The following is a 72,089-nucleotide window of genomic DNA, read 5'->3' as shown; positions in this document are numbered from 1 at the left end:
CTGCAGCACATTGTTATTTTCCCCTGTCTTCCTGCTCTGCATTAGCTCACTAAAATGTAGCTCTCTTTTCTAACTTTAACTTTGTGCCCACCGGCCACCTGTCACCATCCTTCTCTCTGTCTCACTACCCTCAGCCTCTGGTAATAACTGTTCTGCTATTAACATCTGTGACACAGTTACCCAGATGTGAGCATTATGCAATATATATGGGCATCACTGCATGATAAATATGTACAATTTTTTTTTTTTTGGGTACTGGGGAACAAACTCATAACCATGTGCTTGCTAAGCAGGTGCTTATTCCGCTGAGCTAAATCCCTGGCCCCAATATGCACAATTGTTACGTGCCAATTAAAAATTCAGAATCAAGTGGGAGGGAGCAATCTCTCACACACGACCTCCAGGAACAGAAATGTGCAAGTGCAGGTATGCTGTGTATGATCGTGTAATACAGGCTCCAAGCACCAGCAATCACTGATCATCACATTTCTTCCCAGAGAAATAAATGCTTTGGTCTTTGGTCCATTTTCTGATAAGAAGTTAATAAGTGATCCAGGAGAAAACATTGATTTGAAATCATGTTGCATAGCTATTTTCTTCTCACTTATGTCAATTTGATTTGGTTTCCAAACACTGACTGTTTGCTGTGGCACTGGAGAAAAATGATTAGAACCACACGGCAGGTTAATTCCCTAGTGACACAGAATGTCTACGGGAACAGGAGCTATTCTTTTGCACATAGTGTAAAGTTAGCAGTGCAGAAATTTTAACATAAAAAGTAGAGGTTTTGACCTCTACTGGGCTAAATTTTTGTGAGCAATATTATCATAAAATTGATTTTAAATATGTGTGGGTTTGGAGTAAGCACACCTTTGGGGATACAGAAGAGGTGTGGATGCTTTGGAGGAAAATCATGGGAAAGAAAATCATTTATTTGCAAGTGTTTTGCTTTAGTTTGGCTCTGCCTAAAAGCTCTGTATGACTTACCTGGTCTCTAATATTGTATTGGACTTTACCGTTTAGTGAAGAGAAGATTACGTATCAAAGGAGGTTCACTGGTAGAAATTTTAATTAAAATGGAAAGTTTGCAATAACATTTTTATTAAATATTTTTCTAGTCGTTTCTTTTAGATGCATTTCTTTTTTAAAAATTAACTGTCTGAAAATGTTACAAGTTTATGGATTAAAGAAGATAATAATGAAGACAAATCTTCAGTTTTTATATAGAACAAAGGATCTCACAAAGTGTTGGTGGGACAGATGATAAAGAACACTGTACTTTCTTGGATTACAATGTAAAGCAAATTATACATCAGACTAATTTACTGAATAATAGAAGAGATAGAATACTTGGTAGTGTCTCTAAGTGCTAAAAAGGACTTTTGAAGTTATTACAGTTTTAGACAAAAAATTGTTGCCTTTCAGAAAGTATGATAAAAATATGTCCAAGACATAATGGAAATAATAGTATTATTAAATGAGTTGATGATTTGGATCTATTTTCACACAATTTGCTGATAAAAAGTCAAGATTCCAAATTAGGTATAATTTACTTACCTATAGTATCTTTTGGAAGTAAACAAAAATATCCAAAAAATGTAACTAAAATGTTACTACAATAAAATACCTGAGCCAATTAACTTATAAAAAGTAAAGGTTTATTTAGTTCGTGATTCTGAAAGTTCCAGTTCCATATCAAGTTGTTGCATTGCTTTGGGCCTTGGATAAACACCATGGTAGGGAGCATGTGAGGGCAAAACACCTGGGTAACCCATGAGAAAGCAGAGAGAAACAGGTGGTTGGGGGTTGCACAATGTATTTTGCCCCCAGTGACCTAAGGACCTCCCACCAAGCCCCACCTTCCCAGGGTTCCACCACCTCCCAGTGGCCCCATCCTACGGACTAAGACAAACATTTGGGGGACCCTAGCTGCGCTCAAATTACAACAAAGACCAGAATAAGATAAGCACCTAATAGGAGTCCACCATCGCAAATTTTGCTGTGAGTTGTCAAACACCAATCATTTGAGAGTAACTACTAAAACAGTGAATTCTAACTTTTCTTTTTTTATCAGCTAAAAACCATATCTCTGTGATTTTACTCAACAAAGAGGCTCTGGATGATTGGACCCCGCCGCTGCACAACTAAGAGTTGTGTTCAGTTTTTTGACAGGCTGGCTGTGAAGGAAGACACAGGCAGGTCTATAATACACATCCCTAAGGGGCTGGGGATTTAGTTCAGCTGCATAAGTGCCTGCCTTGTAAGCAGGCAGTCGTGAGTTTGATCCCCAGTATCGATAAAAAGGAAAAAGACAAAACAAAAAAAACACATCCCTAAGTACACATGTCCCTGAGCAATGCGTCTTCTACGCCTCACTGAGGAAGAACCATTGTCAGAACCACCTGGAGCTGTGGGCTATTTATTATATGCGCTGCCAAAGTGAGCACGCTGTGGGGTACTTATAGCGGTTTTACATTTATACCATCTTTTCAGGCTGGCCTCTGAGCTGGAGCATTTAAAGTACAGAGGCCTGGGACTGGGGATTTAGCTCAGCGGCATAAACACCTGCCTTGCAAGCAGGTGGTCGTGAGTTTGATCCCTGGTACAGATAAAAAAAATAAATAAAGTACACAGGCCTAATGGGAATTTCCCTTAAGAACCTACATTCAAAGAGATGGTTTGCATGCTGCAAAATAATTTAGGTCTTGAAAGATGGTACAATGATATCTTAAATTCTCTAAAATACACAGATATATTTTTGTTTGTTTGTTTGTTTTTGGTACTGGGGATCAAACTCTAAAATACATCTTTAATAACGCAAGAGAAGCTTAAACCCAAACAAAATGTAACATTTTAAAAGTTGATAGTGTTCAAATTAACTATTTTAAACCACAAGTTGTAGATATTTTGGGGGCATTTCAATGTAATATATAGGAAACTACAGGGTATTTTTGAGTTATCTTAATTTGTTATCTTTAGAATTTGTTAAGGAACTAAGGGGAAACACAGATAAAATCGAAATATAAACAAAATCAGTGAAGTCTAGCAGTAAAATCAAAATAAATTGGCATTTAGAAGAAAACCGAAACAAAATGTTTTGATAAGTGAAGTACAGGAAGCTCAGATTTTAAAAGACAGTGAGTGACGAGATGTGCTAAACCACAGTCTGAGTGACAAACCTCACAGCTATGACTTGTGACCCCAGAAATGCATGATGAACCCTTGGAGAGGCTCTAAACTGAAGCAAACCCCAGGGAGGTTTTCCTTTGCATATATAAACATGTAATTCCAAGTTCTGGCATTCATCCCCTACCTGTGGCTCCTTTGTGCAGGTGAGGGACACGACCAGACTTTAAAGGCTGATGCTTTTATGAGTTTTCTTGCTGTAAATCCTAAAGTTCTAAGATCAGGTCAGTGTCACTCTTCATGTTTAACTCCTTACTCTCTGATTTAAATAATATTAATTATTCAGCTGGCTAAAGGTCCTTCTGTAAGCAATGAGCCTCTTTGCCTTTTTATGACTACTTATCATTGGCCCTTTAAAAATATTCATATTAATTCTTTATTCTCTGGGCAAGAGAAATAAATGTGCTAGACAATTTAGTATGTCACTGGCTTAAAGGCTTGACATATTTTCCCATGTTTAAAGTATTTGGTGACATATTACAATTTATAATTAATATAAATACATTGCAAAAGAAGATTCATCATACGCAGGGTAGTACTAGCTCCATTGAAAGAAACAAACAACTGTGGGCTAAATTTTAGGATTTATCTAAGACCTCAGACCTAAGACCATTTGCAACACAAACGGTAGTGCACTGTTTGTAGATACATTTCCAGGCAGCTCTCAGACTTGGTAGCTTTGAGTTGGTAGTAAGGACCTAGTGGTTCTTCAGAGGAACTTTGAGGTTGACTTCATATGGTTAAATGAGGTATATTTCTATGACTTTCCTTTTTGCTTTATCAAGTATACATAAAATATGTCCCTACAGGTGACTCTCACTGATTTTAATGGACATGAGACAAAGATTTGTCTTAAGTGCTTTTCATTGTAGAGCACACATCAGAAGAATCTCACGCCTATCACTAGGACTCGCCTCCCCACCGTTGGAGGAATGAGTTCCTTCTCTCTGTGTCTTTCAAAGCCTTCGCCGCACACTGCTTACTGGTCATGCGTGGCTGTAGAGGGCTTAGAACTTTAACTCTCCCTTAATACTTAGTTTTTAATTGGTCAGTCAGTGACAAATTTACCTACAACCTAGCATAAGGAGATCCATTACTTTTTGAAGTTGATCTCCCAAATCAAGAATTACTCTAAAAATGTTAGTGTATGTGCTGTTGAAGCAAGCACATTACACTATAATTTGAAACACAGTAATCAGGAAATTTACAAAGATGGCAATGAAGGGGAATGACGTATTTTAATGAACATACTGTTACAGTTATTTTCAATTTGGAAAATAATCTTGAATATTCTTAGAGATATTGAAGGACTGAAAGCATCAGCTTAGGAAATGCCTTTGTGTGGAACCTACATAAAAACCAAAGGGCTTTTAAATGGAAGTGACAACCAATTGAAAGATGTCACCAAAACCCTTGTGCCTTCTAAGGTTTTATTAACATGGTATTTTATTAAATTAAATTACATAATGGCAGGAGAAATAGTACATTTAGGGTTTAAACAGTAAAAAAAAAAAAGGCATTTTTCTGAACATATCTGAAGCTTGGAACTTTTCACAATTCACAGGAACACAACCTCTGTGGATTTCAAGGGCCCACTATATTCTTTTACATACTGTGAAATTGAATACCAGATGTTCTTATTGGTAAGTTTAGAACTGCACATTTTTATCCAGTCTTATTCGTTTAGCTGGTTTTCTATGTCAACTATTTACACAAATCCTTCTACACTGTAAAACATGCAGATCTGAGCTGCACAACATAGACCATTCACAGCCATGAGACTGCTGGAGTGGCCTCATATGCTGTGTTTACACCAGTCCACTTCTCCTACACATGTAAGTATTAAATGAAATGTATATATAACAAGGAAGAAACTTTCAATGAAAATTTAAAGTATGAAATGAAAGGGATTTACTAATAAATGCTTCAGAATTAAACATGGGCAAGAAATTTGTTGACTGGGAGTGGAAGCACACGCCTGCAATCTCAGCACTCAGGAGGATGAGGCAGGAGGATTGCTCCTAGTTTGAGGTCAGCCTGGGCTACAAAGTGAGTTCAAGGCCTAGCCTGACCCACACAGTGAAACTGTGTCTCAGAGAGAGAGAGAGAGAGAGAGAGAGAGAGAGAGAGAGAGAGAGAGATTTATTAATGATCAGGGAGGAAAATATTAATACACTACACTTTTCTTTCCAAGTGTCTCTGAGTTACGGACTAATAATATCTCACATCCCTTTGTAAAGAAAAGGGTTTTGATTAAATATGAAAAGACTAATTAACATTTAGTAGTTTTAAGTTAAAGTCTTAAGGTATGTATATATCTTGTTTTCAGGCCTCCCTGTTTTAACTAAGTTTTTCAATTAGCCAAGAGCTATTTCAATGAACTACTTCTCTGTTATCACAGATGGGATAGTTTAATATTTTATACACAGTGACAGAAGTTCACAAAATATGAGTCAGCTCAAAAAAATATACATTTTATGTAAAAGTATAAAATGAAATCCCAGGATTTAAGGAGAAAGAGGGGAAAGGGAAAGCCAGAATAATAAAGTCAGTTTTATTCAGTTCATAGGTTTGGGCCAAGGCAAAGACACAAAAAAATTGCAAAATTCATCATAACCAAATTGAGAAAGAAAGAAAGAGAGAAAAAAGCATAAATTATACAAAGGATAGACTTCCCTGATATTGAGAAAAATCTGATAAAAAGCAGGTCAATCTGGCAAGATTGTTTCATTACCAAAATTAGCAGGAATAATACATTTTTATAAAATGCTTTTAAAACCCACAGTTACAGTCATTATATAGCAATACTTCAGTGTAAATCTCTGAGATAACTGTATGCGAATTTGTTGGGGGTGGAGGACTGAAGGGTTTTCCTCCGTGAGGTACCCGGGGTGAAGAAAGCCCGCAACTTGACCTCAGTCACTGCAGCAGCAAATATCTTTATTGTTTGGCCCTTATATTTGCCATTATTAAGCATCACGTTCTCGTGTACTGATGTAACCGTGTAGCCCATGTGCGGTGGCCTATGCCAGGGCATCCTTACATATGTGTGTTTCATTGTGTGCAGTGGGGTCGCATCCCTAAGGGCTCTCAAATGCCTTGGGCTTTGACGCAACTCAAAGTGGCTCTCCCACATAACACTAACTCATTTAAAACTTTTTAAAATGTACTTTTCTTTTTGATTAGTATATGTGTGTAGTATATAATGTTTATATTTCTTGTAGGGAACAGATACATTGTACCTGGCATGTCTCAACATTTTTTTCCATCTGCTCCCCCCCCCTCCATCTCTTGATCCCCTTTCTCTTGGAGAAGACCTGTCTCCTTACTTCATACTATCTTTTACTCTATTTTGCTCTTTTTTATATTTTGGCATTCTCCCATAAGGAACCTTATGTTAGAATTGCCTGGAAAGCCTTCTCCGCATGTGCTTTTTGCCTTCACCCACCAAAATTCTGATTTAATCCATCTGGAGACCACCGTGGCTTGGTCTCTTTCTAAGTCACCCTAAGTTGAGGGCCAAGGGAGATAAAGGAAGCACTTCTTGAGTCTTGGCGATCAAAGAGGATTTGAGAATAATTATCCTGAGCTTCAGTGCACTGGGGGTGGGTGTGAGTGCGGAACAATCTGTTCTGCTGCTGCTTGGGCTGGTCCTGGATTTGTGAGCTCTGTGGGGAATGATGCAGCTCTCACATCCTCAGCTCTTACTTATGGTTTTGGCCAAAATACTAGGTTAACAAACAATTGTTTATTTACCACCTTATTCCTTTCACTCTTAGTCAGCTTCAAAGATTCTTCTAATTCTCCTTGCAGATAATGAGCCAACCCCAAAACTTAGTGATATAAAACACAGTGATTTCACTTAGCTCACAGATTCTTCAGGCCCAGAGTGTGGAGACAGCCTAGAAGGTATGGTTCATTTAGCTCCGTGCTGTAAGGGCTTTGGCTGAGAGGCTTTAATTAAATCATATTTAAATAAATGACCTGAATCATGATGGGCTGAATCACCTGGAGAGGTCTTTGCACATGTAACAGGCAGCGGCTGTAATATCCTTCACCCTGGCTCTCCAGCCTGCCTGCCCTCCTCCCCACTCAGCCTTAGAGTAGTTGGACTTCGTACCAAGCAGCCCAGGGCATGAGAGCAAATTTTTCATTTTTCCTAACATTCAGTCTTCCCATTTCCTTCTCCTCTCTGATCTAGTCTTGGATAGTCATTTTGCATCGCTTCTGCTGAACTCTGCTGGTTAAAACAGTCATAAAACTGCTCAAGAATCGAGAAAGACCTTACCCATATGTTTTAGACTCAAGAATAAAAAGTCATCTTTATGTCTCCCTCAAAGTACATAATGCTTATCTTAATGAAAACTATTAAATATTTGTTGAATGAACTAGAAAAACTATATAATCATCTTTATATTGTTTTGGGAGAAAAACAGAAATACATTCTTTAAAGTGACAGAAATACATTCTTTAAAGTGCATTTTGCTCAGCAAGAAACAAGTACAAGAGAGTGGGTCAGGGAGACTGGGCAAAATGACTTTCGAGACTACATCCCTGTGCCACGCTCCAGCCAGGCCAGATTTTCGCAGCTGGACAACACTGGCCATCAGTGAGATCTGAGTAAAAATAATGGTTCCATTCAAAATAATCAGTCTTACTAGATAATGACCTGAACCCAATGTTCTAAGTACTGCTATTTATAAATGGTTTTGATAAATAAAACAGAGTTCTCAGTTTTCTGAATAATGTTTTAGTTTTTCTTTGATTTTCAGGCATCATGTTTTAAATATTGGGCATTTCAGTAAACTTTTGGGGGGTTATTTCTGATCTCATTGCTGGGTTTGATATCAACGGGAAGTCCTACGTTTATCCTGGGACATGGGATTAAAATTATTCGTTCAGGGTTATCCAGATCTTTTTGTTTACTTAAACTGGTTTAGGTAATTCGTTGTCTCTGTAGTAATCTTTTACTAAATTGAGTTCAGTGTTTGTTTCAGCACTGTGGGGAGACAACGGTTTTCTACAGTTGACCAAGTCCTAATCCTCAGAACCGGTGAATGTTGAACTATACTGGCAGAGGAGACTTTGTACATGTAATTCAGGACTGAGATGGAGAACCAAACCTGCGTTTAAGCAAGCCTAACATCATAATTAGAGTCTTTATAAGTAAGGGCAGGAGATCAGTGTAATACACAAAAGCAAGAGATGGGGGCAGAACAAGGAAGCATCATGAGCCAGGAAATGTGGGTGGCCTCTAGAAGCTGACCTGGGCGAGGAAATAGATTCTGCTCACACCCCTGGAGAACCAGACAGCTAACGACTTGACCTTAGCGAAGGGAAACTGATTTTGATTTCCAGAACTAGAAAATAATAAACTTGTTATTGTAAGGCACTAAACGAAGGACGGTAATGTGTTACTGTAACACAAGGAAACTAACAGGCATCCTTTAAGACACACTGCTGGATAGTCCACTTGATTGCTGTGAATGCTGGATAATTAGATTCCTGCACTAAGTATCTGAGTTCAACGAACTGCTTGTCAAAATACAATCTGCAGTTGGCTTAAATTTCATTCATGACTTGAGGAAAAGTTGCATATGGCCATCTTCGAGCAAACAATGTGAAATTGAGAATTAATGATCATATAAAGAGTGGCTGGTCATTTTACCAAAGGATGTTTTGTTTATTAAAGGCAAACTTACTGTTTGAGTCTTAAAATTATGGCGTCCCACTAAAATGTTCCAAAAGTGAGCCAACTTTCAAAATTTCAATTTGCTTCTAAATTTTGGGAGCACATTTAGTTCATAAAGAAATGGAGTAAACAGAGAAATAACTTGAGCACTTCAAATTCATCCAACAATTCACTTTTCTTTAAGGCATGAAGAACTCTAAAATAGGCTTACTTCATTAGTATGATGCTTTTTCTTGGATTTCCCATTGGTACTCAAATAAACTGAGCGGTAAGTGTAAGGTAAATTACTTGCAGGTGCCAGATTAATGTCTGGCACATAGTAGGCATACAAGAAACAGTAGTTGAGTGTGGGTAGATGTGTGCAGCTGAAGAGCTGCAAATCATGATTATCAGAAGGTAGTGGGTGCCATCCCCAGCTGGGGACTCAGAGGACAGGTTTTTTTCCTTTTTTTCAAGGGAAGAGAGGGGAAGCGACCTCTTTACTCTGGCTCCTAGCCAGGGCCTCCAGCTATTAATATGACCTGCCATAAATAACTATCTAGATGGCATGTTTCGCTGCAGTCATGTCTTAACAACGTTAAAGACTCTCTAACAAGAATGAGGTTTTTTTTTTTTGTTTGTTTTGTTTTGTTTTGTCTTTTTGAGACAGGGTCTCGTTAGGCAGTTCAGGCTGGCCTTGAGCTCACTTTGTAGCTCAGGCTGGTCTCAAACTCACAACAATCCTCCTGCCTCAGCCTCCCAAGTGGTGGGATTACAGGCATGAGCCACCACCCCCGGCAAGAATGAATTTTGAAGTACTTAAAATATATGTTTTGTTTCAAAGTTCTCTTAATAGTGAGACGACAAATTTAAGAAACTAAGAACAAGTAGTTTGCTTTAGATCCTTTTTTCACAGTATTTAGGCAAATGTCTGCTAATTGCTTTTTTTTTTTTTTTTGGTCAATTGATTATCAGTAAAACATCTTACACTAACGCCACAGGGAGAAAAACTCCCTCAGTGTCACATAGTGCAAATTGTAAACTGATTCATTGTCACTGATCAATGCAAAATACCTCAGAATTTATTTGGCTGGCTTAGATGACTGAGAAACAGAGTGGAAAGTGGTGCAGGATGCTTGAATTTTGCCTAAAACCGAAGTCATCTCATTGTCCAGCTGAAGCAGCATGATCTCTAATCCAGGGATCTGCCAGAGGCCAAGGACAGCTCTGGTCTCACGTTTTCTTAATGTATAGTGATGATAATGGAGAAAAGTATTGATTCCTTCACATCGCCCATGACATCGGCAAAAACTACATATGGAATCTGGGATTTGTGCTTCACTAGTGTTTCATTTAAAAAGTATGATGGTCATCTATCAACAATGTCTCAAATTCATGATTTGAATAGAATGAGTTGCACCCAATAGATCTTTCTAACCTGATCCTGCTATGACCTCAAAATGCAGGGCTCTAAATTCACTTGCCTACCTAAAAGTGGAATTCTATGTTTTAAGCTAGTTGTCCTCTCCAGGATAGCATATATTATTTTTTTAAGTGGTCATTCTCAACTGGATGCCCTTGTGCTTCTTGGGGGACACATGACAATGTTTGGAGATATTTATGGCTGTCACACCTGGAGGTGGAGCCCTAGCATGTAGTAGGTACAGCCTAGAGATGCTGTTAAACACCCTACTATACTTAGAACAACCCTGCCCCCAGCAAGCGATGACTAATCCCAAAATGTCAACAGGGCCCAGAGTTGCAGACCCTTGAATGAGGATGTGCAGGATGAAATAACATAATGTGAGCTAGAAAAGGACCTGTCACTAGAGAAAGCCAGCAGTTGTGTTCCTCGGGAATGTTTTGCTAGTTGCCTAGCTGCAATTTTGTAATGTTGATTATTGCTTAAGAGGAAGCAAGGCAAGCTCTGATTGAGATACAGATGTGAACTTTCTTAACTACGAGACGTTGTTCTGTCAAGGATGCTTAGGAATATAATTTGTGCATTTATACAAACAGGACATATAAGTGATTTATCTTCTTAGTTTTACTTTGTTTCTGAAATAAACACAAGCCATTCTGTTTGCCTCAGGCATAGCAAAAGAATTCTCCTATGGGAATGTCTTACCCAGAGATAATAACTTACAGTGGAAAATTCTGATTACTTTTATGCTACAGCAGTGATGGTGAACCCATGGCAAGTGTGTTGTTTTTCTTTTAAGATGTCAACGTATGAGGGTTTTTGATTATTATTTAAGCTAAAATCTCACTATTCAGGTTTAATTGCAGTGTTGGTTGAGATAAAAAGTGGGTTTTGAGTTGCAGTTTGGACAGTCATCTCAAAAAGGTTTGCCATCACTGTGCTAAAGGCTTCTGTCCACACACCTGAACTAGGACTTTGCCTGCCAATGTTCAATATGGAGAAAAGAAGGTCAGTAGTTGCAGCAGTGTGTGGCAGCTTGTGAGAAATGCAGACACTCAGGACCAGCTGGACTACTTGAGTCAGACTACATTGTTACAAGATCCTTCAGGGAGTCCTGTGCTTATGAAGGTGTTTTCCCCATGGCAATAAGGGCCCTAGTTTTTGAGATTTTGTTTTTATGGAAAGATGTGAGCATTTATGATTCATGATGTGGCATTGGGAAAGTCGCTTTACCTCTTGTTTTTCAATATTCTCATTTGTTAAAAAGGGGGAAAGACAAGAGACCCTCTCAATTCTATAGGAACTATAGTGTTTTCTCCGGGATAACACAATCCATAATGGTGTGGGTTTTCTTGGTAGGTACACACTCAAGTAGAAGATCTGGCCAGCAGAAGCTATACCAGTGATGGCAAACTTTTTGAGAGAACCCACTTATTTATTGCAAAGTGCTAGCACTGCAAATAAACCAGAATCCTGAGGTTTTAGTTTAGAAGAAAACAACTCCTACATTAACATCTTCTATATTAAAAGAAAAACATGTCCCATAGGTTTAACGCCACTGTACTATACATACATGGGAGTCACATTCATAGTCATGGAATTCTTATGCAATCTACCATCAGCCTTAAAACTGAAACTGAGCAGGGTGTGCCTTCTGGTTGATGCTTGGGCCCACTCTGTCTCGCTAGTTGTCTGCACATTATGTATAAATTAACCTACTACCAAGAACCAGCCCAGCCTGTAAAAGCAGGCTTTGTCTGGGAGTGTCCATGTGGCCGCCTGTGTGCTCATCAAGAAATCTAGAAGCAGAGGTTTCCAAGCTACCTCCAGGCAATAACATCTGAAAACGAGGGTGAGTGGAGATTTTTAAGGCACAGCTCAGTGAGAGAAAAGGGTATCTATAATTTGCCTTATTTTAAGAACTACCCTTACAGAATGATTTGGGAAGATACTTTTATTCTTTTTCACTTGAGGCTTCATTAGTTTAATGGCTTCATTGTGCAACCCTTTCACAAAGCACACATATCAAAACATCACACTGTATGTTAAATGTACACAATTTGTCAATTATACCTCCAGAAAGACGAAAAAGACATCAATGGATCGACCAATATACAAGCATACAAAAATGTGACATCACATGTGACCTGATACACAAGTAAAATACTTGGTTACTTTTTTAAACAAAAGAATATACAAAATAGAAGAAGAGATTGCAAGAGCATAATTGCAAACCAAATACCATTACATTTCTGTTCCTATAATGTCCTGAGGAGTTCTCAAACGTACTTTTCCTTTGAAAAAGGAATAAAGTAGGAAAGTAAACTTTATGTTTATTATAAACCAAGGCGTGGAAATGTTTATTATTGTATAGCAGTGAAAACCACTCTCTGATCTAGAAATTATCATGATCTACCTATGCAAATCATGTAACATTTCTTTGGTATCTGACTCAAGCTCCACCGGAGCCCAGACAGCAAAGCTCAGCATTATTTCCATTCCATGTGCCAGTCAGAAACTCAGAGGGCTTGATCTTGAGTCTCTGGCAGCTGAGAGATGGTCCTGGATGCAGTGCCTGACTGGTGGCTCCTGTAGACCTGGAGCAGTTCCTCACTTGGGTGACTCTGCCTCACTGACACAAATCTGGCTGGCACTGCAACCCCTGCATATTCAGCCTTCTGCCTGGGCAGCATGGCCCTTGGTAGAAGGCTTCAAGCCATAGTGGTTAATCAGCTCCTTTAAAGCAATGGGGAAACTCTATGCATACCTCATAAAGAGCCTGTACCTCTCAAAACTATCTTGATGCTTTAGGGTAAGGGTGTAGACACAGATTTTACCTGAGTCATTTAAAGAGAGTTTAGGATCTGGCTGTTCCATTGTAATATACTCACAACATTGTAAAACCAGGGAACAGCAATAGCTACCATGACTACTGCTGACAGGAATTCGCAATGAGACAAAGAATGTTATAACATCCACCAGCCTCAGTTACATCTACTATCGTAGTTTCTAGAAATCAGGACTGTAAGCAGAATTATTTTTTTTCATTGCATATTTTTTGTTCTTTTTTGCCACATCATTCCAAAAAGAGGTGGCAGGGGAGTGGGGAGTTGAATTTGATTAGAACAACTATACATAAATTACTATAAACAAACAACTGCATGTCAAACAGCAGCAGAGAAAAGACAGCAGGAGGTTAACACAGGCTACTGAGAGGTGAAAATACAACACAGTTAGGCAGCCTGTTAAGAGCACTGCTGTGTTTGTACCTTGGTTTGGTTTTTAGCTTCCTGTTGTTCAAAATAAAAAGCTATTTACAGTCTGATATGGAGAAAACATGCCATTATCCTAGTTTTCACAATAGAAACAAAAGCATATGGATTTTTTCTGAGGGGCTTAAATATGATCTCTATGGTAAATAGTCATGTGTCTAACGGACTTTTTCTATTAACCCTGCATGAAAACTAAGATAAAACACCAAAACAAAATTCAGTGAAGTTCTGTAGATGGCTAAAATAAAATGGCTGACCTACAAAGAATCTTCTGATGGTCAAGTATGATCAAAAGAAAATATTAGAGAACATTTATACATGATACAGTAGAGGCCACACAGTGACTACTCCAGGTATGGAGATAAGGCTTATGCTTTCCCTAGTGAAAAGCTGGCCTGGACAATGGGGTAGAAGTCCGTAGGAACTGAGTCCCTCTATAGATGACCAAACAGCAGGTAAGTTTAGCATGGACACACGTCCCTTGTATGTTCCCAAGTTCATTACAAAATGAATTCTCTGACTCATAATAAAACCAAAGTGAAGAACCTGGGATCACATACCACAGATAAAACTTTCTAAAACTATTTTCCTTAGAACACAGGAACTACATCATGAGCTCTGAAAACGGTTCTGTTGTCAAGTTAGGAAAATGCTGCAACCAATGCCTTTGGAAAATTATGACGTACACTAATGCTCTGAAGATCTTTATTCAATGACCCTGGCTTTTGTATTGCTCAGTATCTGTCACTTATTTGATCACCAGCTCCACAGTGGATATCTTCTGTGACTTCAGAGTCTAACACTTCTTAAAAAGCAACTTGTTAGACTACATCTACAGATAGAGACTCAGTGTTCTATTGAGATAAAAATATGACTAAAAAGGTCACTCTGAAGAATGCAATGAAAAATAAACAGGAGATATCAGTTCTAAACTTGTGTACACCCCCAGCCAGAGTACCTCCAACAAGTGTAAAGTGGAATGAAGCCCTCCTCAATATCCAGAAGGGCTACCAAAAATGTATATATCTGTATCTATATCTACCTCTGTGTCCACATTTAAAATGCTTGGCAAACAGAAGATACTCAGAAGTGAAAGTTTCTTTCAACTCTATAAACTCTGGTGACTTAACTTTTGAGAAACATTTTTAAAAGCTGTAGTTTGCCACCGTAAGGCAAACAGAGCAGCCTATTATTCAAATGTTCTGACACTTTCATCTGGAACAGAACATCTCATAATTTTTAAATGTCCAATTTGAAGTTAAGGAATTTTCTTTGATATATACAAAAGTGTAGGAATAAACTTTGTTAAATGGCCTTTGTGAAAAGCATACATTATTTTCCCTGACAGGATGGAATTCTTGGAAGAGTAAAGATCAACTTTGAACATCGGAGGATACTGTGAATGCTCAGGTGAAATAACTTCACATCTCACTGAATCAAGGAGGAACCTCCTGCACAACTGGTATCGTTCTTAAATCTGGTTACACTTATGATACATATAAGGAGTACATTAGGAAGAAAGCATTATTTTATATTTTAGTTTCAATTTTAACTGATAACAGATTTAAAAGTAGGCATAATTCACCAATTGATCCATCAACACTGATCCTGTGTTTTTATCTACGACTGACACAGTTTAACATCAGCACTTCAAGGAAATTGTAAACGCTTGATGTATATAGTGAGGCCAAGAATTTGATTCTCGATTCCCATCACAGACCACCCTGAAATAATTTTAATGCACTCTTATCCAAGGTTTCTCTAGGTTTAGTTATCCATATTAAATGGAAAATTCCAGAAATAAACTTCCTAAGCTTTAAATAAACTTTATTACAGCACATTGCTAAAATTGTTGTATTCTATTATTAATTTCTTACCTAATCTAATTTACAACTTTTTCATAGGTATGTATGTACAAGCAAACAGCATGGAAGATTTAGTACATTACAATTTCAAGCATCCGTGGGAGTCTCGGAACATATCCTCTGTGGGAAAGGAGATTGCTCTATGTGAAACAGTCTGAACTTCCATGCCAGATGACTTGAGTCCAATATCTGAGGTTTCCAGTTTCTCACTGTGTGTGCTGAACAATCTTCTTGTATTCTTTTTTTACTTAAAACCTCACCTTATATTAGTGTTCAAAACTGATTCTAGCAAAGGATTTGAAATTGTACAGATAAAGCACTAAACAAATAAATGCTATAGTATTCAGAACAAAAGCGCATTCTGACAATTTTGGTAATATATTCTCACTGAATGGTCTTAGGTGCTATTGGCTGACGATATTCTACTTGGATTAAAAGTTTACTGTTTTTTTTTCCACCCACAAGCTCCTCAGATGCATAACTGCAATATCCCCAAATAGTTTTGTTAATATTAACACAGAAAACATACTTTAAGACATATAAATAATAATATTTGTGTAATGTCTGGTCCACTGCAGAGAAGCCATTTTTCTCCTAAGAATCAGGGAAGTTTGTAGGCTTATTTGAAAACACTGGACACCTTGAGGAGCCGTCTTCAAAACCACATGCATGGCTGTGAGCAGGGCGACTGACACGAGATGACCACCTGGACAGGCGAGGCTGTAATGTGCTCCTCTTCGCTTCTTTGCTGTGCCAAGGCAAAGCTGGAGCCCTTTAGACAGCATTCGGGTTCACCACACTAGGGGTCCCTTGCGGTCCCGATGCCACAGGTGGAAGCGGGCCAAGGTACTACCGAACCTTCCTGATTCCTCCCTGCAGAATGGCGTTTTCATAGCCGAGAAGTACACAGAAAGGCTTCTCATTTTTTATAAAAAGCTCTGTAACACCGTAGGATTGTTCTTAATGCTTCCCTTACTTTCTTAAAACCCTATAACCACCGTATTAGTTTTCCATGCCTGCTGTAATAAATTACCTCAAATATAGTGGGTTAAAACAGTGCAGATATATGGAGTGCTAGTTCTAAAATCAAAATATTAGTCAGGGCATTATTCCTTCTGAAACCAGGAGAGAATCAGCTTCAGTGCCCTTTTCTAGCTTTCAGAGACTGCCAGAAGGCCTTGACTTGGGACCCCTCAACATTAGCACCTTAGTACCTTTACACCCCCCTTTCCTGCTTTTGTTAACCTCTTTCTCTGACCCTCCTACTTTCCTCTTACAAAAGACGCTTGTGATTATGCTGGATCTTCTCAGATAATCCAGGGTAACTTTTTATGTTGTCAACTTTCCTGTACTGTAACAAAACTCCTGAGACCATCAATTTAAGAAGGCAGAGGGTTTGTTCTGAACAGCAGTTTCAGAGGTTGCACGCAGCTGTTGCTTGGCTCTGCTGTGACACAGTACCTCACAACAGAAGTGTGTGACGGAGGAGGTTTGCTCACCTCAAGGAATTAGAAAGCAAAGAGAAGGCAGGAGCTGGGGTCCCAATATCCCCGGCAAGGGCACTTCTCCACGGCCTGGCTTCCTTCTCCTAGGGCCCATCTCCTGAAGGAGCCCCACTTCCCACGGAGCTGCCTGCAGGCAACAAGGCTTCAACACAGCAGCTTTCTGTTACTTAGATTCCAAACTATTGTATCAATCCACATCCGTAATGTAACATCTCTCTTGCCTCCCAAAATTAACAGGTTCATAGGTTCTGGACATTAGAGTATATACATCTTTGGCAGGCTATTACTCTGTTTTAAAAATAGTTTCATCATTTTAAAGAGTATATTAATTATATTTGCCTCATGGGACTGAAATAGCCTGAATTAAGCCATGGGTAGAATGGCAGGCAGAAAAAGGCACTCACACAGCGTCTGTTAGACGATCTGTTCTTATTCACCAGCCGCAGATGTAGATCTGTGTCCACCACGACCAGCGGCCCCTTCGCCCCTTCGCCTGCTTCCTCATCTCTAAATGTGCAGCCTGAGTTTCCTCATCAGTTATTTTTCCCCTTAACTACTCTGCTTGCTGAAAGCAAGTCTAGCTTATACTGAAATAACACATTTATAAAACGGTAACATGATTTTAAAAAGAAAAGGCAGTCCATTTGAGCACAGCATGGTGGCACAGCCATACTCCCACACTCCGTGAGGGTGAGGCAGGAAGATCACAAGTTCAAACCCAGTCAGGACAATGAATCAAACCGCCCCCCCCAAATAAACACACACACACACACACACACACACACACACACACACAGGGATGGGAAGATGGCAAGATAGTTCACGGCAAAAAACCCTAGGCTCAACCCCTACAATCACCTAAAAAGGACAAAATTTTTTTTCTAGAAGTTAATTTCAGAAACATTATAATTTATGAAGTTATTAAAAGTATCTTTTTTAATATTCATGTAGAGACTGAAACACTGAGGGGAGAAGTTTATGAATTACTATATTCTTCATTACCACAGACTGCCTTCATCTAACGGTTGTAATACTATCCTGTAAGGGGTCATTCCCTTCTATACATCGGAAAGGAGAATTTACATAAGCAGGTTACTCACATGTGGCCATTATTTTATTACTATATGTATTATTATATACAATTTTGTTTAATAAGAATATGTATAAATCACACTTTAAAGACTCTATGCATGGGATATATAAGCAGTAACATTTTCAAGGAAAGAGAAAAGCTACAAAAACACTTAACTAAAATACATTAATAGTGAAAAACACTAGTGTGTGCATAGTAATGATTTAAAGCTTTTTACAACACAGAAATACTGGTAAATCTTCAGGTACTGCAAGAAAAACCTACCATAGGGAAAGGTCAAATCAGACGCACATCTCTGGGTGTGCACACCGCCTATGCATAAATCCCTTAACGTAGCAGTACTGTTTGTATTCTTTCTTTGGCACTTAGTAATACAGACAAAGGTATATTTAGTTTAATGTGATTATTATTTCAGATAAATTTTAGTTAGGTAAAATATAAAATATTGCTGTAAAAATTTTAATTTAAAATTGTGTAAGTGGTTGTCGTCATAGTCACAATTTTAAAATCCTGGTTTTTCAGCAGAACAATCCATCCAATAACATGTGGAATAACAAAAATGTCTTATATGAAGACTTTTAATGAAAAAATTAAATGTAAAGATAGAATATTAATCTAAACCACTGGCTTAAATTCCTAGTGATAACTCACTCTGAAACAAATTATGAAATGTTTTAGGCAAATCCTTTTTCAACACTTGAATTAATCCTAAAGATTTAAAATTTTGACTGAAAATGCACAGAACTGAGATATTTTGTCCAAGGTCATGTTTATGCATTTATTTTAAAAGGAAATAAAGATAAATGTATTTTTGTACTACTTTCTGAGATTCCATCATATTTTTGAATATACCAAAAGTGTGTATGTGTACTTCAAATGTTATATTTAAAGAAAAGAATAGCAGATAGTGGTACTTTTTCCTTTAAATTGTTTGAGGACAGTGAAGATGGTAAGGTGCTAATTTGACTTTAGAAAACCAATTCGAAGTTTTCTTTTTCTTGATATCAACTAAAAAGCAGTATGATTCACTATTTGACTTCTTAAAGTACACTGATAAAATATACAAAAAGCTCAAGTTATTTATTAGCATATATAAGGTATGGCTTACTCTTAAATGACACAGTATTTTACAAATCATTTTGTTCATTATGTCTGTACAATGCACTATTCTTTTTATTCTTTACAATACTTTGCACTGAACTATCTTCAACCTTAAAATTCCTCAAATGTGTTAAAAACAAAGTTTCTACTGTTTTAAAAATTGAAATTCATAGTCAATATGATGTATCATAAAGGGTTATAACTTTAAGACATTTTACATTTGATTTTAGCCCAAAGGCTGAGAAGCGATGCTCTAAGACATTTTAAAGAATATTTGTACAGGCTGAAATGAGTGCTTTGCCTGCTATAATTAAAAAGCTAGATACAAACCTGCTGCTTTTGGTTGCATTTAATGTAAGATTTCACATGGCAACATTCAACTACCATTGTGAAGATTTTAGTAAAGGTAAACAGTGGTACATCACTTTTGAAAACATTGTTGAAATTTAAGTACTACTGTCTTAATATCTGTATAATAATTAAGAAATAATTTAAAAGACGTTTTATTTTGGAATTTTTCAACATAAGGCACGTAGCAATATTTAAAGCACAGAAGCAACTAGATTACATAATAAATAATTATCCTATTAATATTTGTCCTTTACCTGAACAGTTGGTGAGTAGTGCAGTAAAAATGTGCCTGAATAAAAATGACTGAATTTAGGAAATACAAGTAATATTTGTGTGCAGAATGCTATTAATTTAAAAAAGGAAATGAATACTTTATATATAAAATATACATCTTACAGTGTTATAGGTAGGAAAAAATGTGAGGCACTTAGATTAACAGTGCAGGAGGAAAGCATTGAGAGGATCTTTTCATAAAAACACGAAACCATTTAATAGGTGAGAAAAAGCAGAGATGAAAAAGAGGGAGAGAAGTTAGTCTTTTACCTTTGTACTAATACACTGATGAGAATCTGTAAGTTCAACATTTAACGTATTTCATTTTTATTCTGACAGCAATAATTCACATGGTGAAAGTCTCTTGATTTCAAAGGTCTTAATGTTCTCCTGAGTAAGTTTTGCATGTCCTGTGGTACCCAGAGGATGTGAAATGTGTACTCTGGCAGCACATGTTCTGCTTTACCAAGGTCAGTCCGTGTAATGTTGAATTTTACAAAAGCCAAGGTTAAAATCTGGTTCGGAATCAACAGTGCAAACAACATGCACCACTGCCACCGTGTGAACTTGCTGTCAACCAACACTGACGTTTTTTTTAATTCTGTGATTCTTCACAAACTAATCAAAAATTAAAGTGAAAGCTGGGTTTGCCATTACAGGAATCCACTGGGTGTCAAGTCAGGGAAAGGTCTGGTTTCCACTGGGTGATGAAATGGCTGAAGATGTGTGGCAGCCTGAGTGTTATTTATGTCATTTAATCCCGCAGGGTACACGTCATTTAAAACTCCTCCATTCGGAAACTGAAAACAATAACAGCAATGCAACTGGTTAGGACAGACTTTCCAAAGTCAGAGCCACTAAATCACATGTTAATATATTTCAAATTCCTTTACTGCTGTTGAATTGCAAATTTTTTCAATAAAGGCATACTGAGAACATACTATGCATTGGTTGCATGTATCACCTTTTAGTTTGCCCATTAATTTGACAAAAAATTTTTGAAGATGGTACAGCTGAGTGACAGAAATGAGTCACTTCAGATTGTCTCTGGATCATACAGGTATCAACAAGTCAAAGAGAAGCAGTCATGAGTCCTATTAAACATTCTCTGCATAAGAAGGTTTGTCATGCCCAGCTTCATGTCAGCCAATTACTTGCTACTAATGAGCAAGATTATTACAGTGGATTACAGATGACCCAGGACTCTTCCAAAAATGACAAGTTCAGATTTTCTAAAATTTTAGAAATTTTTAAACTGGTATTCCTAAAACATTACATCATGAGTATGACTTCCTTAACCAATTCTTATTTGTAATATGATTTTAATTAACAAATAGCACTAAAAGCAAATTACCAAAAGCAAATGCTCTTTCTTGCCTCTTCCACTGAAACTAGTCTGGTTTTTGGAATTGTTACCAAAAAAAAAAACATAAAAAGGAAAGGAAGGAAAGAGGGAAGAAGGGAGGGAGGACAAAAGAGATACCCAGTTCTGTAGAGTTCTACCAATTACACAGCCTTAATATTGTAATATGTAACAAAACTGCGGAAACTTTTAAACGATTAAAATCACCCCATTAATTTCTTGAAACAAAATCTATTTTGCTAAAGGATGGGTAACATCTGGCTTTAGCAATCAGAAGAGTGATTACATGAAATACTCCAAACATACATCTGATGTACGATAAGTCACATCTGTGTCTTAGTGACCACAACTCTGTCAGGTCTCCAAACAAGAAATAATCTCATCTGGCCAGAGAATGGTGAGCTCACCACTCATAACACAGTGGGTGCTGGCTGTTCTCTTTACACTGTATAGAGCAGTGCTCAACTGAAATACATGAGCGACATTTTCAACTGCAACATTTCTAATAGTCACGGTCAAAAAGATTAAATTGACTTTAATAATATATTTCATTTAACCTAGTAAAGTAAAAGTTATTTCAACATGAAATCAATAAAAAGATGAGATTACTTGACCCTGGTTTTTCAAGCTATCTTTAAAATCTGGTGCTAGTTTACCTAGAGCATATCTTGATTTGCACTAGTTATAGTTCAAGTGTTCAAGAGCCACATATAGCTTATTCCATGGGGGAATATGTAGATCTATAGAACTATTATTTTTTATATTCACTCTAACAATATTGCAATTCAAGTTTTTAAAATGTTATTTTTAGCTGACATGTAATAGTTGTTCGTATTTATATGAACCTTATATGAATGTGACATATCAATATATGTACATAATTTAGGACAATTAGCATTCATCATTCCTTTGTGTTAATGACACATGAGGTCCTTTCTTCTATTTTTTTTTTTTAAGTCTTTTTCCTTTTTATCGGTACCGGGGATCAAACTCACGACTGCCTGCTTGCAAGGCAGGCGTTTACGCCGCTGAGCTAAATCCCCAGCCCCCTTTCTTCTATTTTGAAGTATACAATGAGTTATTAAGACACCTCAGTGCTGTAGGACACCAGAACTTATGCCTCTCATCCATTTATTTGTACTCAGTAATGGACTCTTTCTAACCTCCTGTGCCAGCTTCTGGTAATCCTACTCAACGCTACTTCGATGAAACCTGAATTTTTAACTTCCACATAAGACTGAGACTGTGTGGTGTCTTGTGCTTCTGTGCTTGACTTGTTTCATTTAGCACAGTGTCCCACAGCTTCATCCATGCTGTCACAGAGGGCAGGATTTCATCCTGTTTTATGGTTGAACAGTGTCCCATTTTGGATATATACCACATTTCTTTATTCTAAATGTTAAATTTTAATATACTTTAAGGATGTCAGGAATGAGAATGAGAAAAACATTTCTCATTACTTTCTATTAAAAGCTCATATATAATCAAACCAAATGTCTGAAATAAGTTGGAGTAATTAGCAATAAAGATTCAAGACACATTCTTAAATTACTATACTATACTCAAATACTCAGTAGAAAGAGGTCAATGAACTTAGACAAGATATTCACCAAAACTAAATTTAAATATACTAAAAATGAAATAAATTTTTCTAAAGGAAAGACAGAAATGCACTGCTGGCTTCACTGTCACTAAGATATTTTCAAGAATTTTTCATGAAGCTGCTTTGCTGTCATGAATTTTCTGCGATGCTTGTTAAACATCATGTATTTCTGGATGGCAATACCTACCAACTATTACCACTGTGTTAAACTTATTTTTTTTTCAGTAACATATTTAAAGAGTACTCGCTCATAAAAAGTTCTGCTCACATACTTAAATGAAAATATTAAACCTGACTACCATGATACAAAGTCACTTTTTAAGAACTTCAGAAATGAATGAACAAAATCCGCCTAGATTCTAGGGATAATCCAGAACAATAATGGCAGGCTTATGGCACATTTGTTATTGTGTTTTTTCTTTTAAGACAAAAGATGTTAATGCATGAGTTGCTTTTTCTAAGCTAAAACCTCACAATTCACATTTAAGTGCAGTGCTGGCACGTTGTGATAAATAACCAGATTTTGGGTAGCAGTACAGCACTTGGTCTCCAAAAGGCTCCTCATCACTGATTGAGGACAAAGCTATTTTAAGAAAGCACACTTACTTGTGACCGAGTCTGATTTCAAATACGAATGAAAAAGCTGAGTTTGGAGAAATTAGTTTAAAAAATTCAATTTTTGTAAGGCTTGAATTTTTAAGAAGTCATAACAATTTTTAAAGAATCATGAAAGATAAGTGAAACTATTCTAAACACACAATTAACTAATTTCATCCACTAATTTTGAGCATTTTACATTAAGGAAATTTTCATTCCTTTGGGTCTTGATTTTTTTCTCTTTTATGATCCAGGGAGATGAATCAATAACAAACTGAAAAAACTACAGGCTTATAAAACAATAGTCAGTGATATAACTGGCAATGCTATTCTATAATCACTGCAGATAACGAAATCAGTCACTGAGTCAAAAATTTCATAACTTACTTATTAGTGAGGTAAAAAGAGCCACTGAAAGCGTTTATTCAGCTCTATAAAATTCTTACCTTGTTTAAAAACACCTGTGGACCCGGAACTGCTGGATTGTACTGCATCTGATCCACATGGCTGTGCTGAGGTTCTGGTTGGCACTGATATGCTGACATGGTCCCAGCATAACACGTCTGGGGAGTTACTATAGAGGACTGTGGGTTTATTCCATGCCTTTGGTTTTCAGGAACTTGTAAACAACTGGCAAAACCTTCTAAATTTGAAGTTGTAGGGTAGAGGGATGGTTCGAAATTCTCTATGGGAAACTCCAACTGTGTTCCCTTAGAACGCTGGGGTAATAACGGCTGCTCACAGGGAGCAAAGTTCTGTGTGTAAGGCACAGTCTCCAGCTCAGATTTGTAGGGAAACTCTGGATTCGCCCCGTGTAAATCTGGAAACATATTATACTGTTGTAGGTCTTGTGGAGGACAACTGAAAGGCACAGATGAGCCAGCGCTCCAGTTTCCAAGCAGGCCATTAACTTGCATGTGTTTCATTTTCTGACACAGTTGTTGCTGTGGCTCCACCACTATGGGCTTCCCATGGAGCTGCAGCTGCTGCTGCTGTTCCAACCCTAGTTGTTCTTGTACCATACAGCTTGAATTCAGAGCAACAGCCTGTTGCTGCTGGTACTCTGAACTCAGGAATGGGGACTTACTTAAAGAATCTTGGACATATGTTAGTATTTCATCCCTTACGTCTATGTCTCTGAAGTCGACCTCACTGGAAGCATCAGTTCTGAAAAATTCCTCGTTCTGCATGCACTTGATATCTTCAAAATCAATGCCTAGGTTTTTCATAATGCTGTACAATTCACTATTTTTATTATCTGAAAAGGGGACTGTGTGACCTCCAGAAAGCATTGGGTTCATCTCTTGAGTCTGTCCAATTTGCTTATGTTTGAAGATATTGTCATTTCTCATTGGTGCAATACCATCTTGCCAATTACTGTATTCAATTAAATCATTAAAAAAATTTGTTTCAAAAGGTACAGTATTTGAAGCAGGGCAGTGATAAATAGACTCATCTTGCTGCATCATGGAAGCCAACAGGGAAGTGGGATGGGGAGAACCCTTCTCAGTTGACAGGGTAGCAGAACCTTGTCCATTAGTTGCGCTTTTAGTCTGTGTTGGTAAGGAATCCATCCCAGGGGGGAAAGATTTGCTGGTCTCATACAACACAGCTTCTCCAGTGGTAAACATAAAAGGCAATTTCACACCGCGCTTCCGTAAATGCTCTCTTCCTTCTTCATCTCTAAAATTTTGTACAAAAAAGTCTGCATATATTAGGAAGAGCTTTATAAACACTTTAAAATAAGATATTAAATAAAAAGAAATAGCAAATAAAATATATAGTAACTGAGTCCAACAGCAGGAAGCATAGTCTTTATTTCTGGCCTAAATTATTCTCATGACTCATGGTAGAAAATATAGACAAATACATTTAATGATCTAGAATTCTGATTTGTAACTTTTGTTAAAATTAATATGGTAGTAAATTCCATTCTTAGGATACATTCCTATCCTGACAATCTTCAGAAAAATACTTTCATGCTTTCTAAATTAAAAAAAAAAAACAATCTATAAGAACTTATGACTTTGATCAGAAGAGGGATGTGTAAATAAAACAGTAAAGCAAAGTTCTAGAAAATACGGGACAACTGGCATTATGAAAATGAAAACTTTCCACATATTTACAAAATAATTCATAAATCAAGTTAAAGCATGGAGAAAATTTTATATATTTATACTTTAGTATGAACATGCAAAAATGCCAGACAGGTGCTTATGCCACTGAGGTATATCCTAGCCTCTATTTTTTTTAATATGTAAATGCCAAATTTTGCATCACAGGCAACGGCTTCAATGAGCCTACAAAAGAGGCAAAAGGTAGACAACCAGGTAAGAAAACCAAACGATATTAACTGGAAATTCAGAAAAAAAAAATGTTTTAAAAGGATATAAAAAAAGTAACCTGTTTAATCAGTAATCAGAAAATGAACACTGCAACTGTTCTTAGTACCTCATTGAACACACATACAAAAGTATCTAAAGATATGAACACAATGAATAAACTAGGGCACTGACACTGATATTCAAAAAAGACCATGCTAACAAGAGAACAAGTATCTTCTATAGGAATATATGTAATAATTTCTCAGTATGGAGCATATACTAGATCACAAAATAAACTATCATATATTTCAAAGGAATATGAAATCCTTTCAAAGTACTAAAATTCGTTCAAAGAATGTTCTTTGACTACAATGGCATTAAGCTAAAAGTCAATTACAAAACAAATAGAAAAATCCGCTGACAGCAAAAAATTGAATAACACTGTATTTCTAAATAACTTGTGAATAAAAAAGAATAATTAAAATTAGAAAAAATATTTGCAATTGAAAGATAAAAATAAGATACCAAAATAAGGGCTGTAAATAAAGTAATACAAAGGAAAACTGATATGTATTTGCAAATATATATTGATAAAAAAACTGGAAAAGATAGCAAGTTATTTCTAAATAAAAGAAAAAATTAATAAAGAAAAAATAAATTAAATGGAAAATATGTACAACAAGAATCAGTAATCCAAAAGCTGTATCTTCAAAGACATTAATAAACTGATGGTCTTGCAATACTGATGAGGGGAGAGAGTTTGAATTTGTAAGTGTTCATACATAACTAAGTATCTACACACACAGATACATATACACTCATGTACTTATATGGGTATATATTTACATTCATCACATGCATGCGTTAGAAGACTCAATACTGTAAAGATGTTAATTCTCCCTCAAATGATCTAAAGTTTCAATATAATACCACTCAAAATTCCAACAGATATTTTGTTGGGAACAACTGATTTCTAAAATGTATATGGACATATAAAGGGTAAAAAAGAGCTGAGGTGCTTTTGAAGGAGGACAACAAAAAGCAAACAAACTAAATGAAGAATGTACTCAAATATCAAAACTTAGTATAAACATACAGTAATTAAGGCCATATAGATGGCACAAAACTAGACAACTAGACCAATGGAATCCGACTAAGAATGTCTAGAAGTAGAACCACAGTCAAAATCCTTTTATTCAAGGCCAGTGCAATAAACTGTCTTTTTAATAAATGTTACTGGTCAATCTGCTATATATAAAAGAATAAAAACTCAATCTTGAGCCTTATCTTAGAAGTCATATACAGACAGCAATTTTCCAGAGTGGCGGAAACTGCAAATATTTCACAAAGAACTCATTCCCAGAATACCTAAGAAAATCTTATTAATCACTACTGTGTTTAGAAAGCAGATACTAAACAAAGCATTATTATATTTTCTTTTTCAAAGGGTTGCTGGCCCAGGCCGGATACTGTAGCGGGTAAAGCCAGGGAGCTCCTATCTCCCCCCACCCCTGGAAATTACCTCTGGCGCCAAACTAAGACCAATGGTCTACCTGTACATCCCTAATGCCCCTTGGGTTCCACCCCAGGCCGAGGCTACTTATGTGCCTCACTCCATGTGTTCCGGGGAGAGATCACCGGCCCCCCGGGTGGAGATGCCATGCCCCGGGGGGTCGGGGGTGTCTCTCCCCGCATTCCCAAAATAAAGGTTACTTATATATTATACTTCTTATCTTTTCAGCCACCGCCGGCCAGTCCTTCCTCCTCTCCCCCCTCCATAGATCTATCACTTTTGTTTTATAGATGGTGATAACTTTTCATTTTTCTTCATAAATTCAGGATTAAAATTTTAGACTTCTCATTATCCTCTTTCTGTAGCTGTACATGTTAACTCCTCAATAAAGATTGTGCATTCTGTCTTTACAGTATCTCTTATCTATACCTCTTATTTCTATATATATTTTACTTTTCAATTTTCAGTTGCCTTGGTATGAGGTTTTTATATAAGGAGACTTATAAACCAAACTGTTATCAAAGAAATAAACAGGACACATTCCCAGTCTTCCTGCTTACGTTAGAGCTCGTTGAGTTGCAATGATATAATCCGGTCTTCCATTTTTATAAACTACACGTGCATTAGACTGCATCCAGATCCACCGGTTGTGTTTTGTAAGAAGCCTGAAAACTGTCATGCCACTTTCTCCAGTCTTAATCACTAAAATAAAAAATTAAGTTATCAAACTTAGAATCCATATATTTGAAAATTCTCTGAACTTCTGACAAATGTATTATATTTATCTCCCACCAATTATGATAAGTATCTTAACAACTTTTGATGGCATGGAAACAATTCTTCAGAGTTTTGATTTTGGTTTTTGTTTTTTCCATTTTGGACTGAATGCTTACAATGTTTAAAGGGAAGATTAGATACCAGTGAGAGGATCTGGGTTAATAGATGCAATATACAGACACTATTAACTCAGTTGGGAGGAAAAATTTTTTAAAAATTGCTTTACTTTTAAATAGGGAATGTGTTCCCACCCATTTGCAATGCTTTAAAATTTTAAAATTCACCTAATTTATGAATCAATGATACTATTCAAGAATTCTTAAGCAATACTTTTTGGACCCAAATGGTCATTTTCATAGTAATTAAACTATTACGTTCCTGTGTAGCAGCAAAGCTACTGTAATGAAACAGCATAGTACTGGCAAAAAACAAAACAAAACAAAGCACAACACCAGACCTGAGGATTAGTAAAGGAGATTAAAAGATGGAGAAACAACTCCAAACACACTCAGCCACGCTAGCTTTGAAAAAAGGAGTTGAACATCTTCACTGGAAGAAACAGCCTCTTTAAATAAATAGTGCAAGAAAAACTGGCTTTCCACATGCCAAAGATTAAAATTAGATCTTTATCTCTCACCAAACACTAAACTAAACTGAATTAGAACAAAGATCTAAGTATTAAAACAGAAACACTAAATCTACAGGAAGACAGGATACACACAACTCTTAAAGACACAGGCAAAGACTTTATGAACAAAATCCAGACTGCAAAGGAAATATTATAAAGAATCAACAACTGGGATCTCACCTTATTAAAAGGTTTTTGTATAGCAATAGGAGCAATCATCATAGTGAAAAGATGACTCACAGTAGGGAAAAACTTTGCCAGCTGTTCCTCAGACAAAGGACTAACTTCTAGGGTATATAAAGACTTTTAAAAAAATCAGACTCCCTAAATTTAAAGACCCAATCTAAAAATGGACATCTGAAATGAACACTTTTTAGATGAATAAATCGAAATAAAAAATATATGAAAAAAAATGTTCAAAGTCACTGGTCATTCAAGAAATGCAAATCAAAACAACGCTGAGATTCCATCTCACTCCAGAAAGAATGCTCTTACCAAGAAAACAACCAATAACAAATGCTGGCAGGGTTGTGGAGGAAAAGGACCCCTTCTTCACTGTTGGAAGGAGTGTAAACCGCTGCAACCACTGTAGATATCAGTATGCAGATTACTCAGAAAAATAAAGCTAAAAATGCATTCTACCCAATTATTCACCTTCTTGGTAGCCTTTTAAAAAATTAAAAGCATCATACCACAGTGATATGTGTACACTCACATTTATAGCAGTATAGTTTATAAGAGCTAAATCTTAGAAAGAGTCCAAATGACTATTAACTATGAAATGGAGAAAGGAGACGTGCTTTTTTTTTTTTAATACAATGGAGTATTACTCAGCCATAAAGACATTTCCAGGTAAATGGATGCACGGTGAGACCATACACTTGAATATACATGTTTAAATACCACACTGTTTCTCTGATGTGGGAAATCAAAAGGGTAAAGTAAGGATTAAAACATGTAGTAGATATTGTAAAATAGAAGAAAATGTTCAAATGGAAAAGGGGACAAGGGAAGGACAAGGGGAAAAGGAAGGAAGGGAAAAGAAATAGAAAAAATGGAAACAAAGCTTTTGTAAATAGGGAAGAGGGAAGAGAGGTTGAAGGGAGGGGAGGGGAATGGGAATAAAAGAAGAATCAAGATATATCATATACAGGTCAAATTCCCATGATAAATCTGATCATTATGTAAATCTAAAATGTACCAATAAAATTAATTTTTACAAAGTAAGGTCACTCTGAATATTCAAGATAGCATGACATAAAGTAAAAGTTTATCTAAATAGTTTCCTTAAACACTATACGTATGTAATAATTTGAAACCTACACCAGATATATGCCATTTGTCAGATGCAGTATTAGGATATGGAGTTAAAACTTACTTCGCATATGGTACTCAGCACAATGAAGCATATCCCCAGCATGAATGAACTGATACCCCGACCCTTTGGCGCACAGTTCTGCTTCAGTGTACCCTAAAACAATCTGCCCTCTGTTTTAAAAAAATTAAATAAGAATGAATTAAAAAAACCTGTTATAAGATAAATTCACTGGTTTATGCTAGTTTCTGCAATTTGACATTCAGAATTTCACATGAGTAGGTAGAAAAACCCATGTATGTAAATTGCTCTTTTTTGCTTATGGCTAAATTTTTAGCTTTTTTTTTCTGAACAAAGCATGGAAATTAGTATAGCTAAAAATGAATAAGTTCTAAGAGTCAACAAAATCTGTAGTGAAAGTCTAGAATGTATATACTCTATTTGTATTTTCCTGTTAAATAAGGAGAAAAGACAGATACGCTACAATATGATATATGAATGCTCAGTTTCACTCTTCTATGTAAATTTTAGAAAGTTTCTACATTTCTAGGGTTAAAATTCATAATAACAATGGTAATGTTAATAAGAATTATACAAAGTAAGATAAATTAATGTCATTACTAGAATAAACTTTGCAAGTATTCTAATAAATTTCAAAATAATGTGATGATTTGTGCATCTGATGAAATTAAACATGCTATAACAGCCAATATAATGAATATTAGAACTTACACTACACATTGTACAGAATAAAATACACATTTGACGCAATAAATGTTAACAAATTTCACTTACTTGGCATCACAACCAATAGGAGTAAAATCCAGTTTGTGTTTGGTTCTAAAAAGGAAATTTTTGGTTCGAAGTTCAAGTATGGATGGGGACTGCAGTGGAGTGGCGATGGCAAACAAAGCCAGCTGCGGAGGAAGGACTGACCCGTCCTTCCCTTTCTTGTTCTGACCGTGAAGATACTTTAACCTTCCTTGGAAATTCATTGCCTTAGAAACAAAAGTGTTCATTAAAACGAAGAATACAAATGACTTCTATTTTAAAAAATTTTCACCCTGACTATTTCCAGGACACTTCATACTGCATGGAAGTGTCTAAGATTGAAAAATGCTACTTCTTTTAACCCTCTCTCTGCAAAGGACGCAAAATTAAACTCACTCCCAAAAGTAAAATGTGAAATATTCTAAAGCAATTGGTAACAGGAGTGCTTGGACTATTTTCTGTGCTTGCAGTTATCCTACATTTTTATCCACCACACTCCTTGCACACCACGCCTGGATACACCTGGATGTATTCCATGAGTGAATGAATGAATGAATGAATGAATGAATGAATGAATGAATATGGATAAACCTTAATTTTCAAACATGCACGCACTGCATTCCATACCATGGTTATCTTTCCTACAGGAACAAAATATAATTTTATTAAAAATAGTAAAATGAGTCATTATGAAATCACATGAAGAACACAGAGCTGTATCAAAGATAAAGAATAATTCGGATGACAGAAGACAATTTAACATGATCAGTTTAGTTGCCTGAAACTGTATCAAGTAGCCTAAAGGAATGATTCTGACATCAGTCTGTCAGAAGCAAAAGGTACACAATATCCTCTTGCCCTAGAAATTTTACCGCAGAAATAAATGTTAACTGATTCTGAGCACTTCTACTAGGAAAAGTATCTCAAATCACAACTCTATCTGGGTCAGCAGAACTATCTCAGAAATAAACAAGAATTAAAAGTTCTGCTTGGAAATGCTTAATTTAAGATTTGATATTTTGCTTCAAATTCTCTATAATGTACAAAAGTAGTCTACATGCTCTGTATCCTCTTCTAATATACTTTGTGCAGTGAGCTATTAAGGATACAATTAGTGGAACAGAACAAGTCCACTCTGGGAATCCTGCCTCAGCCGCTCCCTGCAGTTACCCACTGCAGGCCTTCAGACTACGCATCAGGAAACATCCTCTCATCTCAGCTGAGGATTCCACACCATGAATACACAATCAGCCTTTTATACAGCATTATTCCGAACTTGTGGAAAAGGACATAATTTTCCTATCTAGCAGGCATTAAACCCCAAGATGGTAAACATCCTCCTGTTATAGAAGGACTAGATACTTCTCTACCATTGCTTTCAAAAAAGCCCTAAAAATACGTGGTTTATTTGTATCTATTTTTGATAGAATGCTCCAAATTACTTCAACCAGTTCTATTGCATCCTAAAGGAAAGAGTTTTCTAAGTTATGGAAAATATTAAACCCTAAAGTAACAATTTTTAAAAATCACCTTATCAAATTACTCAGTATGTTTTAAAAACTGAAATCAAATTTAACCAGAGAAAACTGGCTTCCATTAACTGTTCTTTTTTGCTTGTATGCCTTAGCAGTATCAACCAGTGTTGTGAGACTCTGAACCTTACCAGGAAGCCAGATGAATTATCCAGCAAACACCTTAGTCGGCATACGAAGCACCTCTCCATTAAAGGGGAGTTTTCTGGAGGAAGCCGCTCTGTGGTGTAAGAGACTCCTGGCTGTGGGAGGCCATGAGGTTCTGCAAACAAAAGCAACACAAACTAGAACTCCGTTTTGCTGTAAAATTAAATTTAAAATTATGTTAATTTAAAAACTGGAGTCTGTATTCTGAATTAAGAAATAGTTTTTAAAATGACTTAAAAAATAAAAAATTTACTGGACAAATTTTATCACACAGGACTTAATCTTTGTTCTTATTTAATTGAGCTATAACTCTCAACAATTTCCCTATTTTTTGTTGTTTTAACACTTTCCATATATTATTGAAAATGTTGCTTGCATTAAGAAATACTTTTCATACTTGCTTATGCTAGTTTACTTTTTATTTGAAACATTTTAATCAAACTAATTTATAAGCACTCCTGTTTCTATTTTATATATTCTACATATCTTTCATGATGGTAATAAGTTATTTTATAAAATATATTACCAAGTATGACAACATCGTTTGTGTTTAATTCCTCAATTGCTGTTGTTTACCAAATAGTCCTTAGATCATCAGATCTTGTGACCTGGCTCTAGCATATACTAATACTAATATTAATACTAATAGTAATACTTCTTGCTATTTATCCACCTTCAGTAAGAGTTCTAATCTCTAAAGGTTCCTCACTTTCTTTTATAGAAGCATGTTCAAAAATCACCAATGCTATGTTTCGTTAAACATTCTTACCAGGAATTGCTTGTCCAGAGTCTGAACACTGTGAAGGGTTGAATGCCCAATGGAGCTGACGCTGAAATTCAGCTCGATCTTCAGTGTGGATAAGTTCATACACACTCTGATGTATGACATCAGACTAAAGAAAAATGAAACAAGGAAATAAAATGAGAGCACTGATTAAAGAACTACACGCTTACTAAAGTAACTTCAGGACCTATCTAGGTCAGTGGGTGCCTGTTAGTGGTGATGAATGTAAAGGGAATGACCGGCAAAGCTCCCTTGGCATCCAAAATAGGAAAAGCTAGAAAAAGAAACTAGCAGTGAAACTGATAAGCCCAAAGCTTACGTACTGTCACTACCACATGAACGCAGTTGCTCAACAGGTGCCCTCCACGTTCGCTCATTCACTAAGTGTGCCACCGTAAGATCTGCTTACGCTTTTTATCCGCTTATTGAGCTGTAAGTCTTATCTCTTTCATCAGTCTCTCCAGGAACTCTCCGTACTCTTTGACTTCTCTACCCTTAGCAGTATCCACCTTGCACTTTCTCTACTGTGCCTAAATAGTGTTCTTTGTATGAACCATGACTGCAGGCAGACTCCATAGGAGTAAGGGATCATCCCTTTACCGTATTAGAATGCCCTCTCTCCTCACGCCTCTCAGTGTGACACAAAACACGTATTCTCTCATTCTCTCACATGTGCATGCACACACACATGCACACTTAGAAAAAAATTTCATGAGATACTTACCTTTGTGTGTGATGATATTGTGCATTCTATATTATTTTATTTCATTCCATCCTAAGCAACTAAAAAGAAAGTTTGATGGTGATCCACTATGTCAACTGCATTATTACCCACTAGTGAGTCACAAATGCAGTTTTGAAAATGGTGCCTTAATGTGCTGCCATGTCAGAAATGAATGTCTGCTTAAAGAATATCTAGCCCATGTGTATGCATGAGAGAAAAATAAACTTGAACATGGATAATTTCTTAGATTTCCTTAACTGATATAAGTTATAATAGCAAATCAGTGTCAATACAGTTACATAATTCACTGTTTCAAATAGGCTTTTCTATATTTCCTTTAAATTCAAAGAAATCTAAAATTTAGACTTTGTAGGAATAGCCAGATTCCATTACTTTTGTAATCAATTCTTAGGTCATCTTTTAGCATTAAATTATCTCTATGATACCTATTAAACTGCCAAAATTACAATTTCAAACATAATCTGAAAGATATACATTCCCTTTGTTATGCATAAAATATAGTCAAAACTAGTCCATTTAAGTTCCATATAGTGTTATGGAGACTGGCAACTTGAATCTGTATCACAGTGTCATACCGACACTACTATTCAGACCAGAAACCTTAGGAAACCATTAGGTATGCAAATTCCCAGCTATGCTCTGACCTAATGAGTCAAAGTATTTGGGCATGGAGCTCAGAGACTTCATCAAGTGTTTCAGGTGATTCGGAATGTGCATTACATGAGAAATAGATATATAAAAATAGCAAGTATTCAAGTGTACTGTACTTAGAATCAGATCTCAAATTCTAACATATATCTGTGTCCATAAAATATGCAAAATATAATTTCATTTATTCACCATTCATTCAATGCTGCCTAATAAGGCAAACATTTGTTCCCTGCAAAGTCTTCCTGCCTATTCCTATCAGAATGTTTATCCTCCTCTTATGGGCCCATATTCATCCATTTGAGCACTATGCATTCTTCAGGCCAGCTTTAATCTATTTCCTTTATTTTCCATAGGTCACCTGAAAGTTTCTTTTTTTCTTTCCTTTTTTTTTTGTTTTGAGACAGGATCTTGCTCTGTAGTTCAGGCTGGCCTTGAACTCACTATGTCGCTCTGGGTGGCCTCAAACTCATGGCAATCCTCCTGCCTCTGCCTCCTCAGAGCTGGATTATAGGTGTGCACCACCATACCTAGCCATCCACTTGGAAGTTTCTTACATGAAATTATCAACAAATAAAAAAAAATCATGACTCATAGACACATTTAATGAAACCATAGTGCTACAAATTATGAGTATTAGGAAAAGCATATTAGCTGCAAAGGAACGATTTTTTATTCTTTCAGGATATATGTATTTTTACCTTGTATTTCAAATATAAAGTCAATTCTGCCCCTAAACCGTAAGAGCATAAGTAGACAGTTCCTTTTCCAAAACTATTTTAAATGCTACATGAAAAATATATTTACTTGCTGAAAGCCCAGGTAATCTTGTATAGTTGAAGACACATAAAAGACCAAAGCATCTGTAGTGACAGCCAATACAAAGCCATTCAGAGCCTACAAGGATAAAAAATTATATTAGCAACAGAAATTAAAATTTTTACAACCACCAACTGTCAAGATTAAAAAGAACAGTTTTTATCTCTGAAAACTCTTCCTTTCAAAATGTTTAAAATTATTATACTTCATAAACAGACATGCCACACCTCTCTGGCTTCAGAAGAAATTTATTCCTATTTTCTAGACAGAAAAAACAGCTAAATTTAAAGCTCAAACACAGAAAATTTAATATAAAATTGATTCTTCTTTTATCTAATACTCCAGAGTTTGACTTTTAAATATATTATAGATATTTTTAAGTATAAACTATAAAAATCATCACTATAACCTATCATACTGCTTTTTAAGAGAAATATAGCAGGTAAAGATGCTAATTAGAGAAAAATTTAGATGGAAGAAAATATGTTTTTCTACAAAGACTTCAAGCACTGATGCAATCTGTAATTTGGATCTCTCAAACAATTATAGTTTATCCTTTACTGGAAAATAATACACATAAAACACATAGAATTCAAACATAATACATATATAAAATTATAGAGCAAATAAATCAGTTAAGACTAATAAAATCACAAATATATATTTATATTTGAGACAACCATTTTGTATGTGCTACTGCCATTTGTCTGTCTGTAGTAGGCTTCTCTGTCCGATGTCTGTCCGATGCAGTTTACCTTTATTTCATATTATTTCCTTTAGTTTGGAAGTTATGCCCCATTCTGCCATTTTTCTAGTTGGCTAGGCTAGTTCAATTTTAATTAATACTTCTGTTCTCTCCTTGGATAACAAAAATATTTTAGATCACTTTAAGTGTTTATAGTTACATATTTTAATTCTAAAATAAAATTCTGTTTCCTGCTTAAGTTCACTTTGGTACAGGATGTCATTCTTTGCTATGTGAGCATGGCTTAACCCTTCAGAGGCTCTTTCTCCCTAGAAGTGAAGAAATGGTACAGTTTAGTGTGAGAACCACAAGGTGTGCAGTCACATCTGGGCTGGACTCCTGTTTCTGTCCCTTACTAGCATGGTGGCTGAAGTGATTCACCCTTTCAAGCTTTAGAGTCACCATTTCAAAAACTGGAACTTTATTGGATGGATATAATGATGTATCTAACTTGGTACCTGGCATATGGTTGGCACTCAATTACTATAAGGTATGATAGTCTATGATTATGGGAATGAATAAAGATTGGTTTTCATGATCATGTCTTAGAATTATAAAAGGATATATTAATAATAATTAGCTCATGCAACACTTACCGAAGAGGACATATTCAAGCCCATATTCAAGAGTTGAGCTAACAAGCTGTTGCCCCTGGGCTTATGTTGCTCAGAGTTGGGTGGATACTCTCATTATGAGACACGTTAAGGAAAGTAACAGTAACTCTTCTCACTCTGATTCTCTCACCTTCACCACCACTGCTCCATGATATGCTTTTGATAACTTCATTATAAAGATTGTATCTATTATGTAGCAATTTTCTTCTAAAAGGTTTTATGTACTAAAGTTTTCTAATCCTCTACAAAACTCATATTGGGTACCATATTTCAGTTTTACAGATGAAGAAACTGAGGGAAACAACTGTACCAGTCACATAGGCAGAAGAAAGCTGTGCCGTGAGGTTAACTTGGTCTGGCTCAGAAGCCTTGTATTTAACCATCATGAACTGATGCCTTGCAAATACTTTTTTTAATTGCAAACTTTGCCTGGCTCTCATTAACTACAACTGATATATTATTAGATCTTTGTTTGCAGAAATAATACAATAATACCTGTCAATATTCTCAGGGTAAAAATTCCACATATTGGGAAGTTGAACATTCAGTGATAAACACAACTCAAATTTGATATTTTTAAATTTTGTGGGCAATAACAGTGTATGCCCAACACTGTACTGTTTCATCCTAAAAGTAATTTTTCTAGAGAGTACTAATAATTTATCATATTATTTTAGAGAACTTTTCCAAATAGGAAAACAAATGTAATACATCTAAAAACCTCACCAATACACTGGAAAACAAAAGGGTAATTCAGGTCATCGTATCAAATCCTTTTAGGCCAATGTTGTCAGAAACTTATAAAAAAGAATAGATGCGTAATATTTTTTCATATAGCTCAAATTATCATAAATACATATAAAAGCAATATCATTACTATACTGAATGATTTTCTTAGCAAATTAACAGAAAGAATATGATAACTACATAAAGATAGCATTCTTTTGGTTTTAGTCACAAATTACTACTCTCTGAAAACCATGTTGAGGTTCCTTACTATTTAATACTGTATATGAGAAATAAACCACAGCTCATGCAAAGCTGCCCTGGCTGTTGGACATGGAGCTACAGGATTTAACATTTTCCCCAGTGGTTTCCAGTATTGCTTTGGTCCACTTCCTTTTTATCCCCAATTCCTTCCTTTGGGGATGGAAATGTTTACCCAATGCCATTGTGTATTGTATTCAACTTTCTTTTTTATTTTTACAGGTGCTCATACCTAAGAGTTTACTTTGAGTCTCAGGAGACATTTTGGACTTGGTCTTTTAAGCAAAGATAGAACTTATAAGCTTGAAAATTCTTAAAGATGGACTAAATGAATAGTACATGAGATGAATATAAGCCTTTTGGGGACCAGAAGCAAAGTGTTATGGTTTAGATTTAAAATTTCCCTCCAAAGTCTCATGTGTTAGGAAGGTGACTGGATCATGGGGGTGCTGCACTCCTGGGTGGATTCATCACTGATTACTCAGTACTGCATGTGCTGTTAGAAGGGAGACATAGCAGAAGCAAGCCCCTGGGGCACCGACCTGGAATGGGAGGTGCTGTTCCTTTCTGACTTCTTCCTTCACCCCCAGTTTTTGGAATCCCCTGATATGAGTAGCTTTCCTCTGCCATGTCTTCCACATGGATGAGCATAATTTGGGGGGAGCTGACCACAGACTAAACACTAGAAACAGTCAGCCAAATTACACCTCTCCTCCTATAACCTGTGCATGTCTGGTTTCTGTCTCAGCAATGAAAAAGCTGATGAGTAGATTCTTCACAAAGAAACATGGTCCTTAGCAAATGAGAATATGCATTATTTCCTACTGAAGAAGTCTAAAAGTGGTCTCAATATAATTTTTAACATGAGGGTTCACTTTAACCATGCAAGGTTCTTCAATTTCCAGATAATTAAAAAATGTATATAATTCTAGCTTTGCATTCGCACTATTCTGTGACCTTGGCAAATGATATGCCTGTCTAAACATTTTAGAAAAATATCATTTGATCACAACAAACCAACTTAAGAACTGCTGGGCCAATCAATCCATATTTTCATTTGAATAAAGGATCTCATTATTAGCTTAATACACAGCCCAAAATGTGTCTAGTCACATTAAGCAGCAATTATTAGAATGCTTTCCTATGAACTCAATTAGAAACCTTTATGTTTTAGCTAAATATACAGAAAGACCCTACCTGGGAGTGGGAGAGAAATCATGCTTAGCTATATTCAAGTTATTTAGCAGAATGAAAGCATTTTAAATTTTGAAAAGTACAGAAACTTGGACACAATTAGAAAATTGTAAGAAGAATGTTATAAATTATTAGACTATATTCTACCACTAATCAATGGACTACCGGAGCTACTAAAACTTGTAGCAACTTTCTGTCACATTGCAAACTAAGGTCTTCCATTTGGTTCAATGGATGAAACTTGAAGTTAGCATGGAATGAGAGTGCATGTTGAAACACACATCTTGTTTTATCTCATTTCAACAAAATAAATATTAGAAAATGCAGAGTGAGAATGAAGCACAGTATTATTCTAAAAGAAATAAAACAAACTTTAAAAGATTTAAGATGCTTTCACAGACAAAACTCTCTAAGATCTAAACATACAATGTAGAATTGAAGTTGTTGAGAAAATCTATAGTACATGAATTAATATAGTTGCTAAAAAGAAATGTAAGTTATAAGACTACTGAAAAAGTTGATAAAAAATTTAAAATATTAAATAAATGCACCCATATTTTAATTGAGCTACATTCCAAAAAAACATACATAAACATAATGTCTTAAATACAACATGCAGTGCCTATAATCCCAGCACTTGGGAGGCTGAGGCAGGAGGACAGCTGTGAGTTCAAGACCAGCCTGGGCTACAAAGTGAGCTCAAGGCCAGCCTGAACTGCACAGTGAGACCCTGTCTCAAAAAGACAAAACAATAACATGCGGGGTGATGACGTAACCTCTAATGAATCCATTTCACATAATTTCATTTATCATACAATAGTGTATATCACTGTTCTAGTTCATGTGAAAATGGCACAAAACACTGGATAAGAACTACACTGGGAATTATTAAAAAATCAACTGATTAATCTTACATTTACAAACTGTTCTTATTTTAAGAAACTATATTAACTAAAATTTCCTTTTTTTTCTTCTTTGCACCAGGGATTGAACTCACAACCTCACACTTGCCAGGCAGGTGCTTATGCAGGCGAGCTAAATTCCTGGCCCAAGTATTTCCTTACTTTAAGAAACTGTTTTACTAAAATTTACCTGTAATAAAAATTCTCCTTCTTGCAAGTTCAAACGACTTCTGAACGGTGCTCCACAGTCATCCTGGCCCCCGTTTCTATCAGTGGGGGAAGATTTTAATGCAACTATAGAAAGAAAACAAAGACATGGTAGGTAGATTTTAAAATAAGCAATATTAAAGGGCTGTAACAGAAAATCACTGAGCACCAAATACAGAGAATAATCTGATACACTGGTGTCTACTGAAACTACAATGACTATATAAATAAGCCTTTGCCACTAATAACAAAACTGAAGCACATAATCAAGTTGTCAGTTGACACGCTGTTAAATAAAATTTTTCATGATTTCACCGTATGAATTTTACCATGTAATTTAGAAGTTTAAAAGAATCATGTGATGTTGAACGTAACCTACAACAATGATTTTAACATCTAAATATCAAGGAACTAGTGGTGGAAAGGAGAAACAACAACCATATGGCATATCAATGTATTTCTAAGAAATTTAGAATCCACTTAACTTTTGGGTTAAAAAAAAAAGTAAAGTTTTATGTTTGTGATAAAATTATAAATCAATTCTATGTTGAATGGTCCTACCCAATGTGTATGGTTTTCCATTTACTCATCTATGTTTTGTTCTGTTTGAAGTTGTTCCCAAAAAAAGACTTACTTATATAAAATGTTATTGACATTTTACGTTCAGCTTTTAGCTGCACATGCAGGCACACACGAAAGGAAGTATGAAGCGGTGGTGCCCACTGTTGGAGGCGGCATGCCGCACCGCTGTTTCCCATCTCTTCTCCCTGTGTGTACAGTGCGTGTGCGCACATACTCACATGTGCACGTGTGTGTTTAAAATGGGAGGCAGCACACCTAAACAGAAGTAATAATGACAGCTCCATTTACTTTAGCATTTTATTAAACACTTCAAGATATCTCAATGAAAAGCATGTGCTGCAAGCGTGTAACCCGAGCTACTCTGGATGGTAAGGCAGGAGGATGGAAAGTCTGAGACCAACCTGGGTAACTCTAGGAGACTCTGTCTGAAAAAAATGCTAAGTGCTGAGGATGTTGCTAAATGGCAGAGCATGGCTGGGTTGGATTCCCAGTACCTCAAAAACAAAACAAAAGAGAAAGAAAAAGAAAAAGAAAGAAAGAAACCACGTGATTAATGCTATCTGGTGATATATCTGACAGACATGGGTATAAAGCCTAGCTTTTCTGTTTACTAAGTGGGCTAAATGGGTACGTTTTTGAGCCTATTTCATAACATTCTCTGTATGGACTGGTAACTAAAAATAAAATCCATCCTGTTGTGCAGGGTAATATGAATATATTTGGAATTCCTAACATACAGCAGATCAATAGTTCAAATAAATGGTAGCTCTTATTACTAGCAGTGCTTCTGGAGCTTAATAACTGTGTCCTTACAAAGTATACTCTTTTAAATAAATACATATATATATATAATATATATTCCATTTTTAATCGATTCAATTTTTCTGATCTTTAATCTGTCACTTTTCATTTCATAAGAATAATCTGGCTCAGCAAAAAAGCAAGATGTACTAATAAACAGACTGTCTCTCAGTTTAAGGAACATATCACATAAACATTTTTCATGTTTGCAGCATATTTTCTGGTAAACCACCAGTGATGTGTCATATCAGAATCATGCCAAGTTCTTGACTTTGCAGAAGTTGGAAGCTATCTCTCTGAAAGAAGAGACCAGAAGTTTGGCCTCTGAAGGTAACAATTCCAAAAGGCCAGAGAACAGACTTCCTTGGGGCAAGAAAGAGTGAGGCAAATTTATCTACTGGTTTATAAAGACCAAAGAAAAGTTAAAACTTTTCTCACTGAAAGGTGGAGAATTACCTTACTCTTAGGTTCTTGCTGCTTTTTAATAGCTGAATTTGCAATGCAATAAAACCTCATGATGCCAAAGTGAAAGACACTTTGCAAATCTTTCCGAATGCTTAAATATAAAGCACAATTTAAGTGTAAAGCACCATTTGTACTGACTTACGATAAGAAAACAAAACCAACCCAAGACTCTTACATTATAAAATATACAAACTAAACCTAAAAATGGGCTAATTATCACACTCAAACTACAACCGCCTTAATAACCATTAGGGATCTTAAAATCAAATTTTAATCAGTGGAATTGATATCAGTTTCAATTAGAATCAACAACAAGGGAACACTTCTTAGCCACAAGAAGCTGAATAAGAGAAAGACCATCTCAGAGTAATTTATAATTTCTTTTCAGGCTTGCATTAAAGGTGTTAGACAATGTAATTAGACATTAGGTAGACCCTGCCTTTAAGTAGGGTCTATAAGCTCTGAAGATAAAGAAACAGAAAACAACATTCAAAAATACTGTGCCAGAATGGGATTTAATGAAGTATTATAGGAACTTAGATGCTAGAAAAAATAACGGAACAATTTATTTTATTTTCTAGGACTTTTATAACTAAAAATGCTGGAAGGGCAATATTTAACATGCATGACCGCTGCTTACGTGCACTTTGGGAATCATCACTGGAGGCTTCTATTTTTATGTTAGTCATCAGGAAAGGATTTAAGTAAATATTGTGCAAAGATGAGTTCAGGAAGGGTGGTCATTTCCCAATGTTATCTAAAAAATACTACTGTGATGCTTTACAAAACTTGTTTTATTCCCAGTTCGCCCCACCTAAACTATAATTTTTGGCCTTCAATCAAGATTTTTCTCTAGTTGCTGTTCTCATAAACACTAATTCCCTGTTCTTAAAATGGACTATAAGGTATATAAATACTATTCACTTTCATGTAGATATGGATGTATTAATTAGAAAGCAATGGAAAAGTACGGAGGTAACAGGAGACTGTCACAGAGCTACTCCCTAACATCAGAGTGACTTTAAATTATTTAGTAACAACACAGGATAACTATCACACTGTATGCCCAACACTTTTCTATATCTTATTTAATATCCATAATGGTCTTAAGAGATTGGCACTCTTGTTTCTTTCAATATATTAGGAAATGGAGACTTCTGAGTGTTAAGAAACTTCCTCAGGGACACAGCTTTAATGGTGGAGCCTGGCTGGATAAAAGCCCACATAGCGTGAAGTCCAGTGTACCGTGATTTAACTGCCTCCTACATTTCTCCCACTATGCTAACCAACGTTCACCATTAGTTTCTTCATCTTTAAATGAGGACAATGCCACCTCTTGAGACAAATTCTTGAGAGGAAAAAGTAACCTGCAGAATACCTGGGTAATGTCTGAAGGCAATCACTGACAATCAAGGATAGAGATAAACTCTATACTGAGTTAAACTCTGAAACCATTATGGAAAACTTACAATAACCTTAACAGCAGGAGTAAACTATTCATTATCTTTATGTGGAGAGCATTAATGAGAATTAATAAGACTTCTATGATGACTATTCCACATAGATTTGAAAGTACTTCATCACATGCATAATCACATGTTCAAGAGACTTTAAACATCACACCACTGGAATTAAGCACGTGACAGTTCACAGAAACAAAATGCAGCATCTGAAAATGGCATTGGGAAGCTACTTGGGAAGCATTTGCTGTACTGTTACAGATACTTAATAAAATCTTTCCCATTTGTAGAGCATGTACTACCTTCCACAGTGAAGAATATCAGCATAAAAACAGAAAAATGTTGATATTTAAACTGTTTCCTCACTGAGAGGCCTATGAAGTAATCACAAAATATAAGTGAGAGTTAATCTATTTCATGATGGACATTAAAGATTAAATATATCACAGTATTATGAAATGGTCATCTTCAGATGATTTGAGTCTTATTCCCGTATGTACTGACCAATATCTATGTTTCTTAAGAAAACACTTCCTTTTCTTTCTGTATCTAATCTCAGATTTTCATTTTTTCCTGATAAACCAAATATTTTCCCTCCAATGTCCATGTTTTGAATTGTCCAATACAGAAAAGTCATGATGAAGAAATACTGAATCATGGTTAACTATATTTTGTTTCAAAGTTTTATATTTAATAAAAAAAGGTGATGTGATAAATTACTCTAGAAAGATAAATTCCATTCTCACGCTGATATAAAGATGAGCACAAAGCAAAGACTTATTTAAAAATTCAACCAAATATATGAATTTTTACACAAGAAAGGATTAGGTAATGCAATAGTTCTTTTGTAAGGAAAACATCCTGTTTCATTTAGTCAGCTATGAATGAGTAAATGGGTACACATAATAATTACCACATAACATAGCAGTGTACCTAAAAGGAGTTTCTTCTACATACTGTGGAGTACAAGATACATACTTCAATACACTGGGGGTTTTTTGTAAATGAAGTGTTCTCTTTTTGAGGGAAGAAGGAAGGAAGGAACTGAAATTAAAATCAAATGCTAAATCCTGGAAAACAAAGCTTAGTTCTATAGAATTCAATAGATTCTAATAATACTGACAGATCTTTTTTTCCCTACAAATCTCTAAACATCAACGTAGGGTATATTCAGTTTATAATGAATACTACTTTCTAATACTACTTTCTATATTTGTGATTGTAGATTAAAGAACTAGTAGATACTTTAAAGCAAATTATCATCATGTTGAAAAAGTCCTTAGAAGTTAACCCTATTCTCATTCTCAAATGGAAAGTAACTTTTAGGCTGCCACTTAGCCTTCTTCCAGGTACACACAGAATATCCAATCCTCTGTAACTATGTGTTAGATCTCTGCACTAATGTGACCAATCAAAGCAATTAACAGCTCTTCAATGGGAGCCTGAGTTGCATTTTCTTCTCACATACCAGAACAGAATCCAAACCACACTTTGAATAGCAGAATGTAATCAATCACTTGGAACAGCAATTCTTAAACTTACAAGGCATCAAAAGCATCTAACGCTTATTAATTCTAATGCTGTATCCTCATTTCTTCAATTTCTGATTCAGAAGCTCCACAGTCTGCTTTGCTAACAATTCCTGTTGACACTGAAGACCAGGTGCCACCCTGAGAATCAGTGACTTAGAACATTCAGACCTAGGAAATAATTTTGCACTGTTCTGGATCTAGTTATCCTATATTTTAAAAAATTATTATTTCCATGCTTCAAGAACATACTTAGTAGTGTGAATATCTTTAGGAAGCAACTCTAAATATCAATTTTACAAAAACAGTAACTGACGCATGTAATTTAAGGCTGAAACCCGGGTGTAACAAAAAAGCATGCTCTGTTCTGTTCATACCCTTACCAAAGCAAGTTATGTATCTGTTCACTGAGCAAAGTATCTAGATTTGAGTATAATAAAAGAAAATATGGGATGTATATTACCATGTATTCTATCAAAAGATGAGGAAAAAGGGTTTATTAGCAAATTTCCATTTCTAAATCAAAATACAAAATTAACTCAACAAAGGGATTCTCAGATGACACTGAGTCCCTAAAGGCAGCCAGGTATATTCAACCACAACTGTGAAGCTCTGCACGGGATACAGCTCTGCGGCACAGCACCTGCATGGCAAGCGTGCGGCACTGAGTTTGGTTCCCGGAACCAAGACAACAACAACATATATCTCCATAAAAAGAAGTGAAATATTAAGATTATAAAGGTATTAATTACTATCTGTTTGACAAGAATTTTAATTGTAAGATTTCAAAGATACCTTATTGTGGGGATTATACTATTAACGTAAAATGGCAAGCAAGCATTATTACTGTCTACGTTGAAAAAACAGTAGGAATAGTGATGCTGAAGGTCTCATGGAAAGCCACAAAAAAGTTAGTTATCTTAACTGGCATCTGCATCTCTTGCCTGGCTGTCTTCTCATCACAAGACACAATCTCCCTTTTTATCATGGAGAAACAAACTACACACAACCAAGAATCCAGCTGCCAAGAAAACAGTGCATGAAACTGACAATAAAACGTATCCTCACATCATGTGAGAAAATTTCAGGCAAGGAAAAAGAAAAAGGAAAACATTTTGGATGGATAACTGAGGTTCATTAGGTGGACCAATCCGTCTCTCCCTGAACCACCCTCTGCTGACACCAGAATGGCTGCGGCTTCCACAGACAACCCAGGGCCAGAAACGATCTGTCTTAGGATGATTAATTTTCCAGTGGGACTTCAATCTCATTTCAGCTTATGTTTTCATACACAATTTTCTACTCTACCCTCTAAGAAGCTGCCCCACCAAATTAAGGCATCTTTAGTGAACTCAGTATCACTGTAGCATAGTTTCTTATTCCACATTTCCCGTGCCCATTTCATTCCTTCATTAAAACATCTTATACTTGACATTTTCTCTGTTACTCATGTGCTTCAGTTACACCATTTTATTCACTTTCATGTGTTAAAATATTAGTCCACTAGTATTACAATAACTCCAAAATTTAATTTCCATCTCTGACAAATAAATGAGTCTGAGCTACTTACTAAAATGTATTGATTAAAAAATCAAAAGGACCTACAGGCGAGATTAAAAAATATAACAAATATTGTGAAAAAATGATTACTGGTAATATATGTTTATAGGCTTTAAAGTGATTAATTTAAGATATATATATATATATATATATATATATATAGTTTTAAAAACACTATAATATAAAGCCTGGTCACAGGTTTCTATTAACCTGGTCACAACACCTCAAAAAAATTTATCTATAGATATTTAAGTGTCTGTATTTAAATTAAATTTAAAAAACTGTTGAAAGCTGGCTAACTTTAATATCATCCCACTGGTGGTCTTTCCTAAAAATTTTTCATGAAAAGCTACACGCTTAAATTTAGGACTAGCCAGACCTGTTTATGGCCAATTTAGAATTCTAGATTCATCTAACATTAATGACCAAAAACCTATTATGGTTAAGGTATATAGCACTGAGACAGTACCTTCCTAGCGTGCTTGAGGTCCTAGATTCAATCTCCAGCATTTGGAGGGAGTATTATTCACTAAATTTAAAAGATGAGACAAGATATACAATACACAATGAGCAATTTTAAGTTCTGTTTGAATCTCAGATATGTCGATATATATTTTTAAGTACCCGTTAAAGCAAACGGATAAAAGTTTCCTGTATAAAATTATATCACAAAGTATTCTAGTTATTCATGTAATCTAATAAATTATGTATTGAAAATTAGAATAGTTACAGGAAACAAATGTTTGATCCAAGAGGTCAGAATGTTCACTATAAAAGCCAGGATTCTAAATATTCACTTAATAGGAATGATCTGTTATTCTTTTTATTCATTCATGTTTAAATTACTTGAATTAAATTAAATCTAAAAGAATTACTAGATTAATACAGTTTTAGCTACAGAAGTTATCAATCTTACAAACAGACATTCAAGTTTTAGAATGGAATTTGGGAGAAAATATATAGCTAAATAATGAAGTAAGAGGGATAATGCTATGAATATATGATGGCTTCAAATGTACTGAACTGTTACGCAAATAAATCTACTTTAGACATTTCTAGAATTAAGAAACAATATTTGCTGGGATACTAAGGTTTCTATACATTACTTGGCAAATGACTATACTGTTGTATAATTTAAAAATTACAAGAAAGTTTATGAAATTATAAAATTCCCTGGATGAAAAGTTGGATAAATACATTAGACTTTATATGACATCGATCTTTAAGAGCACTTTAGTACTGTATTCATTTTTACTGCTTGTTCATACTTTTTAATGGCATATGTGTGTGTGTGTGTGTATATATATATATATATATATATATATATATATGTAATATTTCCAAGAAAAATGTTTTGCTTTCAAGGGTTACCACAACAAGACTGAAATGTACACAAATGCTCAAGCAGAGGATGAATAACCACAGCATCTGACTCTTTAAAACCAAATAAACTAGGAAACAAAGCACCTTCAAAAGACGACTTAGGAAAGAACAATTATAATTTTTAATTTAAAATAAAAGTTATTAAAGATGCATGACAAACAACGAGGTTAAAAAGTGTTAGATTATCACATCTAATAATTATATTGCTTTCCCACAGTATTTTAGAGTTCATGAATTTCAAATATTCTAATGTAAATAATTTTGAGGTTTGTAAAATGGGAAAATTTTAAGCACATTCTGTGAATCAAGGACTCAGATGTTTCTCTACCTCTGAATTTCTGAAATTAATAATCTAGATTTAGAAATTTAGTTTTGTATAGGTTAATAACAATCTACACAAAAATCACCTTTGTATTTGTCTATTTCTAAGTCTTTTTTTCCCACAAAATTATACATCTCAATTATGAAGCTGTCACAAACAGCCTGTAACTCAAAACAAAATGGAGGATACTAAGCATTCCTTGTGACTATAATGCTCCATTTTTAATGGTGCAATACAATAAATATTTTATGGAATTAATGAATGCTACATGATCTCTTACCCACTACTGTGGCAGAAATATTTTTCTACCTTTTTCTCTTCATGAGATATTTATGTCTTTTAAAGAGAAAGACAGTCATTCGCAATTCTCATTTCCCCCCAAGTTTCATTTTTGGACTGCTATTAAAAAATACAACATTTACATGCACATGAACATTTCAAAAAGTAATAAAGAAATGTAACTAAAAGTATTAATATATGTTGAAATTATTACTAATAAAATAATACCAGCCTGATTAAATTGGTCAATAAGTTCAGTGTTTACTGTTTGACAACTGTTAAAAGACAACAACATCAACCAATTTCAAAGATTAGGTTGTAATTGCCCAAATCCTAGTCCCTATAAATAAACTACCGGGGTTCACAGTCATTGAATGATTTAAATTTTGTAACATACCTTCCATCTCAGGAGAGTGTGATAACTGACCGCAGTACTCAGATCCTATCACACTAGTTCTAACTTTACCACACCCGAAAAGTGCCTGAAGTCCTGCTGAAGTACTTAAAATTTATGTTTTAGAATGTTTCAGTTAATTAGAAACAGATAAATATTAATGTTGTTCTTAAAATGTAGACATTGCTTTTTAGATAGTAATAGCAACATACTCATGTCTCCAAAGTTTAAGAAGATCCATCCAAGTTGGATTATTTAAACTTGCAATAAATAGATGTATTTTCTTGGAAAAATATCTATTGTTTTAGTAAAACTTGAGTTTCCTTTCTGAAAAGATTGTATGATTATTCGTTTATATTATTCTTTCCGCAGGAATTTACACACCCCCTGTTTGCATCCTGTTATTCATGGTGAGCTTCCCTTTACTTCGCTCTACAGCTTCCCTAGCAGTGGGACAGGGAGTCGAAGTGTCAGGAAAACCCTAAACACTGCAGCAAGTTCCAAGTCTCCCACTTCGCATACAGCATCTTTCAGTTCCCAAGGGTTACCCCCAACTTTTCTTCTCTGTGTGCTCTGAATACTGTGCTGTCATTCCAGACCTGTGATACTCTAGATGAGATGCTGGCATCTTTTTTAGTTTTAACTAATTTGTACCCCTTCACCTTCCCTCTAACTCTATATTCCTTCCTCTATAGTATAACCCGGGTAGTGCACAGGACATATGCATGGCACTAAAACCTAAGTAAACACATTTATCATCTTTCTAAAGTTTTGTTATGTTTGGGTTTTTTCTTTCAAAGGTGAAGCAAATAATTTTTTAAAACTAGTTAAAAGCACAACCAACCATGAAGACTCTAACACACCTGTTTAAATTCTAATTTCTGTATTTTTACAAAAAGCCTACTGAGTGAGCACGTAAGAGGCATGCCCTAGAATGTGCATTGAAACATGTTTTCCAGGTAGTCTCACACCCACCTGCAATCAGTCTGGAACAACTCGGAACCAGTAATGTAAAGATTTTAAAGTTAAAAATAACATAAACGATAAATGAGTAAGATCCTATTGTTGATAATAAGATCCTACTGTCAAATACCCTGGGCCACAATAAAAAGTAAACTAACATTAATGAAGTGCTAAGAGCTGGGGATTTAGCTCAGTAGTACTGTACCTGGCTGGCAAGCATGAGGTCCTGAGTTCAATTCCCAGTACAGGGGTTAAAAAAAAAAAAAAAAGAAAAGAAAAGCTCGTGTGATAATGAGGAGCTGAGAAAACACTTTTTAACAAGAATTCTATGATAACCTTTGTTACGCTGTTACATTCTTCAGAAGGTAGAGCTGGAATCTCCCTTATCTGAGGCACTGAATAACAGACTTCAAGTTAGATATGTATGTACACGCGTATTGTATAATATACCCATTATTATATAATATACCCATATTCATGTGTGCATGTCTGTATGTACATGTGTGCTCACACACATTATCTAGAAGGTAGAAATGGGAACTAGAAATGAGCATACGTAGCTGAAGCATAATTTCTAAATAGGTGATTATCAAAGAACGATACATAACTGTAAACTCTTTGATGACTAGAACCAGAAAATTATTTTAGCAGTAATCAAATTAGATTTTGCTTCCTAAATTTTTCTATATAGCAACAAATAAATTTTTTCTCACCTGTGGCTGATTTTTATAGTTCTACAACACAGAAACAACCATCTTTAATGTAAGTATTTTGTAAGTTATTGTAGAAAAATCAAACCCAATGTCATACCGTCAAAGAAGCTTTTGGCTCTCAGGTAACTGACACTGAGCCTAAGAACTGAAAGTTTGTCCAGCTTGTTAATAACATCTTGTGGAAAAGGCAGCAGACTGGCCAAACGGTCCAACTCAGTATTAAGTCGATCTCTATGTCGCTTGGAAGGATTTGACTTGATTCCTTCAGCTGGGATTGGCTTTACTCTGAAAAACAAACAAAAGATCATAAAAATTCTTTAAAAACATAAAGCAAAGATATCTACTGTACTATAACATCTCCCTAAATATTTTTGGAATATAACAAACTTTAAAAACTTACTTTAAGTTTGCGTAAGTCTTGCATAAATCTTCCTTTCGTATCTTAACTAAGTAAAACAAGAGGAGGGGTAAAATTTTTCCTAATGTTTTATTTAAAAAATTTATGAACTTATCATAGAAAAATCCTAAATATATGTTGGGAAATCGCTTACTTATATTTCATGCACATAGAGTAATTTGCAATTAACAAGTCTACTAGAATTTTTTCTCCCTCAAAAATAGCCATTACGAGATGAAGGAAAATAAATCTGCATCAAAGTATGTGAAAAGTAGGCCACCTCTGCTGTCTTCCACGAGAAGCATCTCAACATTTTTGTTGCAAATAAATAGAAACACCATCAATAAAGCTTATCTTCATTATTTCTAGTTTCCACTTTCATCTCACTAGCAAAGACTTCTTAGAGGCCTCTCATCACCTTATAAAGGTCCCCCTCGTTATCTGATATGGTCCTCAAACATTGAAACAAGTGCAGATTCAATTTTGTTGATATTTGTTAAATAACAGATATCAGAGGTTAACTCCAATTAATGGTAACTTTTGCTTTCTTGACTGGGTGCATTCTACTTAATTCCTAGCTTTCATTGTTTGTGTCAGAATGTTGAATAAGAAAGTCTGATAAAACCCCGTAACATTCACCTGAGAGAAGAGACTTATGGAAGGGAGACAACATGAATTCAGAAATGAGAAATTGGAAAACTTCATACAAGGGCCTTCACCGAGATTTAACTGCAGAAATCAATCACTTACAGCGAACTCACAAATCATCACAAGCCCTTGTCAAGACACAGAGAAAAACAAAAAAAAAAGTTTTAAGAATATGACTCTACACCTTTCCAGTGTATTCTTACCACAAAGACTTTTCTGATAAGCCCCATGGAATTTTGTAATACAAAGTAGAAATTAGCTTAGGTAAAAATGCTAGTAATTTGCTCTGCTTCTAGTTAATTTATATTTTCAATGACATCTGTAGAGAAAAAATAGTTCGTGTAAGAAAATAAAGTATATATGGAATTTTATTGTGCTTTTTACAGTGTCCCTAAGCAAGTGATTTCTTCAGGATTTAACTATTTCTGGAATTTTTTCTTACAGTTCATACTTTTTCTATTTAAAAAGGGTAACAAGCTGGTAAAGTGGTACATAGGTAAGTCAGTACTTTCTCCATACTATTTGTGTAATTGCATATTAAACAAAAAATTGTTAACTGTTTCCCTACCTACCTCTTCCTGCATTTATAATCAAGTTTAAGTCACACCTAATTGCTATCTTTCTGTGTAACTCTTTACTTGTTAATCACTAAGTTGCTACAAAATACTTATTTATACCTATCATATCCTACACAGCCCAGGAAAACACCCTGCTAGCACACCCAATCAGCACTGTGGGTGCTGAGCAGAAGTAACTGCATGACAGGTGACTTTACAGAAAAAGGAACATCTGAGAGGGATCTCAGAAGATAGGATTTTGTGGGGAAGCAAACTAGGGTGGACTGAACTATGAGAGGCCCCCTCACTGCACAGTGATGCCCAGGCTGAAAGAGAGAGGAGGGGCAAGAAGTTTGTCTTTCAACAAACACTCCGCACCTGTGACGATCTGCCAGGTGCAGAATACTTAGTAAGCAAAACATACAAAAGCTTCTGTTCTCATGGCGCTTCCCTCCCAGTGGGAGGATAGATGATAAACTTCGTTTTTCCAGCTGGTGAGTGTTCAGAAAAAGAAAGCAAGGAGCTAAGGAATGATGGGGATTCTGGGTCTAACAGCCAGGAAAAGTGTCTGGTGTGACGTTTCAGCACAGACAGGTACACAATGAACGGGTGTCACGTGGGGATAATCAACAGTTCAAAATGGAAGGAACTCTGACTTTCTCAAAGTCACAGTAGAAAACTGGACATTGGTATCTGGGAGTCATCCTAAGCTGTGAGGTGTGCTGGATGCTTCCCATGTTTCACCAAGTTGACTGGTTATGGGACACAGAGAAGGACTTGCTAAGGTTAAGCTTCTATCACCAGGAATTTCCTTCTGAAACATAAACCTATAGCATAACTTTAATCAAACCTTTCAGTAGCTTTGAAGTGTCCACATCTCCCAGTTTAATACCCAAAACTCTTCATGGTTTTTCTGGCCTCCACTCAACCCTCTGGCTTCGTTTCTTCTAGCTAAAAAACCTTCTTCTCCATTATACCTTAGCTAAGGAATTTCTATAGTCGTCAACATGTACGCCCTTCTTCTAGTCTCTGCTCACAACTTTCATGGTCCTGTCCTACCTCCCAACGGATTAGCTATTCTGGTCCACAAGTCTTCTGTATGTTATACACAAACGCCTTGTACAATCAGCCCACATTCCCACAGCCCAATCATTCCCACCTAAGGAATTTTTTGCACAAATAACTACACATAAAGTGGAACTAGGTATGTACAACCTAGTCTTGCACACTCTTCGTAGCTGTCCAATAAAATGATGATGAAACACTGGGGAGAAGATGGTAATAGAAACACTGAAGTAAGACACAGTGACACAACACGAGAAGTAACAGCACTTCCAGGTACTTCTCTCTAGGTGCTGCTGCCTCCCGGCTGTGCTGCTCTGTCCTACTCAGCCCTACGTGATATTCTCACATCTCTGTGATAGTCAGCCCTGCGTGATACTTTCAGGCTGTCTTCACACAATGCAGAACTGTCTATACTTCTTTAACAGATCACCATGCATCTTATTTAATATTTAGCATAATATTTTTAAAAGTATTAAGTACTCTAATCGCATACGCTTGCCTGTCACTCTTATTACAGTAAGTATAGGCATCTGCTATTCTCAGTGCCCAGCAGAGTGCTTGATACAGCTAGACTCTCAAATGTTTGCCAGCCACAAGTGTTGAAAGAAGAAATAAACAATTAGAGCCTGACTAAAGGCAGTAGTGGTAAGGACAGCAATGAAAGAGTGGCTTGAGGAAAGATTTAAACGTGACTCAGATGTTTGCTGAACTAAGTGGCCTTGGTACTGGAAGTAGAGAAAATGCTGAGTGGGGAAAGGCTGCAAATGATTTTGAGGTCTCTACCTTAGAAAAATAACTACATTTCCTAATGAGGCACATCAAACAACAGCAAAGTGGCTTGAATGACCCAAACCTAGGTACAGATCTGAGGTGCAGGCAGATGAGTAAAGAGGAGTAATGAAGACACACAAGAACAGAACCAAGGTAGATTATTCAGCGGTCACGGAAAAAGTCAAATGTACTTTCTTCAGGAAATTAAGAAATTATAAGGAATTATGAGCCAGGCCAAGGCTGAGAACCTCTTGACAGCATTTCACCTCCGTGTGTTCCAGTAGCACTAAAGCTTTGACAGTTTCAGACTGTGAAATCTAGAATAATGTATTTGGTCCACTTTGTCACTGGTTTTATGGAATTATTTTGGGAAAACTTTTCATACATACCTGTACATATGAAAGAGGCACAGATAACCACATAAAAAGAATAACTTTATACCAACTGCACTTATATTATGCCAGCATTTTTACTTTTATATTACCTTTGTGACAAAATACACTGAAAACCATTATGTAAATAAAAGGCTACATTTTAGTTATAAATTAACATCCCCATAAGATTGGATTTGGCAGCTCTGGAGTTCAGAAATCTCCCAAAATAGACTGTAAGATGTTAATGAGGCAAAGAAACAACTCACTCTTTTTTTAAACCTTAACCTCAAAAATCTTGTCCCAACCCGTAAGTCAGAACTGTTGTGAAATCAAGGCCCTAGCTGCCTGCAAGCCACATTTCTGTTCTTGAAGCGCTGTACATTGTAACGACTGATGGTAACAGGCCCAAGGACATGTCCAACGCCAGTCTGATGCTACTGTTAAAGCCTTCTTATGCTCCAATCTAAAATGTCTATCAGGCTCATCATCTGTGCCCCCTTTCTGAAGCAAAATGAAAAAAATATAACAATCCAGTTTAATCACAGGTGAATGTAACTGTAAGTGCATTACACAGTAATTATTATAAAAAGTGACACATGAAAATAGTTTCAGTAATCCTATGAAACTAAAATGACATTTCCGAACAAGTGATCACTTCTCCAGAGTACCGAGCTTGCTCTAACAGCATTTCCTCTGCCAATTTAACCCAACCCCACTGCTTCAGTCCATCTACCAATCACTCGCTTATCTTTATTTGTAGTTGCTGTACCTGAATGTCCTCATTCATGGTTTTTAGAACGTGGATCCTCCTTAACATCTACTGCACTACTACTCTCCATCTACCAGGCAGAAAGTATGAAGCATAATAGTACTTACAGAAGCTAATAAGCTGCCCCCAACAAACTCCACTTCCTGCCCTCAGCTTTAGTGCATACTTATTTCTGAATGAGAAGATTTAATATATGCAATCATAAACTAGGTGTTCACTACAGAACTGATGTATTTAGTACAAGTAAAGTCAAATTTTAACATCAGACTGAACACATGAATACTTTAATATTCTTAGATAAAGCAAAAAAAAAACTATAAAAATTTCTGAAAATTTTGGCTAGAAGTCACTTTGAATGAGTAAAACTTCTCCAGCCACTCTCTTTTGGCTAATCTCCAATTGTGTTGGATTCTTTCCTCGCTGCTTGTTAAATTTGAGGAATAATAAGGTATATACAGCATAATTTCCAACATAATATATTAATAGTAAAAACCAGGAAAATAAAATATGCTTTAGAAATCACTATTTTTTCCACAATCCTGAAAAAGTTATCATGAATGTTCTTCCTTTCCTATCCTACACATATACATACACACTTTTAAGAGTTATCCCTGAATCCCATCTAAGTAAACCCACTATATCAGAAGCATTAAAACACATTTGGAAAAATGTGAAGTGGTCAATTGTTAAGCTAGTTTCAAACATCTGCGATGTGCACAGCATGCAAAAGGCCCAATAGTTACAAAGACAAATGCTAGTCCTCATCTGTGGTGCTTACTTTTCCTAGTAGAAGCAAATATACTCTATAAACAGTAAATCAAGCATAATGTATTGCTCAACAGCATAGGTGTTATAAAGGTGATGCTCAAGAGAGTTTATAGAGATGTGGGGATGTAAATCAGGTCTCAGGAGAAGGTCCAGTTTCAGGAGAAGATCCTACAGAGAGCTGTAGAGTGACCCTGCTCTTCCAGAAAATCATGCTGAAATAATGAAAACAAAAAGAAACATAAACTCTCTTTCCAATCAACCAAAGAAACAGCGAAACCCAAATGTAAGTAAATGTGAAGCTTGAAAATAGGCAGAAAAGAAACAGAGGTCAATGGTACCAGAACCAGAAGGAAAATGGAAACATAGCATAGCACTTTGTTTGGCAGTAAATAATATTTATATCGTCAAAAATCATGAAATATCAAAAATGTATTTATTTTTTTTTTCTTTTTTGGTACCAGGCATTGAGCTCATGACCTCATGCTTGTCAGGCAGGCACTTATGCCACTAAGCTAAATCCCAGCCCTAAAAGTGTATTTAATTTGAAATTGTGAAGATAAAGAAAAGTGAAAAAATATTAAGGAAAGATGAAAGACTGCTAAAATTCTCAAGTATCACAATAAGCCACCAAAAACCTAAATTTAAGAGGGTACTATAGGCCTATTAACTATTATTAAATATGCATATAATTATTTTATAGTAATTCATTTGAAATAATATTCAGTAAAAAAAACTAAAGGATAAAGTTAAAACCTGGCTACAAATATAAAGCAAAGTAAATCAATATACAAAGGACACTTCAAGTAGAAAATCTGTAAACCTACGTATTCCTACTATCACACACAACCACAATCCAAATTCAGTTGCATTCTTCACCCTTTTAACTTATAAAATTGTTAACATTTTAAAGCAGGAATGGGAGGATATAGGCATATCTACAAGTGCCAATGGCAATGCAATTAGTAAATTTCTTATATTGTAATTTGACACTATCAACAGTAAATCTGACTCAACCTTAAGTGTATATATCACTATCCCAAAATCCCAGTTACAGAAATTTTTCCTAAGGAAATAACTAATAATATACACACTTTACATATATCAAGGGCATTTTGCAAAATACCAAAAGGCTGGAAATAATGGAATTTTCCCTTAAAGAAAAGAGCAAAATCAACTATGGAATAAATCCCCATGCAGATATTACCACAGTATTTTAAAGCGGAAGGTAGGCAGCAAGTCAGTACGACAGAGGAAAAGACTTTTAGGGGAAAGACATGAATACAAGAGTAAGATGAACATGGGAAATAGTAATTTATTTTCGGCCATAAACGGCAAAGTCCAGGAAACCCTTAATACTGGTGTACCATAAGGTTCACTGAACCTGTTCACGTACAACCATGAAGTTGGTAAACACATAAACCTTGGAGCTAAAAGGCCGAGGATCTAATATTCAAATTCAGGAATTCATTTGCTGCCTCATCAATTTTGGATCTAAACCTCAGGTTGCTGCCTATAAAACAATATTGTTTTCTTAGAACTACTGAAAAAGTGAAAAAACGGGGGCATGTAGAGCACTGTGCTCCACGTTTATATCAGAATGTGGGCAATAGACAGAAGTTAAATCGAACCACTATGCAAAAAAATAATTTGAGAGAAATAGGCCAGTAGAGAAGCACTGTACTGTTGTTAAAGATGCCCGTGCTCTGTATTTCTAAGTAACTGTCTTAACAAATGCATGAACAAGCATGTAGCACTAACCAGAGAAATGTCCCGCTGAGAACATATTCATACATATACTGCCTCTTACTGTTTCACAGGAGAACTGATTGTTCTGGCTAACACAAGCTACAGGTATTTAAAATGCAACACATGCTTCAATCTTAATTACATCTTTAGCAGCTTTTACACTTTATAAAATCATTTTTCTGCAAGTTTTAGTTGTGGTAGTGGCAGTGCTGTAACAGACTGTCCTGCTTTATTTGTATGTCAAGAAACTTGACCAGATCTACAACCATAAGCAAACTATGTATCTTTTATTTTAGAGGGCTCTCAACTTACAGCAAACCGTTTCTTCTTTTTGTCACTTAATGTTACCTATAACTATACATTGTCACTTATTTCTTTTCATATTTCCAACGTGCAAGAACATCCATAGCCAAAATGTGTAAGCTCTCTGAACAAAACTATCTTAGAGGAAAATAGAGAAGTAACTATGTAACAGAAAAGATTGTACTATTTTATTTCAGGAACTATTCAGAAAATGGCATTTATTATCTACTTTAAATAAACCATTTAATGTGTATCATAGAGGTAATAAAATTTCCTGTGTATACTATATGAATGAAGTTTATTCTGTTCAAATAAAACACAATTTAGCAAGAAAATACTCAAGTTTCACTGTATGTTAATATTACTGGTGAGTCAATAAAGTACAAGCTTTCACACTGAAACTGAGGATCACCTGATGCTAGAAGTTTCTTCCAGTCCTGAAGACTCCTAACGGCTAGCCTGTCGCCACTAATGCTGGTATCATTTTTAGATGCAGATGTCATTTATACAATGTTCAGAACTAATGTTCTAGAAATACTGGAAATTGAAATATCATTGTAACTTCTTCTTTAACAAAACTTTAAACTTTAAAAATATACTCAAAGTTATCATCACTAGAGAAAAACACACTAATTCCACAGTGCAGTTTTAAACATTCTACATGAGATGAAATAATAAAATACACAGAGATGTTTTCATTTCCAAAAAGAATAAAACAAGAACAGGTTTTAAATAAAAATATCTGTTTTCTTTCTGAGTAGGTTTACCTAGCATGGAACTACATTCTAAGAATTAAAACATATTCTAGCTTTTTTTTTCAATTTCTTCTGGAAGGAAAAAAATAGGTCAGATGTAACATTGCTTAAAATCTTTTAATTTGCTAATTTTGATTACTTTAAGGAGAAATGAAACTTTTTTTAGTCCGCTAAATATTTTAGTGAGATTAAATTTAACAATTCTCAATGTAAGTACTTCCTCTTACAATTTGCAATGTGAGACTAGCCACTAGAGGGAGTTTACTTTGTTTCATAAACTCAATTGAAGACTGACTAGAAGAGCTTCAGGTGAAAATTATGTCACCAACTTCACTCTAAGAATTTACGGAATTGTATATATAAATAGCCACCTTATTTTTAACCAGTTCTACAACTATGCTACAAAACATTTTCTCTACACATAGAATAAAAATGGCTCTCACTTAATAGGGTCAAAGTTAAATAGACTGGGGTAACATTTTCAGCTCAAAGAAGATGTAGTTTTTCCCAGTGTTTGTTTTAGACCTCGTCAGCCACCTACTAGCAGTTTAATTTAAAAAATGCATATTAGACATATAATTAAATATAATGGCAGCATTCTTGCAGTGTGATTAACTTTGATTAACTGTGTGTTTCAGGTAAAAATGGCTCACGTAAACACTTTCACTTGTTAATGTAAATGCCAGCACTAGGCTTTTCTTGCATCAAGTTGGTGACATTTAAGGCATTCGTTTAATTAGAAGCAACTGCTGGTAGTCAATAAGGAGCTGATAAATGTCCTCAGTGATTGAAGTGCAGGGCAGTGAGGAACATACACTCTATTAAAGCCTAAGGGAGTACATTAAAATATAAAAGGAACCTCTTACACAAAACAAAAATGCAAAAAGAGCTTTCATAAAACATTAACCAGAAGGCAAAACTGTTACACTTTACAATTAAGACATTTAATTTTGTTTATAAAACAATGCACATCCCCTTTCAAGGGCATGTTGACTAAAACTCAACATCTGAAAAACCCACCAACGCTTCAAATTTTCAGACTTATGTACATAAACCCATGATACCCATATTATATATCGAAGTAGACAGCTGTATCAATAAATACATGGAACAGGCATTTGGGGTGCCTCCCGTTTTAATTATCAAAGGAAAAATTAAATTAGATACACCTTTTAATAGAAGAAACCATTCTACCAAAAAGAAAAAAAAATAGCATTGTAAACCTGCCTCAGAATTGACAGGAGAATACTGACTCAGCAATATTCCTGTCTGAAACACTACACCATAAAACTTCCAAATTTCGGCCAGTGTATTCGTATCTTCCGTTAGTGCTCATTTAAAAGTCTAAATCTGAAGAATAATGATAAGGGAAATTCTTAAAGGAAACAAATTTCCGAACAATGAAAAAACCAGTTTCAAATGCTGTACAAGTCTTAAACTGTTCTTTCTCTGGTTTCAGATAGTGACGGTTAAAGTTTAAGCAAAATGCCCACTTCTGAGTTCCTATAAATAACCATTTCTGTGTTCTTAAAGTTATTTATAAAAATCTGAAAAATACTGCTGAGGTAAAAAGAACTTAATGATCAAGAATAATCAATCAATACAGTCAACTCACAAGAGGAGATGTGTCGGCTTTTCCCCCTTGGGGAAAAAATATTCTAACGTACTTTCCAACTCACACAGACAGACGACCGAAGCAAATCCAAATTTGTAATCACTATTAGACTTGACCTAATTTTGAAGTGTGTGGGGGTGGGGTGGGGATTACAGGTAGATACTAAGAATGAAACCTCTCTCAATAAATGCAGTTCTAAATCTTTTATTTTACAGACTTTAAAACCACCCCCAAAAAGGAGAAGAAGAAAGCGTCCTCAAAAGGCGCGGGGGACACCAAGCCGCCACTGCGCTCCGCCTGTTCCCGTCCCGTCTGCGCCCCGAGGTGACAGCTCCCGGGCAGGGGCGCGCCGGGCGCTGCAAATCGACTGCGGAGGGCTGAAGTGCAAGAAACAGAGAGGCCGACGCGGCGAGGAGGGAGCCGGGACCTCGAGGGCTCGGCCCTGCCCGGGGACGGCAGCCTGGGCCCGGCGAGCTCCCGCCTCAGCGGAGCGCGAAGCCCGTCCCCTCACCTGACCCGGCCACACGGAGAGGAAAGGGATTTGCGCCAGGCTCAGAGTACTAATCTACCAGCACCACAGGGCAGGCGGGTCAGGGAAGTCCGCAGACGCGGACCCAAGAAGCGCAGAGTGAGCTGCCACGGCCGGGGGCCTCTGGCGGGGCACGCAGCCCCGCACGGGAAGCGCCCCGCGCGGCGAAGCCCGGTGCGGGGCGCGCAGGGGCGGGCAGGGGCGGGTGCGCGGCGGACACTCACGTTTTCTGCACCGGCTTCCGCCGCTTGCGGCTGGCGTAGGTGATGTTGGCGCCGCCGCTGTTCATGGTGCCGCCCCGCCGCGTCCCGCGTCCCCGCGCGCAGGTGAGAGCCGCCGGGCCGGCGCGGGGCGGAGCGCAGCGGCCGCGCGAGGAGGCGCAGGTGCGGGCCCCGCCGGGGCCGGGGGAGGAGCCCGCGCGTCCGCCTGCTCGGGTCCCGGCCGGGGTCGCGCAAGGTGGCGCCGCGCCCCGTGACCGTCAGCGCCACCGCGGCCGCGGCCCCTGGGGTGAGGGAGGCGCCGGGGCTGCGCGATCCCGGGGCCCGCGGAGCTCGGGCGCGGGTCGCCGGTCCTCGCTGCCACTGGCTTGTGTGCGGTCGCGGGGCGCCGTGTCCGAGCCGGCTCGTCCCGGGCACGCTGTCCCCGCCAGACGTCGAGCGGACTCTCCGGGCGGGCGCCGCCTCCTTCGCCGCGCGCACCGGCCGAATAGCAGAAGCGCCTGCGACCCCTCACCGGCCCCGCTCCGCCCTGATCCCTCCGAGCCCCGCCTCACCTGCTTGGTCCCGCCCCTCCCCGCCCCGCCTTCCTCTGGACCCCACCCTCATCCCAGCACGTGATGACGTAGGACGTAATGGAGCTCTCGGGTAGCCATCTTTGTGAGGTCCAAAGAAGCGTTTTTGTGGACTTTTTTCTTGGTGGCCCCATTCCAAGATTGGAAGGAACCTGGGAGCGTTTCGAGTATGAGGATTTTGGAATACTGAGTAATCTGGTGTGACTGGTGGAACTACAGAGGAGCTGGAATAAGTTGTCTGGTAGAGCTAAAGAGCAAGAAAAGGAACAAATCATAATCAGCAAAGTGACATTCATGCCTTGGAAAAGTCACCCTGGGAGGAAGTCGAAAACTGGAATACAGGAGACCAAGACTGGATTTAGGTAGAGTAGTTAGAAACTTGATGCAAGTCCAGATGAAAGTCTAGGGTGATAAGATAAGAGAAAATATAGACGATGACAGAAAAGAAGAAAGGAATAGAAAGAACAATGAAAAAACCAGTTCCAAGAGTTCTGACTCTTCCTGTAGTATTAACTAGCATAGTGAAATACTGTGCGGAGAAGTATGTTTGCTAGTAGAGGCAAAGGTCACTCAGATTAAGACAAAGACGCCTAGATACATCATACACATTCCCACATCTTGAAATATTTAAGACATTAAATCTCATGAGTTTGCAACCTAAAGTTCAGTGTATCAAAAAAAAATGCATGCATCATATTTTTCAGCTAAACTCTCTGTAGGCATACTAACATCCTTCAGACCATTCTTCAGGTCAATTTAGGAATCATTTTAAACTCCTTTATCACTATATATATATATATAATTTTGCAAACTGTTGAATTTTGTTCTTTGAAATATCCATAATTTGTACTCTTCCACCTGATCTCAAGAAGTAAGAGACATTGTCCAGTTCAAATGCCACATCATTCAGGGTTCCTTAGTTTATTATACTATCAACCTGTCCGTATGTTAATCCATTCAAACTCACACAGCCTATGTGCCAGAAATCAAGCTAAATTGGAGAAGCATTGGCAAAAAAAAAAAAAAAAAAAAAAAAAAAACAGATATACACCATACTGTCGGACATGAAGAACATAAAGAATACCGTAAATATTTTAGTGGGAAAGTATATGATTCTGAGTTATGTTGTAGAGCATAATTGTTACCTGGTCTTGTAGGTGTGTTCCCCGAGACAGTGATGGGGTTGAGACTTGAATAGGGTTATCTAGGAGAAAAGCCTTCTCAGGAGGGAGCGAATCGATAGCAATTAGGAGCCTGGCACGTCTAAAGGACTAAAGGAAGCTCAGTGTGTGCAGAGGCAAGGGGAAATAATCAAATTTTTGTTTCACAAAATGTCTGCAGGGTGTGGGACAAGTGAAAAGGGAAGAAGTAGAGTGAAGTGAGTGGAGATGAGCTTCCCTAAGAAACTTGTAGTCGACCAGTCGAGGGATAAAAATTGCCTCTACCAGAGTGTAAGTGATAGTGGAGTTAGAGAAAAGTAAATAGATTTGATAGCTATGTGGGAGCAGTTAGAAGGAAGACTGTAAGGCAGGGAGGAAGGTATGTATATCAAGTGTAATAATGATTTTCTGGACTGTGTATCTTCCTGGATAGTTATGTAATAACATACATTGACTGATAGGGATAGAAAGTATCAATTAGACTCATACTCCTTATATTTGAGGTATATTGGAGACATCCAAGAGAAGTCAAATAGGTCAACTCAAGAACTATAAACTAGAGACATAAATTCACATGTCATTTGCATTTAAAGAAAGAAGAAGATGGAAATGTCATGTAGAGCATAAATATACAAGGAAAAGGCCACTGGGACTGGGTCCTAAACAACCGAAGAGTTCCATATTACAACTCTATTTCTAATGGCTGGATGGCCTTTGTGGTCCTGTAAAACAGACTGGAGAGAGTCCCCAGAACAGTAACAGGAGAAAAGGTGACTGTGGTGTCACGGAGGACAGTGAACAGAAATGTTTGGCATAGTTAAAAATATTGAGTGGTGTTCAGGGGCTTAAATAGAATGAGGAAGGGAAATGTGATTTCTGGCTTCTTATCACAGGGTCACCGATGATTTCAGTCAGCCCCTGGAGCCATGGATCTTCAAGTCCCAATGAGGTCTATACAGACCTGAGTTTCAGATACAGGAGTCGTGCCTGCAAGCAAGTAAGTCTTTTTCATAGTCTGCTGCAGAAGTGCCCTATGGTACATAGGGAGAATGAAATTTTATTTTGTTTTAGAACCAGCCGTGGTGCTGAAAATCTCTAATCTCAGCTACGGAGGAGGCTGGCACAAGAGGATCATGAATTTGAGGCAGGCTGGGGAATTCATTGAAAACCCGTTATGATGGTGATGATGATGAAGATGATGATCATAATATATTTTGGCTTGTTTCAGTTTTTTAGTGAACAATACTTTGGGCAAGAGAAAAGATGAGAGAGATTGACTATGAGAAAGAGGGAGTAATGAAGGAACAATAGATAATAATGATAGTAAAAATGGGATAAAATGAGTACCAAAGTATAAATGGGAGATTCAGATACACTAGATTAGATAAGAGCAGAAACAGCTCTTCAAGTGTTTTGCAATTCAAAGTGCTCCACAGCTTCTCATGGATGCTATAAAAAATGCAGAATCTCTGGGTGTTCTTAAGAGTCAGAATCTGAATTTAATGAGTTCTCTATGGTGAGGCAACTGTATATAAAGTTTGAAAAGCAGTGTTGTACAATAGCTATGGGAAAAGACCTTGAGTTGCAGCAGGCTAATATACTTTGGATCAGAAGTGGGAAGATGTGATGCAGAGGATATTTTAGCTACAAAGGGTTAGATGTAAGTTGCAGTTGATAGTTTTTGCTTTCCTTTAATTTGAGAAGAGCATAAAATAAAAACTATCTTGAAATAGTAATAAGAAGGTGGACATCAACCCTAAATCCTAGATGTTTGACAAGAGATAATACTTACATGCCATTTAGAAGAGCTTATAGGAAGTAATATCTTCAGAGAGAACCAGCTTTCACTTTAAGGCAAACAAAAACAAGAACAGCAAATGCCCACAGAAGACTGTGATCTCCCAAGAAGACAATACCTGTAGAGAAGTTTGCTTTCTATGGATTAGCAGTTCCAGCAGCATAGAGTCAATTCTATCTTACTTCTCTTCCAGTTTTTTTTTTATCTCTGTATATGGATACAGAAGCATTCTATCCAAAATGTATAAAGTATAAAGAATAATTTCTTACTAGCAAAATACTTTGAGTAAAAAAGTACATCAAAGCATAACTTATTGATTGCTAAATTCATAGCTCCTCTTCTATAGACTTTGTAAATGTACTAAATCCAGTGAGCCAATCTTAACTTAGTGATTTTTTAAAAAGTCAACACTTTTTAAGTTTTCTTAACTGTTTAGCACAATAATTATCTTATTTTCACTTTTTGCACTTTTACTATCTGGCTTTGCAACAGCTTTCATTATCTAGAAGTCATATCAGCTATATATTCTACTATATAGTCTTAGTTTAGTAATAAATCCTTGACATAATGGTTAAATAAAAATACAATATCAATCATATTTCCAGAATTTGTTTTTGTAGTGACACTATGAATTTCTCTTAACATTTCTGTTAGTATGTTAATAAAGCCAGCCTTTAGTTTAAAGCTATTTTTTTAAAAAAGCAAGCTAACACTTGCTAGAAACTTATATTCTACTTCTAATTACCACTGTAAAACATGGTTTTCAAAAGTGTGGTTTGTGGCCACCCACTAAGATTTTTAAGTTTTCTATAATCAATTTTAGTTGAAAACTTGGGGTTTTTTAAATAATTATTTTAAGAGTCAGTGAGTTTTCACCTTACCTCAGAAAAAATGGCCAACAGCAAGAAATATAATAACAACATGCTTATTAGACTTCAGGGGGAAAAATCTTTCTGCGATGGTGTTAGGAATATAAACTAATCACTATGGAAATAAGTATGAAGACTCATGCGCTCATAGGTGGAGCTTTTATATTATAAAGTGATTGGATCATGGGTATGTGATACCGGATTGGTCCACTGATGGGTTTATGCTGGGTGTGATGGTGGGAGGGGAAGCCTAGTGGGAAGAGGTAGGACACTGTGGGTGTAGACTCCATTGAGCACTGACTGCTTCCTGTCTGCTATGCCACTGACTGTTTCTTCTCTGCCATTTCCCTCTGCCGTGCTGCCCTGTGTTGAAACCAGCCAAGTATAAACTGAAACCTCTACAAACTGTAAGTTAAAATAAATAATCCTTTGCTCCTTTAACTTGTGGGTATCAAGTATTGTGTCCCATAATTGAGAAAGTAATTAAGACAACCATCTTAGAATATTTAAAATTTCCAAGGCCAACACAGACATCAGTTGGACACCATGCAGACCACTCACTAACTTAAGGTAGTTCAGAATTTTGACATGAAGTTGTGTTCCATTATTTTTGATGGCACGTATCTTGTAAGGCTGCATTTTATAAGTTGCTGTGATAAAATACAAGAACCAGGAGACTATTACTATGTAACAATAAATGAAAATGGTAGTTGTCAATCTGATTTGAAGGTTTGAAAAATAGTAAAGTGCCCAATAGAGGTACACATTCCATTAATAATGAAATTTTAATAATTAAAATAAGTATTATTTTAAAATAGCTACTAGTGACTGGGGATATGACTCAGCAGCACAAGTGCCTGCCTGGCAAGCACAAGGTCCTGAGCTCGATCTTGTACCCCCCCAAAATAGCTACTATGTTCTTAGGATAGATTACATAAATTTAGAATTCAGTTGATAAATAGAAATTTTAGATATTTCCTTTAGTGTATAAGCCATTAAAAAATTGCTGAGTCTTTGAGAATAAATTTGGGAATCTTACAGAGCTAAACCCTTCATTTACCAGGTGAGGAAACTTTAGACCCAAGAATGTAACGCCTAGAATCTAGTTCTTACGTTTTCTTAGTCAGTCTAAAATATACAATTTATCCTATGAACTATTTTAACTCATTTCTTAAAATGAATCCATTTACACATCACTTGCTTTACATCTTAGCACTGAAAAATCTTAATGACATAAATATATAAGTGGTGTTTCCAAAATGTTTAAGGTCATTTTTCCTGGAGATATTCTACAAGAATAGCAGAGTCAAAAGCCATCTTAGTCACATGTTCATGGCTGAGACATAACACCCAAGACCCGCAGTTTAAAGGAGAAAAGGCTTATTTTGGCTACGTTTGCAATCCACAGTCAGGTGGCTCCAAGACAGAAATGGCATGGCAGAGAGACATGGTAGAAGGAAAGTTGCTCATGTCATGACAAGCAGGAAGCAGAGAAGGATGGGAGGAATGGGGAAAGCTAATACACTCTCTCAGGCCTTGCCCTTGGAGCTGTGACACAGCTCTAAGCAGGCGCTACTTCCTAATAGCAAGTCCTCTGTGGCACCTGCGTAAGCCAATCACCTCCCTGTAAGCCCCACCTTTGACCACATAAGGCTTTGTGGGGACATTCCATAGCTAAACCACAACAGAAGCTACAAGAAGTAAATAACAGCTGTTGAAGAATTTCATAAATATATTTTGGATTGTTTCTCGTTTTAACCTTGACAGGAGAGCTACAATAAAATATAGGAATAACTTGATATTAGTCAAAATTGCTTGGTATTTTAGAAGGATAATGATTTATTATAAAATGTCAAGATTTTTAACATAAAGGAACATTGTCTATAAAAATGTTATCAAGCATTAAGTTTGGATTCTGATTTGCTTTTATGGTCTTATTCTCATAAATGTGAAATCTGATTATGGGAAGTTTAATGGAAAGCTTTGTGTATCATATGCTAGATTCATATTTAGTAAACATTTTATTTATAAATATAGTTTTTGTGCAAAACTAGAGCTACATATTTAAGATCTCTATAACAATATGTATTATCTGTACTTTATAATATAGAAGAAACTGAAACAAAAATCAAATACTTATTTTAAATAGTATTTGATTTTTTTCAAAGCAAACCCAAAACAATTCAATTTGGTTTTTTTCAAAGCTTAAGAAATGAAAATTTATAATTTAAATTTACTAATCTTTAAGAGTAGCACATTTGTATTTATATTATATTCTCAAACAATGTGTTCTTTCCTAAACAGGTATAACTTGAATCGGTGTGTACACAGTGTTTCTCCACATTTGTTTTACAGTATCACGCCTAGGGAGCTTTCAAAAAATACTAATGCCTAGATTCCCCTGCCAGAAATTCTGATTTAATTTGTCTAAGTAATGGCGTAGGAACTGTGAATTTTAGGGTGAGTGTGGTTATGTTGGAGAAGATCGTTAGTTTCAAGAAATGCATGCCACACATTTAGGTTGTGGTGTATATATTTATAAGCACAACTGTGGAGGGTATGTAAGTATTTATCTAGTCTTTCAAGGTTTCCATATGCTGAAATTTTTCACATGAAAAGAAAAAAAAAGGAAACAAAAGCAATCATTTACTCACATTTAAAATCCAGAGATGCAGTAATTATTTGAAGTCTGAAAGTTGTATCATTAGGAGGTAAGGTCACATCTGATATATACATCTAGCTTTTGTATAACATAAAGCATAGGAACTTGCTCTAATTCTTGATATAAGAAACAGATTGAAGTTAAATGATGCTGAAAGTTTCTATATTCTCATGCTTAAAACAAAATTACAATCCCATATCCTCATTTTGAAACATTCATGGATAGAAGAACTTTAGTGTAGTTAGTTATGCAATTGAAAAACTTAACTAGTTTATGCTAATCACAAATTATTCGTTTTACTGTAATCAGTTATATCTACAAAAACACTAACGGTTTCTAATTATTTACTTTTTTACTTATTAGTAATACATTGGAAATTTCTCCTTATCTGCTTCTTTCTATATAGTCACTAATTTTTATAAGACTTGTAGTGAATAAGTAGTAAAGATTTCTAAGGTTCATTTACTAAAATAATAGGTCTTTTCAAATCTTGCAAAAAAATTAGTAACTTGTGCAACATGTAAAATATTTTCATATTAATTAATATAATACTCTGCAAAACAAGTGCAAATACAGTAATATCCTTAGGACATTCCTCTATAAAATTTTCTACTAAGCATCAGAAATATCTGCCATCATTGCTTTGAAGCCTTATAATGTTTTCATTCATTAATTGGAAAGGTTTTATTCTGGGCTGTTTGATTTTATTGTCTGTGATGGTTTGAACAGCTATTTCGGATAAAACAAGACATCATAATAGCTAGTGTTGATTTAATATCATCTTGTTTTGAAGTCCCATCAAGCTTTTGTTCTTCTGTCTCCATCGGTCTTAAAAGGTTGTATCTTATTGGATTTTATTATATGTGATAATATAAACAAAAACTTTTATAGACAAGGAGATAATATAGAAACCATTGTTCGTTTTCTGTTAATTGGTTCTAAATACCCTATAATACTGTCATTCTCTTGAATGGTTTTACATTGTCTTGATATGTTTGATGCTACAGTATACGAAGTTATACTCAAATATTTCAAGGAAAGAGACACTATGGTAACTCCTTTTATGTCGGGATATCTTGTGGTGAAACACTATGTTGATTAAATTGTTATATTCTGACCTGTGCTGTTTTGTTGTTATGTCCTCTTTTATCTCAATCTCCTTTTTTTATTATTTATTTTTTTTATTTCTATCTTTTTAATTAAGGGAAAAAATAAATAAAAAATAGCAGGATATATTATAGTAACCCACTTTGATTTCCTATTAACTTGATTTGAAATCCCGTATTGCTCTCACCATCTTGTTTTGACTTATTTTACTCTATTCTGTTTTGCTTGATAGTACCAAGTTTGAGAGTATAGGCAACACCTTTGAAGACAATAAGATTCATTATGATAACCATTCTGGTTTGACTATTATATTCTTTTGAAGTCCTGTAATGTCTCCAGTGTTTTGGTTTTATTGGTTTTGTTCTTTACTGTTTTGTTCAATATAATTATAACTCATGATACAGCCAATTCTTTTTAAGATCGCAAGAGGCATTATGGTAACCATTGTTGATCACCTTGTATTCTGTTTTTACATCATGTACTATGTCCATCCTTTTGATTTGACTGACTCTATTCTGTTATGTCACATTTGGTTTTATTCTCTTCAAAAAAAAGTAATAAGAACTGTGGGAGTAATAAAACCCAAAATGTGTAATTGTCATTGTAAAAAAGAGAGGAAAAAAAAGTGCTCTAAAGGATATAACTGCATATATATTTAAGTGTATAAGATAGATAACCATATTACTGAGTTTTTGTTGGATCGTTGAACAGAACTGTTTGCAGTCTCACTGTTTGAATGTCTACTTTGTATGCTTTAATTTTGTAACTTGAACAACTATTTCTAAGATGACACTATGTAATCTATTAACTAGTGATTTCCTACTATTTATTTTTTTTGAAATTCTGTATTATTTGTATGCTTTTTCTGTTTTTTTTCTCCTTAAATAAAATTTTTAAAAAAGAAAAAAAAATATCTACCATCACCTGATCAGCAAGTTGATAATGATGGATATCTGCTTGCACATTTAACCAAGGGGATGTCGCTAAGGGCAGGGTGTATTATAAAACAACATGTTCTCCACCCTTCCGTCCAAAACGAGCTGTAAGGATTTCCCTTGTAAGATTTTAAACTTTAGTTGAGTGGCTTCCTGTTTGATTATAGATGGAATTCTCATCTGCCTTTACAGAGGCAAGAAGTGGAAATGAGTTAAGAAGATTTCAGTTCACCCCCAATTTTCAGATAAATCTCGTATTTTTTTTTCATTAATTACTTTGGGTTTAACCCACTGTGCTTATCCAAGCCCATATATAAAGAATTACATAGGGCTGGAGGTGTAGCTCAGTGATAGAGTGCTTGCCTGACTTTCACGAGGCAGTAGGTTTGATCTTCCACAGGATAAAAAATAATTAATTAACAAAAGATCCACATAAATTAAATGTGTTTTAGAAGAAAAACTTGTAAATCGAATAATTATTTTTTGAATATGTTGGCATTTAATTATCAGGTAGTTGGTTTTATAATGCAAACCATCTGAACATAAATTGTAGAAGCTAAAGTTCTCAAATATTTCATTTTTTAGATATTTCTATTCTATTTTCTAATATTATTTACTTATTTATTCAACACATTTTGTTAGTGATCGTATTTTGTGCCAATCTTTATGTGACTTTCTGAAGCAAATTGCCACCAGAGAAAAAAGTCACCATATACCAATTTAGTTAAAAACGCCAATATGAATCCTACTAGATTGCTTTGACTGTGTATGGAAAAGATATGAAGGATGTAAAATGCAAACTTTTACTCTGTTGGATCATTGAACAGAACTGTTTGCAGTCTCACTGTTTGAATGTCCACTTTATATGCTTTAATTTTGTAACTTGAACAACTATTTCTAAGATGACAATATGTAATCTATTAACTAGTGATTTCCTGCTGTTTATTTTTTTTGAAATTCTTTTTTTGTTACTCTTGAAAGGCTCAGATTTTAAAATTAGCCAGCAGAATGAAGGGGAAAATGGAGGGAGATCAGTACAGAATAACACCATACTCCAGACCATTTTGTTTTAATGATAGAATTTGTCTATTGCAGGATATAAAAGTATTGAAATTCTGATAGAATCTCCTCATCTATAAATATGCCCTACATGGAATATTAAAAGAAACAGCATTACCTACAACAGATACACTGTAAGAGTCAGTTTGTTCATACTCAAGGTATTAACCATTTGTAACATAGGTTGTGGTTTTTGGACACACAGACTCTCATTCTTTATTACTAAATATCATTACTGTTAGCCACTCTAAAAGAAAGCATTTTTTCAGCAGTAACAAGAAATAGTACTTAATAGATTGTAAATCAATACCTATTTCTTCATATTTTAACATTCTTTTAAAGAGGAGAAAAATATAGACAATATCACTCAAAGATGATTGGCTCCTCAATCTAGGTACCAGCCTGTTTACATTTTGTTGGTAAACTATCCACTTCAGTAAGTGACGGATACAATAATGACGACTGTGGTCATCAGCAAAAGAAGTGACTTAAATCAGTAATTTCTGAGTTTTGTGTTACTCCTTTCCACGGCATCATGCTCAGAAAAACAGATGGGTGGCAGGATAAGTATTTGCTTCTCCATGTTTGCTACATTCTTGTTAAGGTGTTGTCAAACAAGAAAGAACAAATACAGATGGAATTTCAGATATTATATTTTTAATTAGCTATTAGAATCACCTATACCTCCCTTTTTGGGAGGACACTGATTTATAACAGATTGCTTCAAAGCAGTTGTTTTACTAAAAAAAGTATGCAGACACAAACACACAGATATAATCACATATATGCAAAATCATATATGTATGTATCTACTTATATAATAGTCATCATCATAAAGTTTTTGCTTCTATTGATTTTTATCTTATGGTTGTGATTTTTTTTCTTATACACCACTTGGGACAATTGAGATAGTGACCTATTTTCTTTGCTTTTCTGCTTTTTTTCTTCTTTTTCTTTTTTTTTGTGGGCAGTGAGTACTGAGCATCCAACTCAGGACATCATGCAT

At 35.9% G+C, this 72,089-nt stretch overlaps 1 protein-coding gene across 1 annotated transcript; it reads right to left on the bottom strand.

Moving 5' to 3' along the window:
* Nucleotides 1–20,039: 20,039 nt before the first annotated feature.
* On the bottom strand, nt 20,040–61,002 carry Ahr (aryl hydrocarbon receptor; the record flags this gene model as incomplete). The annotated part of the gene is given in 11 exon segments (NM_001173054.1): nt 20,040–20,540; nt 23,750–24,986; nt 27,701–27,842; nt 29,924–30,033; nt 30,656–30,858; nt 32,295–32,425; nt 33,080–33,203; nt 35,295–35,384; nt 39,939–40,042; nt 50,504–50,691; nt 60,928–61,002. Coding segments are annotated over 11 exon segments (2,541 nt in total). The 5' UTR covers nt 60,993–61,002.
* Between the last annotated feature and the right edge of the window lie 11,087 nt (nt 61,003–72,089).

The sequence above is a fragment of the Cavia porcellus genome, unplaced genomic scaffold (genome assembly GCF_034190915.1).
Source record: "Cavia porcellus strain 051 isolate PalLab524CR breed Dunkin Hartley unplaced genomic scaffold, mCavPor4.1 scaffold_2, whole genome shotgun sequence".
Taxonomy (NCBI): Eukaryota; Metazoa; Chordata; class Mammalia; order Rodentia; family Caviidae; genus Cavia; species Cavia porcellus.
The sequence above is the reverse complement of the archived record's forward strand: the minus strand, read 5'-3'. Positions and strand labels throughout refer to the sequence as shown.